Source organism: Oryx dammah, unplaced genomic scaffold (genome assembly GCF_014754425.2).
Source record: "Oryx dammah isolate SB20612 unplaced genomic scaffold, SCBI_Odam_1.1 HiC_scaffold_4, whole genome shotgun sequence".
Taxonomy (NCBI): Eukaryota; Metazoa; Chordata; class Mammalia; order Artiodactyla; family Bovidae; genus Oryx; species Oryx dammah.
Genome location: NW_024070188.1, coordinates 21,632,806 through 21,704,894, shown reverse-complemented (window position 1 = coordinate 21,704,894; position 72,089 = coordinate 21,632,806). Strand labels below are relative to the sequence as shown.

Sequence of the window (72,089 nt, the reverse complement as noted above, 5' to 3'; positions counted from 1 at the left end):
TTTTGTTCATGTCATAAAGCAACCACAGAAAAGGAGAGGAAAAAGCAGTACATTTTTTGGGAGTTGGAAAGCAGATGGTAAGTGGTGATTGTCCTAACAGACCTGAGTGAAATCTGAATCCCGAGCCAGAACAGGAGAAAGATAAGAAGCAATATGATTTGTGCCATGGAATCTGTAAAAATGCATGAGGAATCAACAGCACTGGTCATCTCGAAATGGGGCTGGCAGCAGAGTTAAAAGTATGATTAACTGAAACCTGGTTTAAGAACTGATCCCTCAGATCACTGCCTCCCTTCCAAGCAGCTGGACAGCTATTTCTCCCTAACTTAGCAAACACAGGGGTTTTAATTGTCAGATAGAGGGTTTCTTTTCTTTTTTTTTTAATGTGGTATTTTCATCTTTATTCAGTTCAAAATTTGTCTTCTTGGCTGTGCAGCATGCAGGATCTTAGTTCCTCAACTAGGGACCGAACCCTCTCTCCCTGAAGTAGAAACACAGAGTCCCAACCACTGGACCAAGGGAAGTTTCTAGATACAGTTTTTTTTAAACATTTCTAAACTAGGACAACTGGCTAGTTGAAGGCAGGAGTACTATACTGAACAAAGTGGAATACAAGTTAAAACATACCTACTGAATTGTATTTTCCCTTGCTTGGCTCCCAGAATGCTGGCATTTAAGCCTATATTCTCCAGGCAGTAGGTCAGAAGAATAGCAAATTGAACTACCCAAGAGAAGAGATCTCAATAAAATGACACATCTTGAGATTCACATTTAAATTCCCCAACTTGCCCTATTGCCAGGGTGGCAGGCAGCTGGGACAACTAACACCAGGTGTGCAGTCTGAGTGGCAAGCCCACCAACTCCCTGGGGTGCTTTTAGCACACCAACTTAAAATGAAAAATCCTTTAAGAATTAATTTTTTTCTCTTTCTGTCTTCCCCACCTTCTAAAGAAGGGTTGTATATCTCACTTAGCATTCCTACCCCTCTATGAGCCCTGAGTTTTAGCGCCAGGGCTCTCACACAAATCTAGTTTCACATCCTGAGTGGAATGTAATTTCACAGGAATATCATTCTGGAGTGATCTCACATCCAGCAGAGGCTGTGAACAAACTTCAGGCTTGTCCACTCACACCCAGAGCCAAGGAGAATGCAGACCCCTCTCCCTTAAATAGAGGATGTGGTTGGGTGCTGGCGACAGAATGAAACACCAACACTGCAGAGTGGTTTGAATCTTTTTACTTTAACCATTTGCTTCTGACAGCTGCTTTATTTTATATCCCTTGCAAAACAATCTACAGAGCAAGTTGCCAAGCACTATGATTCAGCGACCATACAGTGTACAGGCGTAGGGTGAGATAATCTTTACCTTGACTTATTCACTGCAGCTAAGACTTTGTTTTGGGGAACTTCCTTATCAACTTAGAATCCGTTTTGTCCCTGGGTCTGTTACTTTTGAGGAATCAGAGAAACATCCTTGTGTGCAAGAAATGTTATTTTCCCACGGGAACAAACGGAGGATTCTTAGCTGAGCATTTCGTTTGCAAGAATGTTCAGCCCTGGTTGAGAGTCTCGTTTGCAAGCACTTCTCAACCTTCCTTATACTTTGTTCCCTACAGTTGGGGCTCACAGCAAAGTCTACCAGCTGCCCATGGATATTATCCTGCCCACAGCCACCTGTCTGTTTGCAGACTGAAGCCTGGGCCCAGAACAGTCGCCACCTCAAACCACTCTGCATGGTATGAGGAGAGACTCAAGAGAGCATCTGAGCAAACAGGCCTTACCTCATAGACACTCCCTGTGTTCCACGGGAGGGATCTGGGTCAGGAAACACCAGCAGAAATGATTAACACTCCCCTATCACAGTCCCATGAGAGAGAAGGATGTCCAGAAGCCAAATGTTAAGGATCCCTGCTGTACCTGCCTGCCATCCTTAACTCTCTCAGTTGCTATCCAACTCTATTGACAGAGTCAGAAAGCAGGCTATGTAACTCTGAAACTCAATATCAAAGCCAGGTCTAGCTCAGTCCATCAGGGCTGAGATAAAGTGGGACCAGAGAAGAAATAATGTGCTTTCAGAGGCTTTCCAAAATCCTAGCTGAAAAATCACCAGGTTGTAATTTTTGGGAAAAAGTCCTTACTCCAATCTATACCCCACTCCCAGTGAATCTTCATAAAATGATCCAGAAGAGGAGAAAACAAATGAGTGGCCTGCAGGGTTATAAATCTAAAGCTACTTTAAAGTAAAATGTTTACTAAAATTAAAAAATGATAAAATAAAATCTTTCAGTTTGTTATTCTGTGTTGAAGCCCATAATCTGCAAGTTCCACCAAAGTTCATATTCTATTCAATATGAGCAGAAAACCAAGGAGCACCAGTGATCTGAGAAAAGCATGAAAGAAATCAAAACAAATGGGAAAAGCTACTGGAGAAAGCAAACTGCACTTTGAGGAAAACTTTAAAAATATCTTCCATTATAGATTTTAGAGATATAAGAGGAGACACCACATATATGAGATGAGAATAGACTTGTATTAAAAACATTTAACGACAAAGGAGTTCTTGTGAATTAACAGCATGATAGCAGAAATTAAAAACTGCAATGGGAAGTTTGGAAGATAAACTTGAGGAAATCTCCCAGGAAGTAAATTATTAAAATAAAGAAATGGAAAAGAGAGAAAATAAAAATAGAGAACCAGTCTGGGATATCTAACATCCTACTCATAAGAGTCTAGGGGGAAACAGGAAAAATGGGTAGAATAGGATAAGAAATCATCAAAGAAATAATTTGATATGTTTTTTACCAAACAGATGGCAGATTTCTATATTGAAGAGTTCATCAGATGATCAGCACATTGGAAGGACACAGACCCACAGTGAGATGCATCATGGTGCAATTTTGGAATAATGAGAATAAGAAGACCCTAAATTTTCCCAGAGAAATAACAGACCAAGAATCCAAAATCAAATGGCATTGAATTTCTGAAAAAACAGTTGGAAGCTTAATGATAATGTTTTCACAGACTTTGTCCCCTATTCCCTCTTTATCATGAAGCCCCCAAGGTATGCAGTTTCAGAAGAGGGAGGATTCTAAGAAAGGAAAGTCATAGGATCAAGGAAACAAGGGGTCTCATAGAAGATGGAGGACAAGGAAATCTCTATGACAGTGAGAGGAAAAGGCAAAAATGATAGTACAATTAACCCCCTATAATAAGCTTAGCTAGCCCTAAGGTTAGTTGAGGGCTAAAAATGTAACAAAATTATACCTTCTTAGTATTTTGATGGAAAACCACTGAGACATCTTTCAAATAGCATGTGGTGTTTTTAAAACACCTTCCTTGAGGAGATAGAGATGAGGACTTCCCTGGTGGTTCATTGGTTAAGACTTTACCCTTCCACTGCAGGGGAACGGATTCGATCCCTGGTCAGGGAACTAAGATCCCATATGCCATGTGAGCAGTCCAAAAAAAAAAAAAAAAAAGAGAGAGAGAGAGAGAGAGATGAATTCCCTTTATTGATTTTGAGCTGAACTTAGTGACTCATTTCTAACAGATGGGAAAACAGTGGAAGCAATGATATTGGTGTCTTCAGAACTTAGGTCATAAAAATGTGCTGCCACCTCCTCTCTCCCTCCTAAATTGCCTTCTCTGGTGGAGTTTAGTTGCCAGGTTGTGAGGGTGATGGAGCAGCCAGTGGAGAGGCCCATGTGGTGAGAAATTGAAATTTCCTGCCAGTAACCATGTGAGTGGCCTGTCTTGGAATTAAGCCGTCCAGTTTTCGTCAGCCTTCGGATGGCTACAGACTCTGCTGACATCCTGATCGCAGCTTTGAGAGAAACCTTGAACCAGAAAGAACCAAGGTTTTAAGTGTTAGTCACTCAGTCGTGTCTGACTCTTTGTGACCCTATGGACTATAGCCCACCAGGCTCCTCTGTCTGTGGGCTTCTCCAGGCAAGAATACTGGAGTGGGTTGCCATTCCCTTCTCCAGGGAATCCTCCCTACCCAGGGACTAAACCTGGGTCTCCTTCATTTGCGGGTGGATTCTTTACCATCTGAACCACTAAGGAAGCCCAGAACGAGCCAGGGTAAGCTGCTACTGAATTCTGGACCCACAGAGACTGTGAGACAGTTAATTGTTATTAGGTAATTATTTTTAATTATATTAACATTTTTGAAAGGAAGAGGAACTAAAAGAGAATGAGAGAGTCTTTGAACCAATGGAACCAAGTTGCTCAGTCGTGTCAGACTCTTTGAGACCCCATGTAGCCTACCAGGCTTCTACGTCCATGGGATTCTCCAGGCAAGAATACTGGAGTGGGTTACCAATTCCTTCTCCAGGGGATCTTCCCAACCCAGGGATCGAACCTGGGTCTCCCACATTGGAGGCAGACACTTTAACCTCTGAGCCACCAGGGAAGCCCTTTTGAACCAATAGCTAGCTAAAATGGAGAAGAAGAATCAAGATGGAGAAATTTAAGATAAGTATTTTAACAGAGAATTGTCCAGTTTCAAACCTGGCACTCTGTCTTTATTTGGTCTGCAATCATAACATTTCATAGGTTTAGTGGCTTAAACAACCAAAAAAACATTTTTTTCCTCACAATTCTGAAGGCTGGGAACTTCAATGTCAAAGTGCAGGCAGATTCAGTGGTTGTGAGAGGCCTCCTCCTGGTTTGCAGATGGTTGCCCTGCGGTACCCTCACTGGGCCGGGAGAGAGAGCCATCCTGTGTCTCTCTTCTTAGAAGAGAATTATTCCCATTATGAGGGCTCACCCTCAAGACCTAATCTAACTCTAATAACCTGCCAAAGATCCCACCTCCAAATATCACGCTGGGGTGAGGGCTTCAACCTAAGACATTCTGTGGGAAAGCAACATAACCAACATTCAGTTCATAGAATGGTCTTTCTGCTGAATTTTTTTTTTTTTTTGAAGTTTGCCAGTGAACAGATCAAGGAGACATTGGTGGCCTATTAAAGAAGCAGTGTCAAAAAGATATAGTTTGTTTTTCTAGGATTGTAGAGACTTGAGCATACTTTTAGGCTAATGAGAAGGAACCACGTGGAAGGCGAAGGCGGATAAGTGACTAGGAAAATGTTCCTGAGCGGGTAGTGGGAAATTCAGTGGGCCTGTGTCTCTACAAGCAGATCTATAGACTGGAAATTATTTTAATTTCTCTTCCTGGGGTCTTCCTCCTGACATCAATATCAAGCCTTCAGGTCTCAGTAACTTTATTAATTTTTTGAAAAGTAGGGTTTTCCAGAAGGCTCAGTGGTGAAGAATTCGCTTGCATTGAAGGAGAAGCAGGAGACTTGGGTCCATTTCCTGGGTCAGAAAGATCCCTTGGAGAAGGAAACGGCAACCCACTCGAGTATTCTTGCCTGAGAAATCCCATGGACAGAGGAACCTGGCGGGCTACAGTCCATAGGGTCACAAAAGAGTCGGACCTGACTTAACGATTAAACAATAAAAACAAAGGATACTTTAGATAATCTCCAAGACCATGTTTGGTACTAAACTTTTATTTTTATAGCTTTTTCTATAAAATCTACCATCCCAAAGCTGAAATGAACTTTCTGGGGTATCACATGGTCTGCCTCCCTACCACCAAGCCAGATTTGCTGCAGACATTTTTACCTCTAAAAGGTAGCTACCAGGCTTATCATTGTGTTCAGGTACATTTAACTTTTGACTATCAAAAGTCAAATCTTCTCCAAGAGATGGCTGGCCCAGTCTGTGCATAGAAACACCATCTTATTCAACTAGAAACACTATCTTATTCAACTGTTGGACCCAGAGAAGTTGAATTCTTGGCAAAAAATTGCCCCTGGAGCTGTCTAAAGTGAAGCAACTAGTATTGGGCCTCCTTTCCCCCATTCATTCATTTTGGTTTGACATCCTTAGGAGAGATCCCACCCAGCAGCTGTTTAGAAAAGTTTAAAGAGGCAATTTCCACCTCTTGAGGGGGTTGAAAGGCACATGGTTCACACCTGGAGCTCTTCCAGACTGTCTAAAATCTCTTAGGCAGCCATATGACAGTCATAGGTTACAGATTTTAGGGACTGCTGATAGTGGGGATGGGGATTTGCTTCTTTCTGTTCTTTTTTAAAATTTAACTTTTGTTTTATGTATGGAGCATAGTTGATTTACAATGTTATATTAGTTTCAAGTATACAGCAAAGGGATTCAGTTATACATATACTCTTTCTGTTAGTTTTAGAGTATCTCTCCCTGCAGCAGTAAAATTTATGACCTTGGACATTTTTTACTTATTGGATCCAGCTTTCATGCAGCTTTTCATGTTTTTTTCTAATAGTGGCATTTGTCAGCTTTTTACAGGAGTCTGTGTGAACCTTTGGAAAATCTTTTCCAAAGGGAAACTATGCCATTTCTTCTAATCTTTGGTAAAATTGTTTTAGAAGAGTTGGTCATTCAGCTCTGTGACCTTCCATGGCCATCCTCAGCAGTCACTTTTTGGTGTGTACCATCAGCAGTTTCAGAACACAGGGCATTCTGGAGCAACTGTGTAGCCACAGTTCTCCCCATCATGGGGAAGAGCTCCTTAAAAAAGCCCACTGCCAAATCTCCCCATCTTCTTCCGAGAGAGACGGAATTCTGCTTATGATCCATGGGGAGTCTGAGGGAAGAGCACCCGGTGAGGCTGTTATACCCCGGGTGTTGATGCCAGGGTGCAGGATGGTCCGTTAGAGCTCCGGGGAAGAAAAGGTGATCTGTATTCTCTCCTCAGGCTTGTGTACAGTCTTTAAGCTGAAGGTGGGGTGTTTTCTATTTCTGGGTGTGAGTGCTGAGAGGATGGGCAGTGACCTACCCCAGCAGGTATCTTCATACAGCCTCTGCCCACCTTCACCTCCACAAAGACCTTGCATATTGCTTCAAGGGAAAGATTGAGGCCAGGGCTGACAAGCTTCATCAAGGTCTACCCCTCATGCTACCAATCCCACTCCTGTGTGTGCCCACTCTCACCATCATCACTCTTTTCTCAGGGGAGGGGTAGTCTTTTTGTTGTTTAGTGTCAAATGTTTTTCTTAGGATCTGAATCTTGTCCATTTCTACCTTCTAACATTCTTGTTTTATCAATCATTCTCTCTCTCCTGTATTTTTATGCCTGCATTCTTAAAAAATAAAAAGGAAAGAGCAAAAGCCCAACTTTATACCAACTATCCTACATCTCTTTCTATTTACAGTCAAGTTCCAAGAATCACCTATGCTAGCATCTCACCTTGCATTGACTCTTTAACCTACCACAATGAGGCTGCTGCCCTGGTCTTGCCCTGTAGCTACCCTGAGACAAAGACCCTGTCCTCATCAATCCAGTGTCCCTTTTCTGACTAATTTTCTTGGCTGTTCTATGGCACCTAATCCCTTGACCACTCTCCTCTCCTCGAAACTCTCTTGGCCTGAGTATTACCAGTCTCCCCCATCTCCATCTCTGACTGAAGGTCCAGCCTCACTTGTGTTCTTTCTGTGCTGCCTCTTGAATGGTGATATTTCTCAAGCTTCTATCTTTGCTCCTTGTATCTTGTTTCCTTTCTTTCTCTCCTTCTTTCTTTTTTTGGCTGCGTGGTACAGTATGTGGGATCTTAGTTCCCCAACCTGGGATTGAACCCAAGCACCCTGTGTTGGCAGTGTAGAGTCTTAACTACTGGTCCACCAGGGAAGTCTTGCTCCTTGTATTTGCTGGAGTCCATGCTTACCCTGGATGTGGCCATTCTTATCCTCTGCTTTTACTATTGTTCACATACTGATGACTCCAAAGTCCATCTTCAATTCAGACTTCTGAGCCCCTCGTGTTTTTTGGATGTTTCAAAGGCATCTCAAGACTCAAACTATTCAAAGCTTGTTAGCTTCTTTCCTAAGCTGCCTCCGTTTCCTGCGTCCCTCACTCAGCCTCTGAAGTCTGATTGCTAACTCTCTTGACTTACTGCTTCCATGAGTAATTCACTTAAGGCAGGCACATTTAGACCCTTTGTGGTTTCAGCTCCAGCCCCTTCTCTCTATTACCAACTTAATACCTCACAGCTTGTTATGAAAATGAAGTGACATACCACCTAATTAACATGCCTAGCACTTGATAGAAATCTTAACTGAATTTAAAACCAAGAAAGCAGCCTTTCCGGGTGTTTGTTGTTTGGTATACACGGACCACTGGGACTTTCAGCACTTCCTTTTTTAAGTCATTAAAATCGATGTGGTTCACGGGCTACCCGGAAATAGCAAGTCACTAAATACAGTTTGCTGACTTGAAAGATTTAGGCCACTGGGAGGCTCCAGAAATTAGAAGGTTCTGACTTGGAAATCCTCAGGTGACTCCAGGTGTGATTTAAGTTTCCAGTAGAAATAGTTGAAAGAGCAACCTGAAATTTTATGATTTTTTTTAAAGAGCTACCACTGATTGAAAATGTCTTCTTTCTATGAAATCTCACTCTTCTGGGACCTGTGCCACATAGACACACACTATAATTCAGGTTCTATTTTCTGTCCTGTAACCTTTTCCTCTCTGTGAGGAAAAGAGCTATTGTCAATCCAAATTTTATTCCACTGAGCGTTCAATCACATAAAAAAAAATGCATTGATAAAGAGTTTTCTCTTTGGTATTCTCCAGTGTGTTGTAAACTGTCTGACCTATCACATATTTATCATGCCATGAACTTCGTTCAGTTAATAGAAACCCAACTCTGTTTGCTTAAGGAATATAGTACATTTATTGCCTCATGTAACAGACAGGTTTTTTTTTTTCTCTTCAATCCATTGAGTCTCAACCCTTCCCTATGTCAGCAGTGGTGATTCTGGTCTGGCCAATGCCGTGTCCTGATTGGCTTGAATTTAGGTGGCAAGATTTTAACCTGGTAAAAAGCCACTATGCCTAGGTAATAGCAGTGGAGCTGGGGCTGTGGATGACTTACCCTGAAGTAGACACATTGCCTCATAAAATGGTGGGCACCTGAATAGAAGCATGCCATTCTTTTACGAGGGGTAAGATACAGTTAGCCAACAAATGTCCATTACATGAAGCATAGCGATAGAGAGAACTTAGAAAGGAAGTAAAGGAGTTGTAGGGACATTTTTGGGGCAGAAAAGGTGTATGCAGTGGCACTAGAGCTCCTAGAAGAAAAAGAAAGTGGAAGACACAAGAGACTGAAAGAAGAAAAGCAAAGAAAATCTACGTGGGAAGGACAGAGTCTGGGTATAAGGGAGAAGGAATTATCCCAGGACATTTATTTCTTAACTGTTTTTAGTGAAGTATTTCCAACTGTTCAGGTGCTTTGTTTAACCTCTCCTCTCTTAAGGAAACACTTGAAAAATAAAATTTTGCTTTTCTGTGGCTATGGCTTTTTTTTTTTTCCCCCAATTTTAGGGCAACTATTGCTGACTGAATAAGGACTACATGTTTCCTTCTCAGATCACAAATAGGTACCTTATACTGACTGCATCTCTCTTCTATCTGCTGATTATTTGCCATAGCCGCTGTAGCATGACCACTAGTCGTGTCCAGTTAAAGTTCTGGAAGGTTCCCAGAATAAGGAAGTACAGCAACTGGACTGATTCTTTAAGGAATATGCAACGAAGTGTAAAGGAAACTCAGCTCTCTTTTTTAAAGAAAGAATCCTTTGTTGCACCAAGTTTTTAGGGCTGGGAGTCACCTTTATCAGGGACAGCTTCGGTGTTACTGAGAAGAAACGAATTAGACCCTGTAGCTGGTGGATGAGGCTGTGAATTATCACAACCACCCAGAGTCTACGGTCCCAGATGGAGAGACACTAAGCAATGAATAATATGGCTTTCAGCATTTACTGGATTACTTAACCAGAGAAGGCAAGTACTGGCATCCCACTCCAGCACTCTTGCCTGGAAAGTCCCATGGATGGAGGAGCCTGGTGGGCTGCAGTCCATGGGTTGCTAATAGTCAGACACGACTGAGCGACTTCCCTTTCACTTTTCACTTTCATGCGTTGGAGAAGGAAATGGCAACCCACTCCAGTGTTCTTGCCTGGAGAATCCGAGGGACAGGGGAGCCTGGTGGGCTGCCGTCTGTGAGGCTGCACAGAGTCAGACACAACTGAAGCGACTTAGTAGCAGCAGCAGCAGTGTTACTTAACATTGAGCAGATATTGGTTAAAGTGACCTCTTTGGTTATAAAATTTTAATATCATCTTTGCATCTCAAGCATCTGGTTTTCTGAATTTCTACTTTGGTTCTTCATAAACAGGGAGGAGAGGGAACTTTCCACTTATTTGTGATAGTCCATTGCAGCTAAAGAGATCCAGGCTTCCAATAACTAGTGGTTGAAAGTGAGAGATTTGAGAAGACAATAAATAGATGAGCAGGCTGCTGAGAGAAATGTGTCTGATTCCTAGCAGCTTTAAATAGCGACCGTGCGACCGTGGCAGGCCTCCTCGGCAAACAGCTGGGGAACCATCTGATGATGTCTTCTGAATAACACTAAATTACTCCTCTGTCCTAAACCTTTCTTCCCTTTTGGCTTTACCAAGATGATAGAAATCTCTGCATTGATCAAGGGTTTGGGTTCAGAGTGAAAGCTTTTATGAAATAGAGATATTATATAACTCTGTAGTTTATGCTGTGCAGTTCCTACATTCTTTGTGTAAAGACTCAACTTCACACAAAGGCAATGAAGATACACTTGGAGCCCAGCAGGTGGTGTGCAACCTTCCTTTACTAAGAAATGTTTCTTTTTCTTGGATCCCCACTCCGTCTGCAGAGAGATACCATTTCATGAATCTTGGATGTTCTCCCCCCTTACCTTTTATCTTTTCAATTCATCTCTTCTGTCCCTCTCCATGAACCTGGATCCTTCCCGCTTATTCTTTGTGTCCAAGGTCAATTCCCTTTGACAGAGAATTCTGGACCTGTGTTACATATTACAGCAACTGAAGCCACATATAGCTATTGAATATTTATAGTGTGACTAGTGAGACCGAGGAAATGAATTTTTAACGTAGTTTAATTTTAACTAATTTAGATTTAAAAACTGAAGCTATCGAACAACACTAAACACTGTTTGGTTGTTTTGGTAGAACTGCATTTCACTGTAAACTTTGAAAATTTAGCACTGAATTGAGATGTGCTAAAAATGTAAAATACACATTAGAGCTCAAAGATTTAGTATAAAAAAGAATGTAATATATCTATAGTAATTTTTATATTAGCTAAATATTAAAATAATTTTTGATAACTAGTCTAAATGAAATAAATTATTAAAATTAATGTTACCTATTTCTTTTTATTTTTTAATGTAAAGAGTCTAATTAGAAAATTTATATATGAATCTCATAATTCTATTAAATGGCACTTTCTCGATTTTCATTTTTCAGAAAGGAGCAACAATTGAGTAACAATACAAAGAAGCCACTCTCTTGGTTACATGGATCACCTTTCATAGCATAAATTCAATGCCAAGAGAATTGTCTCCCAGGATGAGGAAAACAAAAAAGGGTTAGAAAACAAACCTCATCCTGAAGCCACTACCAGTTTCAGCACTCAGCGCCACTGAGAGTTTTAGATTAGCTGCCTTCAGAGGGTGGGTAATGAAGACATGGGCCAGGTGAGTTTTGATGACTGGGTTGGGAGAGAAAGGAGAAGAAAGTATAGACAAGTAGGAGAATATTCCAGGGCCTGGGACATTTTCAAGATGGCTAGTTGAGTGCTATCTTCAGAGGGAGGCCCTTAGACATAAATATTTTGGGTTTCTGGAGGAGTGAGTCTACTATAAAGAAGAAATAGAAAGCTGAGCAGAAGATGGAAACATTCCAGAATAAGTTTTGGGGTGGACTGTAGGCCAACATTCTTCTTGAAGGCCTCCATGGCATTGTGATATTATCCCTTCTGATATGAGATATCATCCTTCTTCCATGCTTCTACTCCTGGTCTTCTGTGCAACTGGCTTGAAACTCCTCCCATTGATGCTGCAGCTGCTCCAGTGACCTTAACTGGTTCTTGATACCTACCTCAATGTCCTTTCAAAGACACAGCTAGGGAGGTGGGGAACAAACAATTTTCCATAGCCTTCTAAAGTCCAAAAATATGGAATTTCAGTGGTGGCTATTTATATCTTTTAAGCTCATTGGTATAATTTCAAATATTTATTACATTCAATCCTCTCAGTTTACAGATAAGTGAGTGAGAGAGACAGAGGCAGAGAGAGGCTGAGAGATGATGTGCCAGGATCAGACACTGGTCAGGATTAACTGAAGCCACTAGAAACAGAACTGAGAATGTATGTTTAGGTTCCTGAGACGTAGCTGAGGTCTATCAGTACCGTATCATTTACACCAGCTTTAACTGATGGTGCCACACTAACTGTAACTTTTATTTATCATTTGAGTTCTCTGCAGAGCCTAGTAGATCCTGGACTGCTATATGCTTATGGTCTGGTAAAGATGATCACTTATTTAATCCAGTACACTGTGAATTTTAAGTATGGTCTGGTGACAGAATATACTTTGTACAATTTTTAAGGGATAAAAATGATACCAAAATTTCTAACTGAAGATAAGAAAATATTCTCAAAGAACATTATTTATCTCTCATTTTATTTCCTAGCCTGATCAACAGCAATGTTTCATGAATAAAGGAAGGAATTTAGTTACTACCAGCTATCTAAATATTAAGTTAATTAAAATTAAATGTTATTTTAAAATATTTCAGAGTTAGCATCTAAATAAATAGGTTGTCTTGATAATTATAAACCAGTAGTAACTTCAGGAAGCTGTAGCTATAAGCCAAGCCAATATATGAGAAAAGTCTATAGCCATAGATATTTAGTCTATATCCACAGCTTCATAAAACTATGGAAAATTGTGGCAATTGATATTGTTTCTATAGAGAATGCAATGTACAATATCTAGAAACTATCTTTATATAGTGAATTTTATATCATTTCATCCATTTTCCCAACAAGAAGAGATAAATACACCAACTGTGTAGGTGGTATGCTTCTTTTTCATTACCATAAGTAAATGAAATAAACAGACTCTCTTAGACTAGACTATATAATATGTAGAATTCATGCTTGCTATCTTACAAGGAGTTATTTGTATGTGAAATCTTGCGGACTTGAGATTGAAAATGTATGATTTACAAGCAAAGAAAAAACAGCTTTAAATCTTAGTGCCCTGCATTTCAAATTTCTGGCTGATTTATAAGCCTTTTAAATCCCATGCTATTAAGAAATTCAAAATTTATATGGCTATATATATTTAGCTAATATTAACTCCTCAGCCAGCCAGCCTGTGGCATTTTGCATGCTTTTCTTCATTTTTTCCGTCTGTATTTTTTCTCATCTAGCTTTTTCAGAAATGTTATTCCTATTTCTGTCACACTGTCGCCTTTTAGTCTGTCTTGCAAGAATGTAACATCAGCCGCCAAATGAACCTAGGAAAAGAAAAAAAAAAAACGGGCTTATATCATTCAGCTTTTAAAAAAAATCTTAAATTTTTCTATTTTTTCAGTTTGATAAACCCCATAAAGAGCTCACTTTCCTTGTGGAATGATAAAAAAGGGCTTGTTCTGTGGATGAAGGGCCCTTTACTGTGTGTCCTCCACTGATGGTCTGGCTGTGGTCAGCTCTGTGTGTGAGTCTGCAAAGAGAAGGGTGGTCCAGGATAGGCTCAAATCATCCTGGCTGATTCTCAGGCAAGCCCAGAATGAGGGCCTGTTTTTGCTCACAGTATAGGTCTAAACTATGGATCTATCTCAAGAACACAAATTCCCAACTCAGTGATGGCCTTGACCCAACGTGCCTTGCCAAACAGAACTTCCAAGGAGAAATGGCTTCTTAAATGATTCTTCTCCAGCTGACTTGCTATAAATCATTCTGTCATTAGCTCAATAACATAATCATTTTTCCCAACATTTAGCAATCACTTACAGCTTTGAGAACTATGAAACAACACCAACTAAATAAATTATAAGTTTAAAATTAAACATTGAAATTGTGGACTTGAATATTTGATACCCAGGCCTTCTTTTCCATGATAAAGCATTTCTCATTTCTCAGACATTGAAGTAAACCCTTAGGGCTTACTTCTCTATTTGTTAAAATACACTCACAAAAGAGCAGCATATTGTTGACCTACCTTCAACAGAGTGCCTTTTCAGTTATTTTAAGTCACAGGAATAAATAAGATAAATAAGCAAAAATACCTAGTAAAAGCAAATAAGTTAAAGAGCCTGAGTCTACTAATTAATATTTATTGAGATGTGACTCATTCCTCTCTCTTACTAAGAATTCCTTGGTCAACCAGCTTGCCTTTGTTGAACCGTAGACTATGGTGTGCCAAATTATTTGCTGTCTGAGTGCAAAAAAACACATTTGTGGTGCCCATCACCCAGTAAAAGGATGTACACTGCACTTTGAAATATGGAAGTTAAATGCACTCTCATTTTTTTCTCATAAGATCTTTCTTGTATTAGTCATAATTTAACTGAAAATCAATTAAAATAATAAGAAGACAACATTGAAATTATTTGGGTATATGGGACCACATGAGGTCTGATACATATATGTCATTCAGCACGTATAATCAATTATCCATGAAAACTGAAGAGATTTCTTTATCCTATTTTGATTTGATTTTTTTTCTCTATCTATATGCAATTCACACTGAATTAATTCAACTTCTTTGTCCCTTGAATGAAACATTTTTTGTATGCTTTTGGACATAGTTCTCCTTTTACCTGGAATATTATTTTCCCCTTAGCCCAAGATCTTCATCTAACTGCTTTGTCATCTTTCAAATGTCAGCTCACAGTCTGACTAGGAAGGCTTCCTTCTCCCCACGCCTGTTCCACCCCAGGTCCTCCCATGACCCTGAGTCATTTGCCTTCAATACTGGACAAAAGACTCTTGAAGGGCAACAATTGTGTCTTGTTTTTCTCTGTATGCTCAATGCATTAGATTAGATTTGTTTTAATTAAGCCTCCAGAGGCCCCCAGTGACCCTACCTCCTATCATTCAAGTAGTTCCCTCCAAAGTCCAACAGAATTGACAGCACCTGTGGTGATTAGAGCACTACAGAAACCTCTGTGACAAGGAACTTCAGGAAGCCTCTAGCCAGCTGTGAGTAAGGCACTGAGGCCAGTGAGTGAGCTTGGAAGTAAATTCCCAGCCTCAGTCAAGTCTTTAGAGACTGAGGCTCCAACCAACTGCTTGACTGCCTGTGTGCTACGCTGTGAAAGGCTTTGAACCATGGCCACCTAGCGAGGCGGTCCCAGATCTCCAGTCCTCAGAAACTGTATGAGATAATAAATATTTGTTGTTTTAAGCAGCTACCTTTGAGGGTAGTTAGCCAGCACTAGATAACGAATGCTGTGCCATGCTTAGTTGCTCAATCATGCCCGACTCTTTGCGACCCCATGGACTGTAGCCTGCCAGGCTTCTCTGTCCATGGGATTATTCAGGCAAGAATACTGGAGTGGGTTGCCATGCCCTCCTCCAGGGGATCTTCCCAACCCAAGGATTGAACCCAGGTTTCTTGCATTGCAGGCAGATTCTTTACCATCTGAGCTACCTAAGAAGCCCAAGAATAGTAGAGTGGGTAGCCTATTCCTTCTCCAGGGGATCTTCCCAATCTAAGAATTGAACCAGGGTCTCCTGCATTGCAGGCTAATTCCTTACCAGCTAACTACCAGGGAAGCCCAGATAATGACTGTTCAGTTCAGTTCAGTTCAGTCGCTCAGTTGTGTCGGACTCTTTGCGACCCCATGAATCGGAGCACACCAGGCCTCCCTGTCCATCACCAACTCCCGGAGTTCACTCAGACTCATGTCCATCGAGTCAGTGATGCCATCCAGCCATCTCATCCTCTGTCGTCCCCTTTTCCTCCTGCCCCCAATCCCTCCCAGCATCAGTCTTTTCCAATTAGTCAACTCTTCACATGACATGGCCACAGTACTGGAGTTTCAGCTTTAGCATCATTTCTTCCAAACCCTGGCAAAATAAAGTATGTGCCTTACCATTTCCAGGGCCCCTCTGATAATCCCACAGAGTAAGTTGCAGTAGCACAGAGAAGACCGCCCAGTGGGGAGCTCTTCTACAAACTCCACCAGAGGATTCTTGTCTAGAATCAGGGAAAATTCATTTCTGCTTGCGTTGTTACACGTCACAGTTGGTGTAATTCCTAAGTACATCTTGAAAGCAACCTAGCAAACAGGGAAAAAAAAAAATATTACAAAACTTGGCCTGGAATAAATAACTATTAGTGGAGAAGGAAATGGCAATCTACTCCAGTATTCTTGCCTGGGAAATGCCCTGGACAGAGGAGCCTGACGGGCTACAGCCCATGGGGTCGCACAAGAGACTAAACAATGACAGCAAAGTGGCTGAACTGCGTTGTTGTACAGGAGAAACCAACAGAATATTGTAATGCAGTTTTCCTCTGATTAAAGAATAAATAAATAAAAATAAAGAACTGCTAGTAAGACACCCAAATACCACTCCAAGCACAATTGTTAAGCTTCTGGAGTTCATAGTCAGAAAGCCTGTGTTCACACTCAGCTTTGAAATTTACTGACCTTACAACGTGTACAATTCTTAAACTTTTTTCATGGAATCTCCTAAAGTCTTTGTTTTCTATGGAAACAGTATGGTTTATGAAACACAAAGTTAAGGCAGTATTTTTGGAAAAAAAATTTTTCAAAAAAAAAATATTCCTTAGAAGGGTAAGAAATTAAAATATTACTCATTGGCAGCATACTAGCATAATAATTGTCACATGGCCCCAGCAAAGTCTTCTGAATTAGAAGGGACCCAAGACACATGTGCCAAAAAGGAAGGTGACAGAGTTGGGAACACAGGGAGTCGAAGATTAAACCCAAGAGTGTGCTTTGGGAAGTGGAGGCAGTCACATCACCAAGAATAACATCTCTGAGAAGGAGCAAGGACCAGTGGTGGCAGGCACATAAGTGGGTCATAAAGTAGCTTTTCAAGAAAGTCTGCTGTTTTATAGAGCTTAAAGAATTTTACAATGTAGAGATAAAGGAAACCTTGGAGACTATTTCTTTTTACCTCCAGTTTCACAAACGAGTAAACTGGGATTCAGAGAAGTAAAACGACATGGCTAAGATTATACTATAACTTAGTTCCTTGGCTGCTAGTCCAAGTGACTTTCTTGTCACAAAATATACAGACCTGGAAACTGAGGTTTATTAATGGAAATTTGTCAGCTTGATTGTTGTTGTCTTTCAAGTGATTTCATTAATTTTCATATTAAAAGCAGTGTATTTAATACTAAAAGCAGTGTAGAAGCAAAGTGTGGAGAAGGCAATGGCAACCCACTCCAGTACTCTTGCCTGGAAAATCCCATGGACGGAGGAGCCTGGTGGGCTGCAGTCCATGAGGTCGCTAAAAGTTGGACACAACCGAGCGACTTCATTTTCACTTTTCACTTTGATGCATTGGAGAAGGAAATGGCAACCCACTCCAGTGTTCTTGCCTGGAGAATCCCAGGGACGGGGGAGCCTGGTAGGAGGCCGTCTATGGGGTCACACAGAGTCGGACACGACTGAAGCGACTTAGCAGCAGCAGCAGCAGCAGCAGCAGAAGCAAAGTGAAGGCAATTTCCTTACATTATACATAATTAGAAGTACTAAAAGGCTCATGATTCAGTCATTCGTTCAATAGTACACGTTGAGCACTGCCTGTCTAGCACAGTGCCTGGCACACAGTGGAATTCAACAATGATTTGAAAAATGAATTATTGAATAGGCATTCATTCTGTGTTTGACATCATCTTTACACCCAGAATACAAAATTTATTAAGATGTAGTTCCTGTTTTATAAGAGCTTACAGTTAAAAAGGAGCTATAGATATTAAATAAATAACTGCAATATTATGATAAGCTCCACAAGTACAATGTTGTATATTAGGAAGTAACCCTTGAAATATTTACAGAGGAAGAAGCTTCTACACTGTTCATGAATACTGAGTGAGTGTTTGCCAAGTAGACAAGGTCAGGTGTGTGTGTGTGTGTTGGCACAGGGTCAGGGGGATGTTTCAGATAAAAGGAACATGTCAAGGGCACAGAATACCATGATGAGGTTCAGGGAAAGTTCGCTTTCATCAACTTGTGGGCAACAGGGAGCCCCAAAGATGTGAGTAGGCTAGGGAGGAACTGGATTTCTATATTAGAGGGATCTCCTTCGTGTCAGCATGGAGGACGAATTTAAGGTTGAGAATGGGGGTAGGCATAAAGTCAAAGGCAGAAATTCCAACCAAGAGGTTACTACGATAGCCTAGGAAAGAAATGATGAGGACCCTTCTCACTTTGTCTTTCACTCAAAACTCAAACTCTCCCTGAACTTTTCCATATAAATTTCAAACAGCCCAAATCCAAACATTCGATAAAGTCACAGATCAGTTAAAGAGGATGTAAAATGAAGCTTCCAGATCTTAAGTCAAAGTAGCAAAAGTTTTAAGTAACAAGAGAAAAATACCATCATGAAAGTCTAGGCTAGGAGACTTGCTTTGGCTTCCAACCAATTGGCTGAAACCCGACTTCTGCTAATGTTTATTCCTTTGGATGGAAAATTCCTAAACTATTATTATCTGTAATAGTCGGAATTTCTTTCTGATTCTCAATCCAAGCCACATGGAAATAACATAAATGAGGGGGCTATTCACTATGAATTTACTCTGATTCTCAGTGTTTTGACTCCAGTTTCATGGCCCTAACATCCACCAGTAGGAGGCATTATCTGAACACTGTTGGGAAATATTCATTCCTAGGGAATGACATTGTTTCCTTATCTGGCTGAATTCAGTCTGAGAAGGAGGACTGTTGTTTCTAATGAAGAAAGAGCTCCACCCTCGGCCACTGCCACAGCGGCTCTGCCAACAAATAAGAGCAAAGCGTTTTCCCTCTGTGTATCTCCAACATGGATGCTTTTCAGGGGTTTTTAAAATTCATCCTCAACCAGAAAACTGTCATTGGCTACAGCTTCATGGCTCTGCTGACCGTGGGGGGTGAGCGTCTCTTTTCACTCGTGGCTTTCAAGTGTCCCTGCGGCACTGAGAATGTGATCTACGGGCTGGCTTTCCTGTTTGCTCCCGCCTGGGTGTTACTGATCCTGGGATTCTTTCTGAACAACAGGTCATGGAGACTCTTCACAGGCTGCTGTGTGAATCCCAGGAAAATCTTCCCCAGGGGCCACAACTGCCGCTTCTTCTCCGTCCTCGGGCAGATCATTCTGAGTTCATTGGTGGCCCCCGTGATGTGGCTGTCTGTGGCTTTGCTCAATGGGACTTTTTATGAGTGTGCAATGAGCGGGACCCAAAGTCCAAGACTCCTCGATCTGATTTGCAAAGGCAAGCCTGAAGAGTGCTGGAAAGAACTTTACAAAGTATCTTGTGGAAAAACCAGCATGACCCCCACGGACAACGAAGAACTGAAATTGTCGCTGCAAGCCCAGTCTCAGGTAAGAAGGGACAAAAGTGCCTTTCCCCCACACCTCCTGCCCCCCAGCGTGAGTCTGAAGTATTCTCTCTGTACTCCGTTCAGCCAGGGTAGAGCCTGAATCCTGAAACTCTGAAATTCTGAATTCTGAAACTCTGGAAATTGGAATGTGGTGCAGCGTTAAGACAGTCTCAGGAAAGGCTTTTCAGAGGTTGGATGGCTAATAAAATTGCTGATTGTATTGTCTTTTCCACCTCCGAAAACAAAATCTCCTCTTGAGTTAGACATCTGTAAATACTTAAGTACTTTAAAACAATTTCTCTGGGTTGACTTTGTAAACGATGCATGACACTAACTCATTATAAAGTGTTAATGGCAGAGCTGTAATTAGAAATTACTGCCTTCTATTAATTATTTTCAAACTGGTTTTTCAGAGAAACACACACATACATACATAGCATTCATCCATTAAAATACAGCTGAACCAAATGAGCTAATACTTTTCAAAGTTGCACATCATATAATTAGTGTAGAGATCCTCTTGCATGATTTCTGGCAACTGCTATCTCTATGTGTAAATATTGTTAAGATGGAAAAGAATTTCCTGTATAAAATGGGGTGTTGGCAGACTTTAAATAGCCTCCAGTGAAACAGGACCATATTCTCCAGGGAGTTTTCCTCCTACGGTCTGTGCTCTATAGCTAAAAAGTTCTTCTTACATTACTTTAGGAGCTCAAGATTTGGGGCATTGTTTTATTTAACAGAAGGAACTTGTAGCTTTACCTAACTGATACAAGGAAGTAGCTTGTCATTCTTTCAGGGATGTGAGCACAAATCCAGATGTGAGCCAGGCCCTGGCCTCAGGAAAAGACTGAATTCCTACTTGTGAGGAGCAGGAATGACATTCCACAAATCAAAACAAGCAATAGGAGTAGATAAACAGGTCCACAGTCTGTCAGGAAGGCTATTTGTTTAAGAATAAATGCGCTGAAAATGCTGAGACTTTACTCTTTTTTTTTCAATATAGACTGACCTTTTCAACAACACATCAAAGCAAAATTTGTTCCCAAACTGGTTGGCAATATATTCAGATTCTCTTCATAAACTAATAAGCCTAAAAATGTTCCCCCACAAAACCTTTTGTTTAATGTGCAAAGCACATTTTAGACAAAAACATGCCAGGCTGCCAAACATCTTCCTTCTTTTGCTGAACGAAGGTCTTAATTACAAATGTGATGATGCAATGAGTGATTTATGATTTGTGTCCTTGGGTACCAGGCTCCATTCAGGTAGCAGCGGATCCAAACACTTACCACTGGGTAGCTTTTCCTTCTCTAAATACAGGGATAAGGAAATCATTCCTGTCCTGCCACAGCTGAGCCTGGGCACACGGACCTGTTTACTTTTCAGAGGAATGAGAAGGACCTGGGGCTGATTCCTTAGGGGACGATGCATAAGAGACGCGGACAAAGGGAGCTGTATCACAGCAGGTGCTGACCGCAGCGCTTCCTATAGGCAGGAGCAGCAAACAGTCAGGACCCACAGCTGGGTATGTGGGTGGGGGTGGAAAAAGTGCCGCGTCCATGGGTGGGGCATAGGCACGAAATCCAGCTGGGTGGCTTTCCGTCCTTTAGGTAGGTAGAGTAGTGGCAAGAACTCCATCTTGGAGTTGCCTAGCCTGGGGTTTGAATCCTGATTCTACCGCTCACCAGCTATGTGACCCAGGGCTACTGTTTGACCCCTGAGAGCCCCAGTGTCCTCATAGTTGGGGGTAGTAACACCTACCCTTGGAAGTACAGAGATGATGGACATAAATGGGCATAAAACTGCTGGCACACAGTAAGTATTTTAAACTGATGAGAAAAATGCCAAGGTTTGAAGGAGAAGACACATACAGAATGGTGTATTATTGAGGGCTGGGGTGGGACCATCCATCATGTCTAGTTAGATCCTGGGTATCATGAATTAGTGAAGAACAAGATGGCTCAGTGCTCAGGACTCAAGTGAAAGCAAGTTGATGCTAAGGCCACGCAATGAGAGGAGGAGGGCCTGAAGCTGATCAAACAGTGAATAACTCAGCAGAATTGGTTTAGATACTGAAGTGAGAAAGCCTACAGGCCTACAGGAGGATGGGCTGTGTGGAAAAAAGAGATTAGAGAAAAGAGGAAGATCTGATGTAGCCAACCACAAGTGACTAAAGTGAATATAAGCACTGTCGCACAATGAGAGTGGTATCTTGTTTCTTAATCACATCAGAAAGATACCCTATGTTCAGTAATGCCTTTACATAGACAAGGATACGATTGAAAAATAGCAGCCCATGCTGATAGCTGATACTTAGTGAGACATGTGGATTTCTACATCACCTCATTTGAATCCTTGAATTTACATTCTGAGGAGGGTAACCCCTACTTTACAATTGAGGAATCGGAGCCACAGAGAATACCTGTAAAAATGTGAAAGTTGAGATTTAAACCCAACTGGTGCCAACCCAGATCTGGCACTCATGTGGGTCTGAGATCCTGCACAATGACCTCCGTAGTCTGAGTCAGAGTTTGGAAACCATTGGTTTCCAAATAAACATGGGAGCTTATTTGTTCTGTTATGGTCAGCATGGGTTCATTTGCAGATTGTTATTTTTATGTTCAAATAGGCCCATCTGCTGAGAAATACTAAGGGCCATTTAACTAAAATATTAAGAGAAACTTGGAAAGAGCTTTGTTAGTTGTTCACATATGAAATTAACTCAAATTGTGAAAAATATTGGGTTGGCCAAAAAATTCATTCCGGTTTTTTTTTTTTTTTTGACATCATATCCTTTCAATGTGTTATTTTTGAGAACTGATGTCCAAAAGTTCATTTTTTTCCCCTTGCCTTTTACACAAGCTTCCAGTTCTTATAGCTTCAGATTCCTTATTGTGTTACATTTGTCTTGCTTTATAGTGAGATAGGATATGGTAATGAGTGTGATACTTCTCTCAGGGAGGGTCTGCGGTTCTCTGCAAACAATGTAACGTGGGAAAAATCAGTCACTGGTCACGAATATCCATGTATCAATGCCTGAAGATACTCCACTAAGGAGCTAGTAATATACAGAATTCTTTCCTTTAAACCTAGTACTATATGAGGGCTTGGTTCTTCCAGTTCTTGGATAATCTATATTTTTGCTCCTTTCCATTTGCCTGCCTTCTGGGTATTTCTTTGCATACCAGCAATGGTGGGTAGGATGGAGAACAGAGGTTAGGTAAACCCTAACTTTATCTGACTTAAAAAAAAAAAGAACAAAACTTGTTAATAATTAAGATGAAGGAAGTCAACTGAGGTCTGCTATTAAATTAGCCATACACTTCCCAATAACACTACCCCGTCTCCTTGAGAAGTGGCTTTGCTTTTGCTGTGCTCAATATTTCTTTCTTTCTAAGATTCTAGGATGGTTCCTGATTTGTTCCGCATCTTTCTTCTCTCTGCTCACCACGTGTTATACTCGCTGCCGATCTAAAGTTAGTTACCTTCAGCTGAGTTTTTGGAAGACGTATGCACAGAAGGAGAAGGAGCAGTTGGAAAACACATTCGTGGACTACGCCAAAAAGCTGAGTGAGAGAAACCTGAAATGCTTCTTGGAAAACAAGAGGCCAGATGTCTTCCCCATGCCCACCTTTGCTGCCTGGGAGGCTGCTTCGGAGCTCCATTCCTTCCACCAAAATCGGCAACACTACAGCACCCTCCACAGGGTGGTAGAGGATGGTCTGGACCTTCGCCCGGAGGATGAGGAGACCACAATGATGCTTATGGGTACCGCCCAAAACGTGCAGCTCACCCACCATCACTGACTCACGGGGTCCAGACGCCTTCCTCCTGCATCAACAGCCACCTGAGTATCTCCGTGTTTTCTTCCGTTTAGTATTTCTTGATCAGACAATAACACAAAGGGAAGCAGCTTTTGAGACAGGACAAAGGTTTCGCATGCTCAAACTGCTGCTGAGTGACTGCCCAAAGATGGTAACAATGGTGCTCTTGTATTGGTTGGGGGTTGGAAGTCGGGCTCAGGGGCTTCGGGTTCTAAGATCTGATGACTGACAGGCTCGTGCAAGAAGTTCTGCCACTCTCTGTAAATACAGTCACGGAATCCAGGGGGAGCAGTGGTGACTTGTGAGTGAGCGTGGTCCCCCTAACAGACTTCTGTTATTAACAGGCTTCCCACTTCCACACAGCGGGATCTGCGGTGTAGTTGGTAGAAATCCTCGTAGTAAATCTATCTTACTACCTTCCAAGGATGTAATGAAATGCTACCATTTAAAATTCATTTCCTTGGAATCTGAAGACATCAGTTCTCAAAAATAACCCGTGGAAAGGATATGATGCCAAACATTCAGAGCTTTCCCCACATTTCCACTGTGCACTGAAAGTAGACCCCTGGAGTCAGAGCTGTATTATGACTCTTGTGGGCTCTAGGCACTTTTGCCTTCATGGGCTTGTTTCTACATTAAAAAATACACATGGACACATACACACAAGCACACACACACCTATACTTATGACTATTGATATAAAGGCATATATTAATATTGTATAGGGCTTCCCAGATGGCTCAGAGGCAAAGAATCTGTCTGCAATGCGGGAGGCCCAGGTTCAATCCCTAGGTCAGGAAGATCCCCTGGAGAAGGAAATGGCAACCCACTCCAGTATTCTTGCTTGGGAAATCCCATGGACAGAGGAGCCTGGCCGGCTGAAGTCCATAGGATCACAAAAGAGTTGGGCATGACTAAACAGCAACAACAATATTAATGTTATATGTTAGCACTTTTTTCCAACCTTGAAGTTCATTTATTACCTTGTGACTGTATAAGAAACTAAAAACACTTTAGTGGGCTCCTACAGAATGCAAATTTTGTATTCTATTATATAATATATTCACATTAGTTTAAATATATATATACACTAGTTCCCTCTAAACCTCTGAATGGAATCAATATTTAAGGAAGAGGTACCATGTTTTATGCTGTGGCTCACATCTTATACCATGGAGGGTCCTTGCCTCCTCATTGGAGAATCCTGGGGCTGAATTCCTTATCATCATGCAACATTATCCCAAACTGGGGAAAGGATCCTACAGGTACAAGACCTGACACATATCCTTGGGAACTTGGAGGTGCAGAGTTAGGTTGTGTGTGTGTGTGTGTGTGTGTGTGTGTGTGTATAGGTGCGAGAGTGGGAGGTGCGGGCTGTGAGGTTGCAATATTGCTTGGGTTTTAAACATGGTGTGTGACAAATGTATAACAATTGGTTCCTGGGGGAAAAAAAGTGGTTATTTGAAGTGTTTGCCCATTTCTATGTTGTAATTTCAAGTTACCAAGGTGATGTCACTGAAATCAGAGTTAGGAAGAGACAATATGAGCCAGAACTTCTAAGAAGATTTTGTGGTGCATTTACTTTCATTCTAGCCAAACTGTCTCTGGTTCAGCTTTGGTACATCTGAGTTTCACTGCAATAAGACCTAACCAGGGTAGATTAAACATGGCTTAATGGTGCCAATTGAGAGAGAGAGTCTTTTCCTCTTTTCCTTGAGTCTGGCCTGAACGAACCAACAATATGTAGCAGAGGTGAAGCCAGGTTGCAGAACTATTCCAGCTTATGCCTTGGTCTCTGGCAATGCTTAGTCTGGTAAAAACCAGCCACTATGTAAGAAATGCAATTACCTGAATGAAGAGTCCCAAGCCCTGAAGAAGGCTAAAGTAGCCAAGTGGAGAGACTGAGACAGAGATCATAGCTGGCCAGCCCCAACTGCTTGATTCATTCTAGGTTAGTCACCAGGCATCTGAGTGAAGAAGTCGTTTGGACATTCCAGCTTCAGCAGACAAGACATGGAGAAGAACCAGAGAACCCAACAAACAGCCAGGAAAAAGATACCAGATCTACGGTCTGAGTGAAGTCATACCAGCCATGCAGACTTCTCAGCCACACCATCTCAGACTGCAGATATTATAAAAGGGTCCCCACTGTGTCCTGTCCAAATCCCCTGAGCTTAAAGAAATGTTTCTTGCTTGAAGCCAATCAAAATATAGGCATTATGAAGTAAGATATCCTGAACACTAACATGTGAAAATCAGAATTTGTTAAATGAGAGATTAGAGGCACATTGAATTTATATATAGATTATGCAAATATCTCCCTATGCATAGATTTTTCCTCTTGACTTCAGTAAGCAGTGAATGAGCTGTGGAATGATCTGATAGATGCTGAATAGTTACTTCTCCAAACTAGCTCCACCAAAGCCTGAGATTAATTTTTAATGATTTTTGGTTAAATTTGGTTTGAGAGGAACACACTGCTGTGAGTTAATCTGGCTTAAAATAAACAAATTACTAAGAAAGTGACATATTTTTCACATTAATACCCAGAAAATGATGACAGTGGAAGGCACAGGACAGGGTGGCCTTGAGGAAGTTAGAAACAGATTGGTCTTCTAGCTTGGCTCCTCAGAGTGTTGCATTCAAACCACAGCATCAGCATCATGAGGGAGCCTGTTAGAAATCCAGAATCAGACTCCATCCCAGACCTGTTGAATCAAGCCTGCCATTCAGCGAGATCTTAGGTGATTCTATGCAACTTAAACTTTAGAAGTGCTGGTTCTCAAACTTTAATGTGTGCCAAAAATCATCTGGATGGCTTGTTAAAATGTAGATTGCTGAGCCCAAGTGTCTGATTTGACAGGTTGGGGGTGAGAATTTGCATTTCTGACAACTTCTCAGGTGATGCTTCTGTTGCTGGTCTAGGGACCACATCTTGAGAACAGCAGCTCTAAAGCACAAAACAGGCTACACTGGGGAAGGCAAGACAGAAGTAGCTCAGAATCTTGGGCCTCACCCCAGATCTACAGAATTAGACTGTGCTATTATCAACCTGTCTGAGAACATGGGGTGACTTCCCATGTATTTTCTATTTATCCAAGGCTACCTTTCATCACTTAGGGATAGTTTTAAAGTCTTCCTCACCTAAGTTTTGCAAATATTGTACATCTGCATTCTTCTTTGCCACTAGTCTAATTTTTTCTTTTTTCCATGGTATTTTCTAAGTGCTAGTTATTAGAGTACATGAAAAAGCTATTACTTAATGCATATATAAAGAAAGTTGAGCACAGAAGAACTGGTGCTTTTGAACTGTGGTACTGGAGAAGACTCTTGAGAGTCCCTTGGACAGCAAGGAGCTCCAGCCAGTCCATCCTAGAGGAAATCAGTCCTGAATATTCATTGGAAGGACTGATGCTGAAGCTGAAACTCCAATACTTTGGCCACATGATGCGAACAACTGACTCATTTGAAAAGACCCCGATGCTGGAAAAGATTGAAGGCAGGAGGAGAAGGGGACAACACAGGATGAGTTGGTTGGATGGCAACCAACATGCTATTATCATGCACATAAAAATGAACAATTCATATTTTCCTAAATATCTCAAAGATATGCTGTGTCTGTTCGTTGCTTAAAACAGGATACAAATAAGGCCCACATGTTGTTTCTGGCTGCTATGTCTCTTTTATTCTCCTTTTAAAAATGCCATTTGTTTATGGAAAGCTGGGTCATATGTCAAATAGCATGTCCTATATTCCAGATTTACTTGGCTACTTTCTCATGGTGCTAATTAACTTGTTTTCTTTTGTGTATTTTTCCTTTACACTAACAGTAAGATCTTGATTAAATTCAGAATTTATTTTTTTAGGAAACAGTATTGTACAGGTTGTACAGTACTAACTCTTGTACTGCATAAGAGTACATATTAGGAGGCACGTAATACGTGGTAAATCAAGGAATTGTTCACTTTTATGTGCATGATAATAGCATGTTGGTTTGTTCTCCTTTGTTCACTCATGCAACCAGAATAAAGTCAATAGTTGACTTTTTGACATTTGCAGCCCCTTACCTATGACATAAAGAGCAAGGAGCGTTGGATCTGTACATGCTCCTTTTATGTGGCAGCTGCAAGGATGACTATTCTCATTTGTGTGGTTGCGGCCTTGATTGTTATCATGTATTCAACCAATCTCTTCATTCCCCAAAGTTCCCAAGGGAGCCTCGATTACCCTGAGGAGCTGACTCAAGGAAGGATCTGGCTCCAGTTTTAATTGTTCCATGCAGTGGCTTCCGACTAAAACTTAATGAAGCCCTAAATGAGTACCGGGACATATGAGGTTTTAGGAGAGGTAAGGAGGCAAGCTGAACTACTGAGGCTGAACTTGAACATGGAGGGTAGCCCCAGAAGGAGGCCTGTGTTACTTGCAGGCAAGGCAAGTACAAGTACCTTTGTACTTGTACCTACTGGAGAAGGGTTTTGGTCAAGAGCATTAGGTTAGTTTAATTCTTTCGGAGGTTGGAAGATTCTTCTTACAAATATAAAATGTCATATTTGATTCTGGAAGAAAACTGCTTTCAGGCTGCTTCAAATAATATTTTCAAAGTTCAGTTGTTTGTTAAAATTGAATTATGCAGAAAGAATATTGGCCTAGCCAAATAAAAGAATATTTGTAAGAGAGATTATATTCTAAATTTTGCTCCTCCGCTAAAGAGGAAAGACAGAATTAAAATTTGTTAACAATCTATTATGTGTTGGATGTTTTACATATAATTTGTATTTGAAATTTCAAAAGCATGCTGGGAAAGATGATTGTTTCCACCTTTATGAATAATATTAAATTTCAAAAATGTTATGTTTAAGGCACGGGTAAGAGATGGAGCTTAAGTTTGGACCTGAAATGGACCTGAATTAGAGTAACTCAACTTCTGTCACATAAATACTGCTTCATGGTGGTGTATTCTCAAGTGTTCATTTAATCTTTTAAAGTGAATTTCCTCACTTGTAATATTTGAGTGTTGGATTAGTGCATCAGAGTTGTTTTCGATTCTGTTGTCCTGAGTCTGAAGGCCGTAGTCCATAAATTCCTAGTCTGTTGTCTTCTTGGGGTACTCCTGGGCACTGATGTCTGTCTCCAAGTTGCTTGGTCTCTATTTGGGCCCTTGGCCTCTTTCCCATTCTTTACAGTGTTTTCACTTGGGTTTCTAGACAATTGAGATAGTTATGCTTGAACTATGCTTCTCGTTCACCGTATTGATGCGGTGAACCAGAAGCACAGTTAGAACATAGCGTCACTATCATATTCTTTTTCCTCAGGTAAAAATTACAATTGATATGAAATTTTCAGCAATGGAAAGTTCATAAAAGATTTAGAAAAGTACCCTAACTTTAATATTTATCTTTGAGAGCACATCTTTCTGTCTGTATGACCAGCTGTCTTTTCATAGTTTCAAATTTCCTGACCCTACAGCCACAACAGTGCCAGAAAAAAAAAAAAAATCTTTAAAACATTTTAAATTGTAGTGGCTGAGATTAAATTGGGGAAAATGAATTAATTTACTTAATCACATTCTCTAGATCATTTCAAGGAAGAGGATAAAGTAAGAAAAGTTATTAATTCAGGTGATGTTGAATAATTTTGCTTTAGAAAATACCTCAAAATACACGCATCCTTTGGCAGAGTACACAACCTATAAAACGGTTACTAGTTGCATGGTGGTAGTGGTTTAGTCACTAAGTCATGTCTGACTCTTTGCAACCCCATGGACTGTATTCTTCCAGGCAAGAATACTGGAGTGGGTTGCCATGTTCTTCTCCACTAGTTGCATGGTAACAACATTTTATTCCTAGATTTTTAACATAAAAGGATGTGCTTCTGCAATAATAATAATTGCTGATGGTATCAACAGATCAAGAAGATTTCTCCCAGGTGTTTGGTGTTTGTGCCAAGAGACGAAATATAAGAGGTAGTAATCAGGGTTTTTAAAAGGCTTGCTTCCTTAAACTATTGGCTAACTATGAGCGTGTTTCACCTGATGCTAAAAAGGAAGTAAAGCAGTTAAAGAAATACGTAGTTGCAAACATACAGTTACAAACTAGTGTTTGATAAATTTCACCTTCTTTGGAGTGAAGATCCTGAAAGAAGCAGTTTTTTTCCCTACAATCCTCCCTGATGGGATAAACTAGTTATCCCAACACTGGTGGGCATTGTTTCCATCAAGACTCTCCTTGGTTCAGTTCAGTTCAGTCCAGTCACTCAGTGGTGTCTGACTCTTTGCAACCCCTTGAATCGCAGCACGCTAGGCCTCCCTGGCCATCACCAACTCCCGGAGTTCACTCAGACTCGCGCCCATCGAGTCAGTGATGCCATCTAGCCATCTCATCCTCTGTCATCCCCTTCTCCTCCTGCCCCCAGTCCCTCCCAGCATCAGAGTCTTTTCCAATGAGTCAACTCTTTGCATCAGGTGGCCAAAGTACTGGAGTTTCAGCTTTAGCATCGTTCCTTCCAAAGAAATCCCAGGGCTGATCTCCTTCAGAATGGACTGGTTGGATCTCCTTGCAGTCCAAGGGACTCTCAAGAGTCTTCTCCAAAACCACAATTCAAAAGCATCAATTCTTCGGCACTCAGCCTTCTTCACAGTCCAACTCTCACATCCATACATGACCACAGGAAAAACCATAGCCTTGACTAGATGGACCTTAGTCGGCAAAGTAATGTCTCTGCTTTTGAATATGCTATCTAGGTTGGTCATACCCCTCCTTCCAAGGAGTAAGCGTCTTTTAATTTCATCCCTCTAATGTTTTTCACTTTTTCCCCAATGACATTTTATTTTATTTGAAGCACTTAAAGGAGGTAAAAAGGAGTGGCAACTCTGGAAGCATCTGACCTGAGGGAAGGAGGAGTAGCAGTCCCCACATGCCGCCTCACCTCTGCAGAGATCACCCTGGTGCATCAGGGAAGCCCGTGCTCTAAAGCAGCGGGTGCCATTAAAGAGCACATGCGTGTGAGTGCATGCTAAGTCACTTCAGTCACATCCGACTCTTTGAGACCCTGTGGACCATAGTCCGCCAGGCTCCTCTGTCCATGAGATTCTCCAGGCAAGACTACCGGAGGGGTTGCCATGCCCTTTTCCAGGGGCCCTTGACCCAGGGATCAAAACCCCTTCTCTTACGTCTCCTGCATTGGGAGACCGGTTCCATAGGCACCACTAGCGCCACCTGGGAAGCCCAAAGATCACATAGGGAGCATTTTACAATTTCTGATGCCTGGGCCTTATTCCCAGAGACTATCATTTAATTGGTCAAAATTACGGCCTGGGCATCAGGATTTGGGGTTGGGAGAAGCTGATGATTCTATGAAGTAGTCACGGTCGATAACCATTAATCTGGCACAGCACTGAGCGGTCAGGGCAAATCCGGACAGAATCTTACTTCTGACACAAACTACGAGACACACCAAGCAGGGCTCACTGACCCAGAGCGTGGCTGGCCTGCCCACGTGTCTCCAAATCTCCAGGCTCGGGTAGAGCTTGCTTGAGGTTTTGAGGTTTTGTTTCCCAGAGTGTTTCCTCAACTGTTTTCACCCCCTAGTCAGGAATTTCATGATAAATAGTTACATTAATGAAATGCTCCCAATGCTATTGCTGTTTTCAACCTGAACACTTAAGTTTGTTTCATAAGCCAGTCTCTTTCATGAGTTTCTTCCAAAGAAGTTAAGCCATAGGAATAAAACCAAGAATCTCCAGTGGAAAGTTAAGGACAGCCTGGATTTCATGTGCTGAGATACCTGAAAGATTGAACACTTCATTCTGGAAGATCTTTGGTAATAGTGCTAAAGAGACAAGATGCCTTGAAAGAGCCAGTTTGCCTGTAAGACTTGATCATGAACAGAAGTGGAAGATAGACATTCACAAGTAAGGGGAGGTAACTTGCAGAATTTACTGAGTTGAGCCTTAAGAGACACTTCTCTGTGTCTAAAAGAAAAACAATGTTATACAAATGTAGTCTAAAAAAAAAGTTAAAGGGCAATTTTCCTGCAGGTGCCTTGGCTTTATACTGAGAATCTGCCAAAGCAATTGATGTAGTCCTCTGGGTTAGACCCCCTCAGCCTGCAGAATCCACCCACCTTGTGGTTATGCACACAAGCTTGTTCACAAAGGAAAACTTCCTACGCTTTTTTTCTTTCACCTCTCCCAGAGCTACAAAGGGAACAGAGCATGTGTGGGGATCTTTATATAAGGCAGTTCTTGCCTATTCAGAGGGGAAAATTCAGTCTAAATGGTTATGCTTGTTTAAAAAAGTTTTCTTATTTTTAAGAAACACCATTTCTGGACCAAATGGTAAGAATTTTCAAAATATTTTGTGTGTGCCCTTTGCTGTTAATATTCATCCTTTTTAAATATTGAGAATTTTCTGACTATAAAGGATTTTTCTTTCCTTTTAGTTTTTCCGTCTTCTCGGCTTGACAATGTTGCTAACCAGGAAAACGGTCTGACATTCAGCTAACTGTGAGACCAGCCTTCTCTGGAATGCTGTGTGGTGCTGTGCTGTGACTTCCATGGAATTTAATCCCTGTTTACTAAGGGCTCCCACTTATGTTAATACCATATGTTGGAAAAAAGTGAAGTAAGTCAGTAGGCCTCTACCACTAGATTATGAGCCAGCCTTTGAAAAATAGCAATTAATAGCAAAGAAAGATGTTCTGTTGAGGCTTAGTCTGATTCACTTCCATTGCTTGACTGTGGGATGAGAGGAAGCAGGAACCCTACGAAGGGGTTGGGGACGGGGCTCGTGTGGTGCGTCAGCCCTGAAACCCACATCCACCCTGCTGCGCTAGGAACTGCTCTCTGACTTGCTCTCCAGTTGCCACCCCGTTGGTTGTGAACCTGACCCTGCTGGTCTGCCCAGACGCTTCTGATGAGTGACCCAGGCTGTCACTTGGCTTCTTTCCCACTGCTGCTTCAGTTCCCTGTACGCATCACAGGTAAGGAGTGCCTGGCTCCTGGATGCCAGGTAGACTCTGAGGACTCCATTGTTCTAGGACCTGTTTCCCACTTCAATCTTTTGGGTGTGGATGGGAGCCCATATCATAATGTCTAAATCCTCAAACATCTACTTAAAAATTATTCTAGTATAAAAAACTGGCAAGACACCTAAAAATTCAGGATCGGGGGATCTTTGTCCCAGAGTCACAATTGCTGGCTGTTAAATGGTTTCATGGAGGTGAAATTAGTGGTGGCCCCCGGTACCCTCTCCCTCTTCCCACCCCACAGTGTTAGGATTCCTGGCAGGTTATCCGGGTTACAGCTTTGAGTTGCCTGATGTGGAGAGATTTGAGCTGAGTGTGGAGAGCACGCGTTGCAGAAGAAGGAAGGTGTGTTATCACTGGTGATGCTGACCACTAACTAGGCACCATCAGAGGCGTGCTCCTGGCCCGGAGGCAGTAAAAGCAGCATGAACACGTTACCTTTCAAAAGGATCAGCGAAAACCAGTCCTCCACATCAGTGAGAGCTTTTAACAAAGGGCAAGTGTTGCCCAGCCATAAAAATGTTCCAAGGCTCCCTTTATTTTATGCCATTCAGGCTGCATTTCTTTGTCTATCCCTTTGAGTAAGTGGTGTGTAAAAGGCAAGTATGTGTATCTGTTTATGTGTATCTGTGTGTTGTGGGGGTGGGGGATGCATCATGGGAATGGAGGCAACTTTAAAACTGAGATTTAAATTTTTATCCTGGTAAGAGAAAAAAAAAAAAAAAACATTTAAAGCACAGAAAAAAGCCTCCCCGTTTTGTGCACAGAATTAAGATGTCGACATAATCATGTATGTTGTGCATGGTCCTGGGTGCATTCCATTTAGGCTTACACTCCGAATTGGAAACGGCAACCCACCCCAGTATTCTTGGGTCTTGCTGGTGGCTCAGTTGGTAAAGAATCCACCTGCAATGTGGGAGATCTTGGTTCGATCCGTGGGTTGGGAAGATTTCCTTGGGGGAGGGCATGGCAAACCATTCAAATATTCTTACCGGGAGAATCCCCATGGACAGAGGAGCCTGACGGGCTACAGTCCATGGGGTTGCAAAGAGTTGGACACAACTGAGTGATTGATTATTACTACAGAATTTTGAAATGTGGTGATTTTCGTGGAAGGTACTTTTTTAAAAAATAAAGTATATTGTTAAGAAAATGAAGGAAGCCAAATATAATCAGAAAAAAAAGCAAAAGTAAAATACAGAAGCATAAGGAACAAAACTGTTTGCTTTGTTTTGTTTTTAAGAGGGAAAAAAACACCCTAAGATATACTGATGTGGTCTCTGACTTGAATGGCCTGGTTTAAGTTCACTTCACCCAGGCAGTTTCCCTGTTCACATAAAAATATCAGGTCATCTCTGGTAACATTCTCTGAAAAAACACAGAATGCCAAGAGAAAGGACTGCAAGGGATTTAGAAAAAAAGAAGCAAAAGCAAAACCCCCATAGGATTAGAGGACCAGAACTTTTAGGATTGGTTCTTTTATAAGAAATTGAAAAGGAAAACCAAATACTACCTACTGTAGCACAACATCATTTTTGTCATAGGAGAACTTGGTTATCTCCCTTCCACCAAAGTATCTTTGAGTTTAGTGTTCTAAGAAATGTCTGCCCCACTCCTGCTAATGGTCTAAAATATTTACTTTCAACTAACAATGTGGTTTCACTTGGACTGCTTCCTAGGGGAAACATTTTCTTTTTTTGGAAAGGTTTGCTTACTTGATTATTGTCTGCAAAATGAAAATGCGTAACAATGACAATTCCCTTCTTCAGTACCTTGTAGCTAGCATGCTAAATGGAGCCTGCTACACTATTGTATACAGGAATTCTAGTCTCTGGAGCAAAGGAAAACAAACAGTAGCATCCATAAGATGAATAAAACAAGTAGAGTGTTCACAAGTAAAGTAATACCCATAAATTACTGCTACCAATTTCCTAGATGGAAAGAATAAGGTTCTTTTTTCCTTTTCCCCATTTGGGAAAGTCTCAGGATGTGTTTTGGAGAAGGCAATGGCACCCACTCCAGTACTCTTGCCTGGAGAATCCCATGGATGGAGGAGCCTGGTGGGCTGCAGTCCATGGGGTCTCGAAGAGTCGGACACCACTGAGCGACTTCACTTTCACTTTTCCCTTTCATGCATTGGAGAAGGACATGGCAACCCACTCCAGTGTTCTTGCCTGGAGAATCCCAGGGGCGGGGGAGCCTGGTGGGCCGCCGTCTATGGGGTCACACAGAGTCGGACACGACTGAAGCGACTTAGCAGCAGCAGCAGGCTGTTTTTTGCGCCCGAATTCCCTTTCTGAGGGGTTCCCTTTGACGGCCGTGCTTTGTGTTTCATTACCCTGTTGTTTCCCCTGGTGGCTCAGATGGTGAAGAATGTGCCTGCAATGCAGGAGACTTGGGTTTGACCCCGCGGTCGGGAAGATCCCTTGCAGGAGGGCGTGGCAACCCACTCCAGTATTCTTGCCTAGAGAGTTCCAGAGAGAGGAACCTGGCGGGCTACAGTCCACGGTGTTGCAAAGAGTCGGACACAACTGAGCACAGTGGACAAGGACACGCACTTGAAAACCGAGACAGTCAGTCCATAGTTTGGCTATGGGTCCGTGGACGTGGCTTCGTATAAAAACTCTACCCAACGGAGGGCTAGTGACCGGCTGCACCGGCTAGAGGCTCTCTTTTTGGGATTTTGAATGTGAGACACACAGAGAAAATCACAGATTAGATGGTTGGGCAGAAAGCAAAAAATGCCTGGAGTAAATGAGTAAGTAGAAATCAAGAGGCGGCCAAAGCTGTGTGGCAGCAAAATCACTGAGATGGAGAGAGATAAAGAAGAATAAAACAATATTGGTAGGTAGCTGCAACAGCTTAATAACCAGAGTAATTGAGTCACTAAAATGGCAGAAGTCTGAAGTGTGTGTGTGTGTGTGTGTGAAGTCGCTCAGTTGTGTCCTACTCTTTGCGACCCTGTGGACTGAAGCCCGCCAGACTCCTCTGTCCATGGGATTCTCCTGGCAAGAATACTGGAGTGGGTTGCCATTTCCTTCTCCAGGGGATCTTCCCGACCCAGGGATCAAACCCGGGTCTCCCTCATTGCAGGCAGACACTTTATCCTCTGAGCCACCAGGGAAGCCATATAATAAACATTCCATATAATTAACTAAATACCCTAAAATTCTCAGGGTACTGACTGGCTACTGAGATGGCAAGATAGACTCCATTTCTATTTTTCCATGAGGCCCAGCTGTGGTGTCCCAAACATCCTCACAACAGGCCCCTCTAACCTAACAACCGAAATGCTAACAACATACAAGAGTCTCCCTAACACAATTTTGTTCCATGAGGAGTTTTAGGATACATTTCAAACATTTTCCATAATAAATGGGAATGATTTATTTAAATGATCAATTTTGTCTCTAGCTTCTCAAGATTGTAAAACTTAACCATAAGTGTGTTTGGAAAGCATGAGAAATATTTTTCTGTAACTTAGGAGATGTTTCTTAGATCTTAGACCAGAGAAAGGTACAACTGTGTTTTCTATTTGCCCTTATAATAAACTGGAAGACATATGAGCCCATTAAAAGTGAAATGGGATTGGATTACCTCTTCAATGCTTGCATTTTGTAATCACAATTGACATCAATGTAACAAGAATGAATCTTCTCCTGAAAATTTCTATACTTCTATAAATCATGGAAAAAATAAACACTTCAGTAAAATTATCAAGATGAGTTCATTGTCTATTATTCAGTGAGAGTCCAGAGAAGGCAATGGCACCCCACTCCAGTACTTTTGCCTGGAGAATCCCAGGGACAGCGGAGCCTGGTGGGCTGCCGTCTATGGGGTCGCACAGAGTCAGAAACGGCTGAAGCGACTTAGCAGCAGCAGCAGCAGTGAAAGCATTATTTTCCTGTTCAGGATCCTTTTATAATTCAAATCTTGTTATTGCTGACTTGCTGTGGTGAGCAACCAGAGACTTTTAGAGCACTGTATTTTCACCGTAGTAAATATTACTTGAAATAAGGGGGCTTTTGCAGGTAATAAGAGTTACAGTAAGAGAGGAAGAGAGAGGAAAGAGTCTATTTGGCAATGAATACGGCCCACTGCCCTCTTCTGGACAGACTAGGAGGAGCAACAGTGTATATGTGTAAAAAAATCTTCTAATACTTTCTCAATTCATGTCAACAATATTTAATGAATGTCTACAGTGTGCTGGTTTGCCATGGCATGATGGGCCAAACCCAAAGAATGCCTGATATTATCCTTTCCTTTGAAAAGCTTACAGACATGATGGGGAAATGAAATTCAATGTAATTTTTCTGGATAATCTATGTAAGTATCAAGTCAAATTTTATGTGTATTACCGTAACTCAGAAAAACTTCATATTATTTTCATTCATTGTGAAACAGTTTTGTTCTTGTTGGATGGAGAACAGAAATATATATAAAAGAAGCTGGCCAGCAGCAAATTCTTGGAAGATCAACAGGCATAAAACACAGTGAAACTGTGTGTCACAGCCTGATTAAAAGATTGAAGTAAAATACAGCCTTATGTTGCTCTATTTTCATAATAAAGATGTTCTCAGTAAGGTTGATCATGAGTTCCTTTACCTTTCCAAGGTTTCAACTTACACTATTCAAAGTAAAAGATTTCACTTTTGCTTTTCAGAATTTATTGCAAGCACAATATATGGAGTTCCAATTTTTTCAGCCTCAGGATCAGAATTTCAAGTTTTATAAGTCTGTTTCTATCTTTTATATATTTTATATCATATTTTTCTCTATTTAAAAATTTCATCTTACTGTGGTAATGCCAATGATGTGATGTTTATTCTAGAAAATCATAAATTCTGTCTATACCCCTCAGAGCAACCGTCATAATGACATTGACCTAACAGTAAAAAGCTTTCCAGGCTTTGATGAACAGAGTTTACACCAGGCCAACTATTTGAAAACACTATCCGTAACACAAAGGCACGGACGCTCTGGGAGAGGCTTTGGAAACTACACTCAACATACTCAGCTGTTTATGATTACAGTTCTGTGTCCAGAGTTTAGCTAGGGAAAGCAATACCTGAAAATCCGGAAACCACAGCTGGAAGAGGTCTCACCTGATACATGTGGACATTGACCTTGGGACAAGCTGTATGATTTGCTCAGGGTCACAGAGCGGGAATGCAGCTGAGCAGGATGTGGACTCATATTTAATCTCCATTACATTGAACTTGGTTAGACTACTGCTCCGAATCTGATGAGGATCGGAGCGCCTCATGTTTAAGCTACTCTTAAAGGCAACATTCTAATAATTCTTGTCAGGCCCATCCTTTATGATTATCTTGATTCAATGATGAAGTTTTTCTCTGATTCGATTCTTCTAATAATAAAATTTTTATCATAAATGTGTTTGGAAACCATGAAATACATTTTTGTGTAATAAGGAGCTCTCTTTTAGACCTTAGACCAGAGAGAAGTACAATTTTATTTTTTGACTTGCTCTTATAATAAACACAGGGATGTATTAAACTCTCCAATATTTCATTACTACAACTAAAATCATCTAGGGTAACTCTACTGAAAATTCTGCATTTTCATTTTTCTCAGAATGATGGTCATAATAGGAGAAAAATCTTCAAAGGTATATTTTATATTTTTACTGAAGTATAGTTGGTTTACATGTATTAGTTTCTGATGTGCAGCAAAGTGATTCGGTTATACATATATGTGTGTGTGTGTATATATATATATATATATGTATATTCTATTCAAAGGTCTATTTTAAAGAAAAATTAATTTTTGGAAAAAGCACTGGAACAAAGTCAGAAGAATTAAATTATAAGCTGGCTTTTTTTCTCTGAAAGCCATACATTTTAAAAATTGAAGTATAGCTGATTTGCACCTTTATATTTGTTTCAGGTGTATAATAGTGATTTATATTTTAATAGATTATACACCATATTATTAAAAATATTTTCTATATTTCTTGTGCTGTACATTACATCCATGTGACTTATTGATTTTATGACTGATAGTTTGTACCTCTTAATCCCCTTCAACCATTTCATCCCTCCTCTCATATCTCCCTGCTCTGGCAAACACTAGTTTGTTCTCTGTATCTGTAAGTCTGTTTCTTTTTTGTTATGTCTGCTCATTTATTTTGCTTTTTAGGTTCCACATATAAGCAAAGTCATACACCATTTGTCTTTCTCTGTCTGACCTCTCACTTGGCATAATACGCTCTGGGTCCGTCCATGTTGTTGCAAATTGCAAGATTTTATTCCTTTTTATGGCTGAGTAGTAGTCCATTATACACACACGTGTGTGTGTGTGTTTCACATCTTCTTTATCCATTCATCTATTTAGGGGCACTTAGTTGGATACGACTGGGGTGACTTAGCAGCAGCAGCAGCAGGTTGCTTCCATCAGAGAAGGCAATAGCACCCCACTCCAGTACTCTTGCCTGGAAAATCCCATGAATGCAGGAGCCTGGTGGGCTTGCAGTCCATGGAGTCGCTAAGAGTCGGACACGACTGAGCGACTTCACTTTCACTCTTCACTTTCATGCATTGGAGAAGGAAATGGCAGCCCACTCCAGTGTTCTTGCCTGGAGAATCCCAGGGATGGGGGAGCCTGGTGGGATGCTGTCTATGCAGTCGCACAGAGTTGGACACGACTGAAGCGACTTAGCAGCAGCAGCAGCAGGTTGCTTCCATATCTTGGCTGCTGTAAACAATGTTGCAATGAACATAAAAGTGCATATATCTTTTCTAATTAGTGTCTTTATTTTCTTCAGGTAAATACTCGAGTGAAATTGCTAAATCTTATGTTACTTCTATTTTAATTTTTTTAGGAATCTCCATACACTATGAAAATAGTGACTGCATCAATTTAGATTCACATCAACAGTTAAACTGGCTTTTCTTCTTTATGTGTTTGTGGTGACATCATCTAAGTCTTAATTACATCGTCAGTAAAATGAAGCTAATGACAGATGCCTTTTTACTTCACACGGTTCTTGTAATAGAAAAATAGATAATAGGTGGAAATTACTTTGAGCTTTCTGAAGAAAAGCTCTGTATTACTCACGTTTTAAAATATTGTATGCTGTTACATATCACATGTTATAATGCTGCTAATTATATATTGTCTTACTTAAAATTTGTAGTTGTATTTTGAAGCAATAATCACAAAAAGTACACTTGTATATGACAAAATAACATTAGAAATTCATACATGTTTAATGTTTCAGGAAGTTGAGTTCATAATTAGCCTATGTCCTTTTTTCTATAAAATGTAAGGCTGACTAAAGATTCTTTGGATTAATGATTTGGTGTCTGGCACGAAATTTCTTCTAACACCACTAGATGGCGCAATTTAAGGGTTCAGTTCAGTTCAGTCGCTTAGCCGTGTCCGATTCTGCGACCCCGTGGACTGCAGCACGCCAGGCCTCCTTGTTCATCACCAACTCCCGGAGTATACTCAGACTCATGCCCATTGAGTCAATGATGTCATCCAACCATCTCATCCTCTGTCGTCCCCTTCTCCCACCTTCAGTCTTTCCCAGCATCAGGGTCTTTTCAAATGAGTCAGTTCTTTACATCAGGTGGCCAAAGTATTGGAGTTTCAGCTTCAGCATCCTTCCAGTGAATATTCAGGACTGATCTCCTTTAGGATGGACTGGTTGGGTCTCTTCACAGTCCAAGGGACTCTCAAGAGTCTTCTCCAACACCACAGTTCAAAACCATCAATTCTTTGGCGCTCAGCTTTCTTTATAGTCCAACTCTCACATTTATACATGACTACTGGAAAAACCATAACTTTGACTAGACAGACCTTTGTTGGCAAGGTAATATCTCTGCTTTTTAATAAGCTAAGTTGGTAAAGACTTTCAAAAGAATTTGTCAGAAGCCTAGTGACAGAGTGACAATCTGTTGTGTGGAAAAGATGAAGAAAGCTAGAGAGGGGAAAATGTTATTAATATCCAAAGTTAAATAGTTGTCCCCTCTCAGAGGCAGAGGCATAAGATCAGGAGACCTGTTCCTACGTGCAGTCTTTCACTAACCAGCTCTTTGGAGAATCACTTCACTTGTAGGGGCATAGATTTCTTCATCTAGTCAATTTCCTTCAAATGCATCCTCTTTCTCTCTTTCCCTGTTTGGAGCCAGGACAACAATCATGAGTTCTGCAGAAGCCATGACGTCTCAGTATACAGTAGGTACTTGGAAATAATGATGGCATTGTTCTGTACAAGTGCATGGTCTGAGAGGGCAGCCAAACGGAAGTCACACCATTAGGTTCTGTTCCCGATTGTGCTGTGCCCCACGGCAGCGTGTGACTAGGTGAACTCCCTCTGACCTTGCCCCACTTCTCTATAACACCACCTCTGGAACATTTTACACTTGCCTCCTCCAGGAGAGTTTACAAGGGCTAATGAGATAATGCTACCAAAAGCCAAACCTTTTAACAAAAGCTACTAATTATAAGCAAAGCATCAGTGGCTGAGTACAAAGTCTGACCCATCATCTGTGTTAAAATGCTCTTGAACTGGGTGACATCATCCCCACATGTAAAAGAACACTTTGCCAGGGAGGTGGAAATGGTCAAGAGGGAGGAAATCAGGTCTTTGAAGGAAGGTGCAAAGGCACTTGCACAGACAGCCCCTCTGCACAAGAGAAGGGTAAGGGTGACAGAACATTTTCTTCATCAGTAAGGAATCTTGTATGGGAGTGAATGTGGATTTTTTTCCCAATCACTGAGGACAGGAGAGGCTGACAAGAATTTATATGACATTGGAAAGACCAAAAAGACATAAAATGTTTAGAGAAGAGATATTAGAGGGTGGATGTTGCACATGTTCTTAGTTTTATATCAAACAGACCTGTTTCCTTTACGTCTTTTTTTACAACAAACCTCTAGAACTTACTTTTTTGGGGGGAGGTGGGGGCTGCTGCATGGCACAGCACATGAGATCTTAGTTGCCCAACCAGGGATCAAACTTGCACACCCTACTTTAGAAGCATGGAGTCTTAACCACTGGACCATCAGAGAAGTCTCATAGAGCTCATTCATCTTGCTTGACTGAAACTTTAGGCCTGTTGATTAGTAATTCCTTATTTCTCCCTTCCCTCAGCTGCTGGCAACCATCATTCTACTCTTTGATTCTGTGAATTTGACTATTTTAGAGACTTCATATAAGTGGAATCATACCAGATTTGTCATTCTGTAACTGACTTCAACCATGTTGTTGCACATTGCAGAATGTCCTTCTTTTTAAAGACTGCATAGTATGCTATTGTAGTATTGACCACATTATCTATTCATCAGTCAATCAACTTTCAGGTTGTTTCCTAGAGTACAGGAGTGCCAGTATCTTTTCAAGACCCTGATTTCAATTCTTTCTGGTAAATATCCAGAAGAGGCATGGTAGGTCATATGGTAATTGTATTTTTTAATGTTTTGAGGAACTTCCTTACTATTTTCCATAGTGGCTGCATTTTGTATTCCCACTGACAGTATGCAAGGGTTCCAATTTCTGAGCATCTTCAGCAACATTAAAAAACAAAACAAAACCAGCCATTCTGGCAGTTGTGAGGTTACATCTTATTGTGGTTTTGATTTGCATTTCCCTGACAATTAGTGACTGTTTTCCTATACCTCTTGGCCATTTGTATATTTCCTTTGGAGAAATGTCTACTTAGGTCCTTAGACTATTTCTTAATTAGGTTATTAGTTTGGTTTATTTTTTTAAATTAGAGTTATAGAAATTTCTAATGTATTTTGGAGATTAATTCCTTATTGGATAGGTGGTTTCAAATATTTGCTCTAATTCCATAGGTTATCTTTTCACTCTGTTGCTTGCGTAGTGTGCAGAACCTTTTTAGTTTGGTGCAATCTCACCTGCTTATTTTGCTTTCATTGCCTGTGCTGTTGATGTCGTATCCATGAAATCACTGTCAAGACCAATGTCATGAGACTTTCCCCTATAGTCTGTTTCAGGAGTTTTAGAGTTTTGGATTTTATGTTTTTTTAATCCATTTTGAGTTGGTTTTGTGTATGGTATAAGATGAGGGTCCAGGTTCATTGTTCTGTGCTTTCTCAGCATTATTTGTTGAAGAGGCTGTGCTTTTTCCATTGCCTTACTCAATAGTGAAAACCAAGGGCTTGTCTTCTAAGATCAGGAACCAGGTAGGGCTGCCTGCTCTTATTACTTCTACTCAACATAGTACTACTGGAAATCACAGTAAGAACAATTAGGCAAGAAAAAGAAAGAAAACACACCCCAAATGGATAAGAAGTAAAACTCTCTTTTTGCAGATGATATGATCTTATACATAAAAATCCTAACGACTATACAAAAAACTGTTAGAACTAATACATAATTTCAGTAAGCTGCAGAGTACAAAACCAACATACAAAAATCAGTACTGTTTCTATATACTGACAATGAACTATCACCCGTCAAAAATAAAAAAGAAAAACTCTATCTATAGTAGCATCAAAAAAGGATGAAATTCCTAGGAATAAACCTAACTAAGGAGATGAGAGACTTGTATACTGAAGACTGCAAAACATTAATAAAAAAAATTAAATAAGACACAAAAAATAGAATTACATTTTATATTCATGGATTAGAAGACTTGCTATTGTTAAAATGTCCATACTACCAAGCAATCTAATGATGCAATGCAATCCTTATCAAAATCCAAATGGCATTTTTTTTTACAGAAATAGAATACAACCATGCACATTTATACATTTCAAGTATTTACTTTCCATTAAAACAGCTAGTATTCTTGTAGTATTGCCCATAGCAGTGATTTAGTGAAAAAGTATTTCATTTTTCAAATTAGTGCTTCAGTATCTTAGTTACCATCTGCAAATATGGAAAGAGAATGTTTTTAACCTGTTTAGTTGTTTAACCTGTTTATAATAAACTGACTACACTAGGACTGGAAGACCTGGATTTTAATTTCAACTACATGATTCACTAGCCACAAAATAATGAAAGTAATAATAATAATATGTGAAAACATCTTTCATTTGGTTGTGGTTTTTTGGTATAATGTTTTTCACATATACTATATTCAGTTTTTATCATATTCTTTCTGGAGCTCAGATTTCTTAACTGGAAAATGGGGACAATAACTCCTACCCTGTCTACCTCACAGAGATACTTTAAGAATGAAGACAAAAAGTATGCAAAATTGCTCTTAGAATCACAAAGCACTATGTCAAGCCATTATCACCACTTAGATGAAGAGTCAGTATGACAATGTATAATTATATTAAGAATGAGAGAAAAGGAAAACGATACTGACTTAACTGGTCAGTTGTGTGAACCGGAAGCAGCTTACTGACTCCATCAATATCTCATATCCATGCCTATTCTCTAGGGCTCCCACAAACAGACAGCACCAGGTTAATAACCATAAGACCTGCAGATTAAATTAATTCTGGCTAAGGATTCATTTCCTAACCTTATACCCAAGAAATCTGAACTTGTGCTGGATGATTCAAAGTTATTTCTTATATATAAGGGCTATGAAAGTTCTTAGAGCACATGCATTTACAGGAAGCTTATTTTTTCCTTTGGGGAAAACATTGTTCTGGGAACAAAATGACTACACCAATATTCTCTGAGCTAATGAAAGGTTACCTCCTTCCATGTGCTGAAAATGATTATGCAAAGAAATTAGTTTGGGGCATATGTGTTATGTGCACTTTAAGTTGCTTCAGTTGTGTCCGACTCTTTGTGATCCTATGTACCATAGCCCACCAGGCTCCTCTGTCCATGGGATTCTCCAGGCAAGAATACTGGAGTGGGTTGCTATCCCCTTCTCCATACCCTTAAACGTGTTATAAGGCTGCCTTTTATACTGCCTTTCTGTTTACCTTCTCAAAACATTTTTCCCAGTGTGGGATGTACACGCCCCACATGTGGTCAGAAAAATCAATAGATGTTTAAAAGCCTGGAAGCATTTATCTCTGATCACAGTAGCTTTATCTCTGTGCAGAAATAAAATGCGTTTTGATCAGAATTCCTTCTCTTAGCACCTAGTAACAAATACAGTTGAAACCCATCAACTGGAGAAGAAAACCACCAAACAGGACCAACCAAAAATTTTCAAAACATACTGCCAAAGCTAAAATGCACTTACCTGAGCAATTATGTCTGCAATTTCTGAATAACTGTGGCATCTTCCCACACACGATCGAGCCAAAAAGTCCTCTACCAGCCGTGTTCCAATACCATATCCCCTGTGGAGGAAGGGAAAGAGTGTGCTCTGAAAATAATATTTGAGACATTAGTGAAGTCCCTCCATCTTTCAGCATGGATTCATCTGTTGGGACGTTTGTAAATAAATTATAAAGTAAACCAAACTTGACAGGTCAAATGGCAATTTGGCAGGGGGTTCCTTATGACATGGCCCATAGAGTACAACTCATCCAGGAAATTTTAACTAGTCTCCTTTAAGCAAAAAAGTCTGAGGAGTGAAGGCTGACCCAAACTTGACAGTGTAAATTAAAATTAAAAGAGGTTGGTGTTTGCAGCCGAATGTGTCTCATTGGCAGCTAGCTTTCTCATCACTGGCCATTATCAGAAACAGAATGAGGCTCTAGCTGACTTGTCTGCTACAGCTGTGGTACCTAGATGCTCATCTTTTCTTAGCACAGTTTCCATGGTAGGAGAGCAGGTATGTCTGGGATCGGTTCTGGAAGGAGTGGAAGAAGGGAATGGAGAAATAATTTTTTTGTGTACCATTTAGTTTTCAGCTACACTGAAGTTGGAACACTGAAGTTTAGTGAAAAGAACAAAAAAAGCGAAGTTCCGAAAGTTCATTTTTTTTTTAATTTTAGGGAAATTAAATGTATGGGACTTGGGAGAAGGTATTTGTGTTATATGTTCACTCTATCTCACAGCAGATGGCTTGAGTGGTACCTAAAGCACAATTCTGCAGGCATTTTATTGAGATGTGATAATATATCCAAGCAGACAGATTCAATAAGATAGACCTAAAACCTTCAATCTACTTGAGAAATTATGAACTTAACAGTGGAAATAAAAGAAAGACGACTGTTTTTGCTTACCAACTGGCACAAAATTGGTCTTTTAATGTCACAGCCGCATGTCCATGGACTAGTGAAACAATTTGAACAGGGCAACAGAAGGCTCAACAAGTCAAAAGACATCACAGTCTGTACGGGGCTATATTTGTTCCATAGGGTTTGAAAAGGGTGGGAGTGGATATTCAGTGACCAGTCAACTGGGAGAGGGAGGTGGATTTGAGGTCAAAGTGATTTACTAAATCTATGAGGTTATCTGTTTATATTTCTGAGTAGATAGAAACATTCAATTTAGCTTACTTGTCTTCCAAGAAAAATGCTTTGTGATTCTAGCCAGGAAGTTCATATTGAAAAGACGTTTAAAAAACAGAAACAATAGAAATACTTGTACCAGGATTTTAGGAAAAAATGTTTCCAGTGTTTTCCATATTATGCATACCTGCAGGCTCAGCTACTAGGACAGGTAATAGAAAGGCAGAATGTTGTAATCAGTGTAGTATATTTCTTGCTTTGGTTAAAGGATATATTTCTCCAAAGCAGATATTTTATATATCAAGTTAAAAACGTAATATGCTTTCAGCAGAAGCTATTGAAGAAATCCAAATGAGAATTATTATTGTTTTTCTTACAGCAAGGCCTTCTTACAGCCTCTCAAAATGCATTCTTTAACTAATATTTCATTCGTGTTTATTAAAATATGCACCCAAGTAGCTACCTATAGGTATTTTGGGGAGGGGGGTCAAATAAATGAGTATCTTCATTTTATGCTGCTGTTCTACAAAACAATGGAAATTTAACAAGTTAAATAATTTGATTTCTGAAAATATTTTATCATGTGTTTAAGAGTGACCTAAATATAAAATAGCTTAAAAAGCTACCACTGTTACAGACAATTTAGCTGAGGAAGTGTTCCTGACTAATTAAGAAGAAATTTTTTAAAAGAATATGTGGACCAAAATGAACAGAACTTAGAACAATGAAAAAGAACTTTCTGATAGAAAAAGGATAAGCATATAGAAAGGGAGGAAAGCAAGAACTCACAAAAAAATCTTTCAAGCTTTTCTTAATGTTGTCTTTTTTCTGTATTTCAATCAAAAATATAATGAGCATTTTAAAAGAGGTCCAAAATGCTCATCTACACTAAATTTCCTCTTCAAACTTTCTAATGAAACCTTCTAACTAGTACAAATTTTCCAGTCATTGCTCTGTTAGAAACCTTTTAAGAATCCATAATTAAGAGATTCAAGTATGTTTACAGATGTTTTATTATTAAGCAGTAATATAATACTCATATAATTGTTCTGAAAATTAAAGGCTGAATTAGTGTAGGAGAAATGTCTATTAATAAAGGAGAATGGACTTTCATTTTAAAAGGAAGCAATGAGTTCATTATTTAATATGTTTTAAAGTAAAACAGAGTAATGTTAAAAGTGTTCAGATAATAGAAACACTACATAAGAAACAGTAAATCTCCCTTCTATCCATAATCTCCTGCCCTCCCCTCCGGTTCTCTCAGGCAACTACTGTTAGCTGTTTTTTCACAAATCCTTCCATAGATAGTCTATGCTTACATTAACACATATTTACACTGGAAGAAATTATGGTAGAACAGAAGACTTGCAAAGAAATGTGATGACCCACCATATTCTTTAAAGAGCAATTTCAGTTTTACCACGTCTTTTGCTTACAGATCACTAGCAAAGAAATGATTTCTAATGAAAAAGAAAATGTTACATGATTGATATTCATGGAATAAAAGCCCCTTCTTATTGCTTTAGGCTTTAAAGTGAAGTCGCTCAGTCGTGTCTGACTCTGAGACCCCATGGACTGTAGCCTACCAGGCTCCTCCCTCCATGGGATTCTCCTGGCAAGAATACTGGAGTGGGCTGCCATTTCTTCTTCTCCAGGGGATCTTCCCGACCCAGGGATCAAACCCGGGTCTCCCGCATTCCAGGCAGATGCTTTAACCTCTGAGCCACCAGGCTTTAGGCTTTATGGCAACACAAGTGGCAGTTATTAGAAATTATGTTCCTCTCTAGGTGGGATTCGTTGACATGGAAGAGCAGCTAAAATGGAGCAAGGCAAGTCAAAAGAGGAAGACCAACTACATTCCACAAGAAAAAAGACTTCTACTCACATTGTATCTAAATATTTATTCACATCTTCATCTTTTTCATAATCCTTACAGAGCTGGGCAACCAGAGCTCCATAGGTGAGGACAAAGAGATCTTTATTCTGGGGAAAAAGAGAGAGTTTCATATTATTGGCAAAGTTATGGGAAATACACTACTGGACCTTTATAAAAAGTTTTCTAGCCAGAAGCAGCCTTGGAGATCATCTGTTCCTTTCTTCCATCCCCTTCCCCGTTAAGTGTGTGTGCTCAGTTGTGTCTGACAACTGCAATAATTTTCACTTTTGAGAACAAATTGTACCTATATTTGAATACATTGCTGGGGGAAAAAGAGCTCTGAAATAAATTTCTTACCATGAGAACATCTTTCTATACATTTGCTTATATAATTTATAATATGTTTTCATGGAGGAAGTTTTTTAAAATACTAATGGCTAATATAAATTCTTATTGTTCCATAATGGCCTTTGGTATATTTTGACCATGTTTTCACTTGGAAGGAAAAATTGGGTGAGATGTCTCATGAGTCTGCACAATCCCTAATAGGTTTCAGATCTGCTAAGGAGACCATCAGGCTGAACCCAACTATAGCAACAAATTTGGAGTTTTTCTTTATACTTAGAGAAAAAAGGAGAATTTTCACTTTTCTTATAGATCTCTAAAATATGCAATATTTTTCAGAGTAAATTAAAAATGAAAAAGTAAAACTGAGAATAAATTGGGTTTAGTTTACCAAAGATATGTTGAAAATATGGAAAAAAGAAAACACAAAGTTCAATCAATCCTTTTTAAAAAGTCTCTTTGGTTCACTGCAGAACTATTTACAACAGGTAGGACATAGAAGCAACCTAGATATCCATCAACAGATGAATGGATAAAGAAGATGTGGTACGGATATACAATGGAATATTATTCAGCTATAAAAAGGAATGAATCTGAGTCAGTTGTAGTGAGGTGGATGAACCTAGAGCTTGTTATACAGGGTGAAGTAAGTCAAAAAGAGAAAAAAATATTGTATATTAACACATATATATGGAATCTAAAAAATTTGTACTGATGAAGCTACTTGCATGGAAGGATTGGAGACACAGACGTAGAGAACAGACTTTTGAAGACAGTGGAGGAAGGAGAGGGTGGGACAAATTAAGAAAGTCAAGAATACTGAAGTGGGTTGCCATGCCTCCTCCAGGGGAACTTCCCAACCCATGAATTGAACCTGAGTCTCCTGCATTGCAGGCGGATTCTTTACCAGCTGATCTACCAGGGAAGCCCCATATATACACCATCATATGTTAAAAAGATACCTAGTGGGAAGCTGCTGTATAACACAGGGGCCCCAGCCTGGCTCTCTGTGATGACCTACAGGGGTGAATAGGGGGCTAGGAGGTAGGCTCAAGAGAGGGGGGGATGTATGTATAATTATGACTGACTCACATTGTTGTATGGCAGAAACCAACACAACATAGTAAAGCAATTATCCTCCAATTTAAAAAAAAAGTTTCTTTGTTTTGCATCTGCTATTGAAAACAAAGAAATAGAAGAGGATAACTGAGATAATTTACTACAATTCCCTCAATCTTTCAGAGCAGGGAATGAGGCCTCAGGAGGAACGAATTACTCGCCCAGCTGGCCATGATTGGCAGAGCCCGGTGGAGTCTAGGACTGCAGGCTCTTCTCCGTCATAGCAATTTTCTTTGAGGTGCACAAAAGAAGGCACTGCCTGGAGTAGAGGTGAGTGGGAGAGCGAGGTAGGAAGCCATACCATTGTCAAAAATAATCTCATTTTGTGCATAATCTTATATTTCCATGAGAGATCAAATATGGATTCCAGGTTAGAAGAGGTGTTTTTACCTGCAGGCTCAGGTATCTTGTGTAGCACAACATAGAGGGAAAGAGAAGGCCTGATAATATGTATTCAATTATTTTTTATTAAATAAGAAGTAGAAATGACTCAGAAAACCAATAAAATAGTTTATTCTACCAAGTGACTTCTTTGAAATGCTATATGATATTGATCCAAATACTTCCAAAATTGACCCAATACCACCAATGTCCATTCTCTTATGAGAATGGTTTATATCATGATAAATATGTTTTTTTAATTGGGTAGAATATTATAACTCAATAAATTTTAAGTCAAAAGAATCCAAATAGTATATGGTGCATAGGGACATAACTTCTGTTGAAAAGCTAAATCAAAATGTCATAAACATGTATAGAATATACATTAAATACATTAACTGACATTAGACACTAATGTACACAATTCAGGCATAGGAAAAAAAATGAGTACATTAATATTTCTAGTAGGAAACCAATGATGTAAAGCATGCGATTTAAACAAAAATATTTGTTAAACAAACCACTGAAGGGTCATCATGTATTCAGTTTTAATTCCGTTCTTATTTAAACCTTCCAAGAACCTAATTATGATTTTAAATATATCTTAAAGGCAATCTTTTTAGTATTGAGTTTTTGATGACCTATTCCTACTTAATGTAATATATAATCATCTATTTGTATATATTTCATTTCCTATTTCATGAAGTATGAAATACAGCCAGTTACAAGTATGAAATACAAAGAACTGCTTAATCTCTTTACTTTTACTGTTAGAGACAGAAGAAAAACTTGACACTTCTGTAGAACTGCCTGTAAATTGTACAGAAAATATCTACCTTCCATATAAGGAACTACAGCAGAAGATAAATCACTGTTAAAAGCCAATATGGCAGTGTAAGAATAAGCAAAGTTGAAGGGGAGAGAGAAATGAACGAATGCGGTTGTTGCTGCCAGCGGTGAAACAAGAGAATTTGAAAAATAGAGAAAAGGAGATAAAATTATGCCTATCTACGTGCCATAGCTTCAACATTGTGCCCATTTATAATTAAGGCTAAACTGAAGAAAAATGGCATTTTATTTTCTTTCCTCTTTCTCTCTTTCTGGTGGGTGGATACTAATTATGTTTTACTTCTAGCTGAGTTTCAAGCTTGGTTCCCATAAAAGCCAGTGTTCTTCATTTTGTTTCATGGTCAAAGACTGTATCTTGAAAAACATGTCCAGAAGGGTCTCAGATTGATCACAAGAGAGATCAACATAAATCTATCATCACAGTTTTAAAAACATAAAAATCAATCTTTTTTTACATAAAAAAATAGAACACCATTAATTATTTCAGGAGGTTTTAGATATATCAAGATAAAAATGTGTTTTAACTGATATATAAATTAAGTGACTTAGGTACAATATGAAGCATATACAATATTTTTCAGTATTTGAGGAGTCCCATAAAGAAGATTCCAGACTGGTATCTGCAGCCATTTCCAACTGGGGTGTGCATGGGTTAGTCATACAATCCTAAGTATTCATGCCCAGAGTTACTTTTATGCAGTGCCCTTGAGTCTGCTGAAATAATTAACAGAGTTTTAAACTTAATGATGAATTTTCACATCTGTAACTTCTGAATGCCTCTAAACCATAATAAAAGAGAGTTAAAGAACACTTATCCAAATCTAATCCTCAAATAGTTTTAAAAATAACTCTGAACTTGGAATATACAGGAAAGATAAGAGCCCACACCAAGTCACAATAATAATCATATTTAAGACTAGAAAATATATTTTAAAGGCAATCTTTTTAGTATTGAGTTTTTGATGACCTAGTCCTACTTAATGTAATATATAATCATCTATTTTGTATATATTTCATTTCCTATTTCATGAAGTATGAAATACAAAGAACTGCTTAATCTTTTTACTTTTACTGTTAGAGACAGAAGAAAAATTTGACACTTCTGTAGATATAATTCGTCAGAAAAGAAGACTTTAAAATATGTATAAAGAATTGATTATTCTCTCACAGTATGTAAAAGATCATTGTAACTATTCCCAGAAGTGTCATTCATGTTTCTCTCCACAAAACACCCGCTTTGCTGCACTGAAAAAATCTACTTAATAGCATCACTTTTCAAAATAATTCAGAAATCACTTGGGAAAACACTTTCTCTAAAGCAGGAAAAATAAAATCTCTTTGAGAATATATTTATAAAGAGATCTTACTATTTTACGGTATTCGGGTCTTCTGTGTGCAGGACGAGACATGCCTGGCAGGTGAAGAAAGTTCACCGATCTTTGTCCTTTCGTGTTGCTTCTGTAAGTTCCTCCTTGCTCTGAGACTCGGGTGCTGCTACTGCACTCTACTGCTTTTGCCCTCTGCTGAACTGGAGAGGAGAAGAATCGTAAATAGGACTGTCTTATAGCCCAGTACAGTGCCTGCAATCAAATACTGCTTCACTTGTGGGGACGAGTTGTAAACTGAAGACTTAAAAGCTGAGAGTGAAAACTCAGACCAGAAGCACCAGCTACTGAGAATTCTTTGGCCCAAGGGAGTCTAAGAGTGGTGTTTTGTTCTCATGCCAAAGCATTGTTTTAAAATCACAAACATAAACCTTCACAATCCAAGATAGATCTAAATGTTAGCATTATTTAGTTTTTGTATTGATTGTTGTGTGAATTCGAGAAAGGATCAGCAATTTATAGACACTAAATCCTGGATTCAAACCTAATTGACAACTCTAATGGGTTTCACTTTATCCCCCAAATAATAAGTATGAAAGATCCCCCTTAGTGTGATTACAAATCCAAATTTGGTAACCTTTTCTTTTTCATAAGCAGCCATTTAACGTGTGATAGAATTTGGATGATAATATTTTCTTACAAAACTGTTGCTCAAAATGCATGTTCTACAGTTTAATAATGTATAATGATTCTGGCAGAGAAAGCAAGCCCTTAGCTTTCTTTTGAAAGTACCTAATATATTAGCTATTGAAGGCTGTTTTATTTATGCAGAAGTAGAGATACCTCAAGTTAAAAACAAGAAACTTTCTCATCTTGACAACTGCAGGGTTCAGAGGATCGAAACTATTCCAGAAATAGAAGCATAAAATTCAGTTTGAGAAAGTAGTTTCCTATTTCTTACAGCCTGAGTTGATTAGCTTTATGTGTTCTGGAAAATTCTTGCTATATAGTGACAGACTGCTGACTACTTTGGAGAACAGTGTAATGTAGTTCAAAGAGCCTAGGTGGCTTTGGAAGGCTCAGGCTTAGCTGCGTTTCTACCATTTACTGGTTGTGTCACCATGGGCAAGGCATTTTATTGCTATTTGGATCTGTTTTCACATCTGGAAAATGGCAATAACAGGCCCACCTCACAGAAGAATTGTGTCAAAGAGATGATGTGTGCTGTAAACCGACTCTTGGCGACCCCATGGACTGTAGCCCACCACGCTCCTCTGTCGATGGAATTCTCCAGGCAAGAATACTGGAGTGGATTGCCATTCCTTCTCCATTATAATGTACTATACAAACATGAATTACTGTAGATGATTTTTGTAGGTGATATATCAAATGGAATGCTGCAATATTTAAGGTATTTCTATTAGTGCTTTTGTTACAGGATACCATTATCAGGAAGAGCAGTTTTGCTGGGTTGTGAAGTGTGGGACTTTTCAGTAGCAGATTGTAATAGCATCTTATATTTACATTAACTGTACAGTTTACAGCATGTTTTCCATTTTCTTTGGTGGTGGTGGTTGTCATTAAATCGTGTCTGACTCTGGTGACCCCATGGACTATAGCCCGCCAGACTCCTCTGTGCTTGTGATTTCCCAGGCAAGAATACTGGAGTGGGTTGCCGCTTCCTTCTCCAGGGCGTCTTCCGACTTAGGAATTGAACTCACATCTCCTGTGTCTCCTGCGCTGACACACTAAGCCATCTGGTCTCATTTTAATGTAATTACACCCTTGAAGTATTCAGTACTGTAATCAGGACCATTTTAAAGGATAGAAATGTAAAAGTCAGAGCTTAAGAAATTTGTCGAAGATTAGCTGGAGAGTTAAGAAATTTGTTCAAGATTAGTTGATCCTGAAGCTGAAGCTCCAATATTTTGGCCACCTGATGCTACGAGCTGACTCATTAGAAAAGACTCTGATTCTGGAAAAGATTGAAAGCAGGAGAAGGGGACGACAGAGGATGAGATGGTTGGATGGCATCACCGACTCAATGGACATGAGTTTGAGTGAGCTCCGGGAGCTGGTGATGGACAAGGAAGCCTGGCATCCTGCAGTCCATACGATCACAAAGAGTTGGACACGACTGAGTGACAGAACAACAACAAGCTGGAAAGTGGATAACAAAGAATTTGCACTAAATCCGCTGACTCCAAATCAGCAATGTCTTTTTTTTATTTTCACTGCTCATATGCTACTTACGTTAGAGCAAAATATTTTAGAGGTCGACTCACAAAATCTCAGAAGGTATGCTGACAGTATGTTGCAGGGCCCAATTTGAGGGTAATTCTGGGTTCTAGATGAAAGATCCAGAGAAAAACAGAAAAAGTCTGTATACTTAGTGGGAGGTGAATGATGATACAGGAACTGATTTCACTAAACTAATGCTGTGGTGACATCAGGGCCACTGTGAGAATTCAGGACATCCTGGATTCATTAGAAAAAGCCAGGACTTCCCTCGTGATCCGGTGGATAAGAATCCACCTACTGATGAAGGGCACTCAGCTTCAATCCCTGGTCTGGAAAAATTCCATATGCCAAGGAGCAACTAAAGTGTATGTGCTCAACTCCCCAACCCCCGCCCCCCACCCCGCCACCCCCAGAGGATGCTCCACACAAGAGAAGCCGCCCTAAGGGAACCCACTGAAAAGAGTAGCCCCTGCTTGCAGAAACTGGAGAAAGCCCGTGAGCAGCAATGAAGACCCAGAGCAACAAAAATAAATAAATGAATAATTTAACAAAGAAAACCCCAGCTCTTTCCCAGGTGGTTGGGTCTCCCCCTTCTCACCCACCCCTGCAGCCAGGACCACAGGGCTTAAGGTAGGAGCCCCTCCCTGGCGGGCCTGTGCAAAAATGCAACTGACACAACCACAGCTCTGGTGTTCCGACCATGAAATCTACTTGCCTTCAGCAGCTCTTCTGATCCAAGCGAGCCTTGCATTCCCCAGGCTCGCTCTTTTTATGCAAAACCATCCTTCACTTAAATAGAGAGGAAGGCACAGAGACTGTGTTTCAAACAGGTTGCTGTTGTTTAGTCGCTAAGTCGGCCCCGACTCTTTGACGACTCTTTGACGACTCTTTGATGACCCTTCGGGCTGTATGATTCTACTTTTCTGCCTTGGCAGCAAATTAGGAAGAGGAATCATTTCAAAAGAATGCCGAAGAGGAAAGTTTCCCTCTTTCGTTAAGTATTCTTTCTGTAACTGAGGACTGAATTTGGAGCCTTGGATTGGAAGAATGACACATACGTCAACCTCATCTTATCTGCACAGCAGCCAATCAACACAAGTAAGTGGTGAACTGGGCCACCCCCTATACCGGCCTTTGAAGAAGTACCGGGCAGCTGAGTAGAGAACTGGGGAGATGCAAAGAGGAGGACCCCTACTGATTTGTCAGCAGTGTATTTACTATCTGAGCTCATCCACAAACTCTCAGACACGGCAAAGCCACTTCCAAATACTATAACATCTGGTCCAGGGGTTTGTTACCATTTTGCAGCTTCTTTTTCTATTTAAGCCTGCTTCTGGTGTTTAAGTGAATTTCTTTACGTAAAATTAGTGTTAATTTGCTCAGCATCCCTACCCCTCTGAGGACAGCGGTGTCTCTCAGACCTGATTCTCCATACCGGTGTTACCAGTGTGTGCTCAGTGAATGAGCTAGGGTATTCCTGCCAAGGAGTAGATGCTTTATGTTGGCTAGACAGGCAATGGGCTTCCCTGTGGCTTAGATGGTAAAGAATCTGCCTGCAACGCAGGAGACCTAGGTTCGATCCCTGAGTTGAGAAGATCCCCTGGAGAAGGAAATGGCAATCCACTCCAGTATTCTTGCCTGGAGATTCCCAAGGACAGAAGAGCTGGGCAGGCTACAGTCTATGGGGTCGCAAAGAGTCAGACACGACTGAGCCTTCAACACATTCACTTTCATTCAGACAGGCAATAGCAGAGTATCTTTAACAAGGACACCATTTGGCTGTAAAGCCCCAAAGACAATTATTATCCATGCATATGACCATTCACGATCAAGGCATGTGCTGGTACTGCAGACAGTCAATTCTTTCAATAGTAAATGAAAATAAATACTTAAGAATCTGTAATCAACAAATTTCTTTACAGCAAGACTTTGACACTTCAATAATGACTTCTAATCAATGTTCCCTGAAAGACTGGCCTACAATTTCCTTCTCCACTTCCTTATTTACCATATACTCTATTAAATGGAGTTTTAAAACATTACATTATAACCATAAGGAAGATGTAGTACTTACTACCAAGCTCTACTGAACAAGTTGCTGTATATAATTCAGTTTTTGTTTTAAGCATTAAAGCAATACTGATACAGTTGAAATATTCTGTACCCTTCTTAATCTTATTCTTTTCTCCTCAGTGGCCACCACTACCCGAAACTTGATATTTGTTGTTTCTGTACATGTTTCGAAATTCTACAGATGTCAGTAACTACAAAGAATATATAATATTATTTTATTTTAAAACTTGACAGAATGTAACATGCTGCAGGTATCATACAGCTTGTATTCTTAAAAGTTATTTAAGATTTATCTATATTCATACCTGTCATTCTGGTTTATTTATTTTTCACAGAGGCTCAGCAAACTTTTTCTATAAAGGGCTGGATAGTAAATATTTTCAGTTTTAAGGCCACACAGACTCTTGTCACTAACTACTCAACTCTGCTCAGGTGGTGGGAAAGCAGTTAGACAATTAGGAACCAGCATGGATATGTGCTAATAAAACTTTATAAACACCCAGATTTGGATTTCATGTAATTTTCACGTGTCATAAAATATTGAAAAAAAATTCAAACGGTTTTAAAAGGTAAAAATTATTCTTGTTTTAAAAGGCTTACAAAGCAGGCAGTGGGTCAGCTTGGTCCCTGAATTATATATAGGCTGCCAACTCCTACTCTATAGCATTCTATTACCATGGTTTCTCAACCTGTTTCCTTGTTATTAGACATTAATGCTGAAATTTCCTTTGTGATCTTGTATATGATCAGTATGTTTTAGCAAGGGATTTACAGAGAACTTATAAAAATAGTGCATTCTCTATTTTTAGGGTATGGAATACTAGGTGTTAGACAAAGCTTGCTAATTTTGTTCTTCCATATCTTTTATATCCTTTCAATGTTTATCTCCGTCCCTGGGATTCTCCAGGCAAGAACACTGGAGTGGGTTGCCATTTCCTTCTCCAATGCATGAAAGTGAAATGTGAAAGTGAAGTCGCTCAGTCATCTCCGACCCTCAGCGACCCCATAGACTACCAGGACTCCCAGGCTCCTCCGTCCATGGATTTTCCAGGCAAGAGTACTGGAGTGGGGTGCCACTGCCTTCTCCCAATGTTTATCTACCAATGTTTCCTTGATCATTTCTAATATGTTAAAAATCTCTTTGATTATAAGAATTTTTCTTATAATTTGACGTTTTTGGTTTATATATTTCAGTAATACAGTCATGGACAAGTTGATGACTGTCATATCTCATAATGGATCATTCCTTTCTTATGATTGAGTCTTCAAAATTAGCCCTTTTGACACTTTTTTGCCTTTAGCTCACTTTTGCCTTATATTAATGTTATTTCCAAGGGTATACATTTTGGTACCTTTAGTTTTCAAGCTTTGTGTGTTTTAGGTTGTCACTTGTAAGTGGCATGACTCTATTTTTTAATCTCTGTAGGTGCATTTACCCCAGCTCTGGTGTGGTAGTTAAAGGCATGTGCCAAACCACCTGAGTCCTGGTCCCGGCCCTTTCCCTCATCTCTGCGTGGCCCTGTGCAATTTCCTTTCTCTCTCCACACTACCCTTTTCTCATCTGTAAAGAAGCTGAGGATAATATTAGTACCTCATCATAGGATTATTATGGAGATTAAATAATGTTCTTACCTGGCATGTAGTGAGCACTCAATAATTGTTAGCTATTTTAAAATGTTATATGTGTGATTATTGATGTGTTTGGTCTCATTTCTACCATTATTTTGTGTTTTCTGTTTATCATCCTTTTTCCTCTGTTTACTATTTCTTTTCCTATTATTATTCTCTTTTTATTTCCCTTTTTTTTCTGAGTGATCTATGCACTGTGTTTCTATTGTTTAATAATTATACTTAAGATTTTTACTGCTTTATTAAGACATAAGTGATTTTACAGTTTGATGAGTTTTGACATATGTATACACCCCTGAAGCCATCGAATTAATCACCATAATTAATATATCCATCACTCCTGTTTTATAACTGTGTTTTCTTTGATTCCTTGTCTAATTTGCATCCATTAACTGCACAGCCAATTTAACAGCTAAATAGTTTGTATCTTCTGTGTGACCCAGAGTCCATACTCTGACCCATCTTCTTATCTAACTCTGATACACCAAGCCAATATTTCCTCTGCTCTTAATCAACCCAGGACCAGGTATCAGACAAATAGCAACATCCCCCCATGCCCTGAAGCCCACCAGAATCATTTAAATTAGCCAGTTCTAAGCTCTTCCCCTTCACCTGCCTTGACTTTCCCACAGAAACCCCAGGGAACGCTCTGGCTTCGGCTTCCCCTCCTCCTTTTCTGCCTCCAGCCCAACCTGCTGCTTCCCCAAGTGGCCCTGCATGGACTGGCATGCCCCTTTCTCTTGATAAATGTAAGTAATAAATTTTCCTTTTGATGGCATTGGCCTCTGTCTTCACTCAGTCACCTCCATAAATTAAAATCGTGGTTCAAATTCATGCATTCCCCCACAAGTCTTCCCATGGCCCGGGCAAACTCTCTCTTCTTATTTCTTCTCCACCACTCTCTAGGTGAGCACTAGTTTGTTTTCTATCAGTAAGTAGAGGCTAATTAACATTTTCAAGGATTTTAGATAAATGTCATACATTATGTATTCTTTTGCCTGAATTCTTCCCTTTCAGTTCAGTTCAGTTCAGTCGCTCAGTCGTGTCCAACTCTTTGTGACCCCATGAATCTCAGCACGCCAGGCCTCCCTGTCCATCACCAACTCCCGGAGTTCACTCAGACTCGCGTCCATCGAGTCAGTGATGCCATCCAGCCATCTCATCCTCTGTCGTCCCTTTCTCCTCCTGCCCCCAGTCCCTCCCAGCATCAAAGTCTTTTCCAATGAGTCAACTCTTCGCATGAGGTGGCCAAAGTATTGGAGTTTCAGTTTCAGCATCCTTCCTTCCAAAGAAATCCCAGGATTGATCTCCTTCAGAATGGACTGGCTGGATCTCCTTGCAGTCCAAGGGACTCTCAAGAGTCTTCTCCAACACCACAGTTCAAAAGCATCAATTCTTCGGCGCTCAGCCTTCTTCACAGTCCAACTCTCACATCCATACATGACTACTGGAAAAACCATAGCCTTGACTAGACGGACCTTAGTCGGCGAAGTAATGTCTCTGCTTTTGAATATGCTATCTAGGTTGGTCATAACTTTCCTTCAAAGGAGTAAGTGTCTTTTAATTTCATGGCTGCAATCACCATCTGCAATGATTTTGGAGCCCAAAAAAATAAAGTCTGACACTGTTTCCACTGTTTCCCCGTCTATTTCCCATGGAGTGATGGGACCGGATGCCATGATCTTCGTTTTCTGAATGTTGAGCTTTAAGCCAACTTTTTCACTCTCCTCTTTCACTTTCATCAAGAGGCTTTTTAGTTCTTCTTCACTTTCTGCCATAAGAGTGGTATCATCTGCATATCTGAGGTTATTGATATTTCTCCTGGCAATCTTGATTCCAGCTTGTGTTTCTTCCAGTCCAGCGTTTCTCATGATGTACTCTGCATATAAGTTAAATAAGCAGGGTGACAATATACAGCCTTGACGTACTCCTTTTCCTGTTTGGAACCAGTCTATTGTTCCATGTCCAGTTATTCATTCTTGTTACTGTATATATTAATAGCCTATTCCTCATATTTTTTCTGAGTAGCTTTCCCTTACATAGATATAGAACAGTCTGTGGATGGCTTCTGTGTTGTTTCCAGTTTGCAGCTATTATAAAGAAGCAAACTTGTGTCATTCATGTACAGGTTTTCATGTGGAGGTATGCTTTCATTTCTCTTGAGTAAATACCTAGGAAGTAAGTTACATTGTATGGCTGGTATATACAGGCAACTTTTAAGGAAACTGACAGTTTTCAAAAGTGATTGTTTCATTTTACATTCCTAACATGAGTGTATATGAGTTAGTTGCTCTACAATCCTTACCAACATTTGGTATGGAGTACCTTTCTAATTTTTGCCATTATATCAGATATGTAGTGATATCTTACTATAACCATGGATTATCTTACTTGTATCTTTTGAAATAAAATGTAGTTATTTATAGAAATAACTAATAAATAAAAGAACTTTAAAAATATACTTGTACTTATCATTATTTTTTGCTCCTATGTCTTTCCTTAGAGTTTATTTTTCTCCTTGCTGAAACATATCCTTTAATAATCCTCTTAATGAGGTTCTATGAGTGGTAAATTCCCTTAGTCTCTGTGTGCTGTCTTTATTTTGCTCTATTTCAAATGATGGTTTAGCTGGTACTAAGAACTCTGAAGACATTGTCTTCTGGTCCCTATTGTTACTGATGAGAAGTGTGCTGTCAATATATGGCCACTTTTGGGTAGATTATCTGTCTTTTATTTTTGACAGCTTTTAAGACTTTCTGTCTTTCACACTGTGCAGTTTTAATATGATGTGTCCAGTGTGAATGTATCTTTAGTGAAACTATTTAAAATAGATAGCACTTTTCTTACGTGAGAACTTTCTTTGATTCTGCAAAATTCTCAGTTATTTCTCTTCAAATATTGTCTATTCCTTCATTTTCCCCTCCAGAACTCCTATTAGACAGGTCATGGAGTTTTTTAATCTGTTTTCTATTCCCTTTAACTGCTTTTAAAAATATACTCTTTCATTTCTTTGTCTTTTTATACTGCACTCTGGGTCAATTCCTCAGCATTATGTTTCAATTCACTGATGATATATTTAACCAAGGCCAGCTGAGATTTATTTAAGAAGAGAAACTTGTATCTTATTCATTTTTATAAGCCAAAGCAATATAGTTTTAAAAAACTACTCTTTAAACAAAACCATTTGATGATTAAATATAGCCATTTTATGTGTGATTATATAATTTCTTATCTATATGTATATAACTTTATTAATTACCCAAATATATTTTCACACAACAAATGATACCATACTAAGTAATTTGCAACTTAACTTTTAAGACAACACATTGTTATATTATGTTCTGACAACACAAACATATTTTTATGCAAAGGTAGAATGTTTTTGTTGTGATTTGACTTTAGGGGTACCCAGGTCTTGCTCATCTCTTTTGGGAAAACTTTTGGAATCTATATGGAAGAATGATGAAATTACAGATGCTCCAGACAGCCCTAAATTTGGATTGCTCTAGTATTAGATAACTTCCATGATTTTTTATGCTATAATTTTATGGTAACAAAATCTTGGACCAGTACAAGGGTTAGAATGTTCTGATTTTCTTCTATACTGTATTTGCTGGTGCTAAGCATTTTGTGTCACACAAGGGAGCACAAAGGAAGATGGCAGCAGTTTGCTTTGCAATCTGCTCTTTTTAGTAGAAAGATATACTGAAGAAGTTTCCCTTGTCACTCAAGCCAGATGAATCTCTCCCTCAAGTCCCTCCAGCTGTACTCTGAAGTTCATTTATTAGCTCAGGATTCACAAAGTACACAAGGAAAGATGCTAGAATCCTTTAAACATGTAAGGATGTTGGGTCGCCTGACACAACCAGTTAAACCAGTAAGATCCCATAAAATGGTTATAGCTGGTGGAGTCTAACGATCAGAAAGGGCTAGGAGCTGATTTGTGAAGGAGCTTCCCAAGATGAGCACAGCTCTCGGTAACATTGTATCTTCTCTGCAGAGAAGTGGAACATTTATCAACACTTTAATTGCTGCTTTGACTATCGGTGGGCAACAACTCTTCTCCTCTTTCACGTTCAGTTGTCCCTGTCAAGTTGGGAAAAATTTCTACTATGGTTCTGCTTTTCTGATCATTCCTGCCTTAATCCTTCTGGTTGCCGGCTTTGCTCTGAGAAGCCAGACGTGGACAATCAGCAGTGAATACTGCTGCAGCTGCGTACCTCAGCTCCGGAGAATCAGCCTCCTGGAGCGCAGGCTGGCTTGCCTTCACTTCTTCAGCATCACCGGGAGGGCACTTGTTGCTCCATTAACGTGGCTGGCGGTGACCCTGCTGACAGGCACGTACTACGAATGTGCGGCAAGTGAATTTGCATCTGTGGACCGTTACCGAGCCTTTGACAATATTAGTGCCGGCGAACGGCAAGAGATCCTAGCCGGGTTTCCGTGCTGCAGATCAGTTCCATCCAATATGATCCTGGTCAGAGATGAAGTAGCTCTTCTACACAGATACCAGTCACAGGTAAGTTCTTGCTTTTTATTTTCAGCTCTGCTATCCCGTATTAACTGGCGCTTCCCTGGTGGCTCCCTGGTAAAGAATCTGCCTGCAGTGCAGGAGATGCGTGTTTGATCCCTGGGTAAGGAAGATCCCCTGGAGGAGAAAATGGCAGCCCACTCCAGTTCTCGCCTGGGAAGTCCCCAGGACAGAGGAGCCCTGCAGGCTGTAATCCATGGGGTGCAAAAGAACTGAATGGGACTTAGCTACTGAACAACAGCAATCTCATATTAACTACACTCACTGGAAACATTTTCCATTCCTGCTGCTTCTCATATTGTCTGATTATAGAACACAAACTCATCAGTTAGATTTCTACTGAGTGGCTGAACAAATATGGTTAGGATGTTGGGCTTTGGAGTCAGCAGACCTGCATTTGAGGCTTGCTTTACCATGTATTAACCTGCAAAACCTTAAGCAAGTTATCTAATTTATCCATGCTTCACTGTTCTCAGCTGTAAAATGGAGATATTGTTAATATGATCTGTCATTTAGGGTTGGAGTGAGTAATAAACAAGTTAATGCATCTAAAGCACTCAGTACTGTGTTCAGAATCTATTATATATTAAAAACAGGGAATTTTCAGTTCAGTTAAGTCACTCAAATGTGTCTCTTTGCAACCCCATGGACTGCAGCACGCCAGGCTTTCCTGTCCATCACCAGCGCCCAGAGATTGTTCAAACTCATGTCCATTGAGTCAGTGATGCCATTCAACCATCTCATCCTCTGTTATCCCCTTCTCCTCCTGCACTCAATCCTTCCCAGTATCAGGGTATTTTCCAGTGAGTCAGTTCTTCGCATCAGGTGGCCAAAATATTGGAGTTTCAGCTTCAGCATCAGTCCTTCCAATGAATATTCAGGACTGCTTTCCTTTAGGATGGGCTGGTTTGATCTCCTTGCAGTCCAAGGGACTCTCAACAGTCTTCATCAATACCACAGTTCAAAAGCATCAGTTCTTTGGCATTTGGCTTTCTTTATGGTCCAACTCTCACATCCATACATGACTACTGGAAAATCCATAGCTTTGACTAGAAGGACCTTTGTTGGCAAAGTAATGTCTCTGCTTTTTAATAGGCTATCTAGGTTGGTCATAACTTTTCTTCAACAAGGAATTTTAGATATTGTTATTAAAAATATTATTACTAAATTCCATCTTTCTGCATGTATATTCTTAAATATGCATTCTTATATATTTAAATCACATTTAAAATTATGGAAGGGTTAATTATAATTTAAAATAAACACTGATGATAGTTCTAAATTTAGTGTCATTAGATAGGTTTGTGGGAGGGAGTGGAGTCAAGTGAGGGGAAGGCCTAAACCTACTAGGTTTATAGGTTAAATCCAAAGACGTAAAAGTACATTTTTGTCAGTACAGAAAGAATCATTGGTGTTCATCAGTTTCTCCCAGGGATTTGGGAGAAAAACACATTTCAAATCACTGCAATGCCATAAGAACACAGTAATGTTTTTTAATTTACTTTTTATTTTATATTTCAGCATAGTTGATTTACAATGTTGTGTTAGTTTCAAGTATACAACAAAGTGATTCATTTATACATATCCATATATCTATTCTTTTATTATTTTTCAGACTCTTTTCCCATATAAGTTATTATAGAATATTGAGAAAAACACATTAACTTTTAAACTACTTATTGCAAAGGCCTCTCTTGACCCATCACTTTTCAGTTATTGAAATTTAAAAGTGCTGATGATATTTAGTTGAAAAAATTACTATCAACACAACAATATTGAAGTGTTATATATGAACCAGTTGAAACAAAATTAGAAACCTTATTAAGAAAGGATTTGTCTCAACCTATTTATACTGGCCTTAAATGTCAAGCAGAGGAGCTGTTAAAAGTGAAAAAATCAATGGGACAATTTTGACTTAAAAATGTTCTTGCTTTAAAAAAATAAGTTGTAATACACAATGGTAAGATGTTCTTCAGGTCAAAATAAAACATCTTATCTAATGATACACAGGCTTCTGTGAAAAGACAGTTTTATAGCTCTGAGTACCATGAGCAAGTGGATTTTTTGATTTAGTGACACCACCACTAATATTTGGGCTTCCCTGGTGGCTCAGACAGTAAAGAATCTGCCAGCAATGCAGGAGACCAGGATTCGATCCCTGGGTTGGGAATATCCCCTGGAAAAGGGAATGGCAACCCACTCCAGTATACTTGCCTGGGGTATTCCAAGTACAGAGGAGCCTGGTGGGCTACAGTCCACAGAGTCGCAGAGTTGGACACAACTAAGTGATATTTATTGACCACTAATATTTATTGAGATGCTTATCCTATTGTGTACAAATACGTTATATCTTAATTCTAATCTTCATAATCCTAAGAGGTAGGTATAATCAACTCCATTTTACAGATGAGGAAACTGAAACTCAAAGAGTTTATAACTTTCATAAGTTTATAGAGCTAATAAATGGTTTATCAAGCTAGCCAAAGACCAGGGGCTGTTTGTATTTGCCCTCCCACCTTCTATAGTTACCTCATACTCCAATCTCATTTGAGGAATATGTACTGTCTTTCTGTTGGATGATTCTGGGTTGACCACCAGATCAAATTAAGTTTAAATCCTGTCTCTGCCTGTACCTTCTGGACATTTATTTCATCCCATTTCAATACCTTCTATACCCATGCCCAAATCATCTAACTGCAAATTGAATGATGAATCCTCCCTCTATCCCTGCTCCCTGTACTGTCACCCATATAAAGCCCTTCAATGATTTTCTACCAGCCTAAGCACAGATCCAGATTCCTGCCCTGACATACAATGTCCTTCAATATGTGGCCCCTGACCATTTCCCCAAATGATTCCTATGACCTTGTGAACTCAACTTCTTGGGGTTTTCCCAGCTCTTCACGTGCTTCTTCTTCTGACTTCCCTAATTGGAATTCTCCTCAACCTCTTGCATCTGGTGAACTTGTCTTTAATAATTTAAGTTGGAGCATCATCTCTTCTGGGAAGTGTTCCCTGACACTCTTCTCCTTTAAACAAGTTCACATATCTTCCTTGGGCTTTGTGTTTACACCTATCAAAACTATCCTATTTTACTGTGTTTCTTGGCTTTATATTTTGTCTCCCTCTTTAGGCTTATAGATTTGGAAAGAGAGAATGTATCTAAAATTATCTGGATCTGTGTCCCAGGAACCAAGCAGTATGTATAGCACATGGTGGGAGGTCAACCTCGGGCTCAGTAAATGATAGCTGATGAATTAATGGGCATCTGAGATGACCTTTCCTCAACCATGCTGGCCTCTAATAAGTTCAGTCATGACACGATGAGTATCACTTTGTCGGCTTCAGCCTCTCTAGAGTGAAGCTATCTTGCTGTGCACACACTGGTGATTCCAGGCCTGTTGGTGAATCACCAGCTGTGGAAGAGACTTTCACCATTTAGATTGTGGCTGCATACTGGTGGTTTCCCTAAATGTGTGCAGCCCATCTGTCTCACTCTACATAACAACCACTAAATATTGAAAAAAGAATACCAAAAAGGAAAAAAGAGGAGTCTAAGCATAGAAAACAGTTATTTGTTATTTGTCAGTCTTTAAAAGTGGAAACTAAATAGTTGCAAATAAAATCTAGTTGACTTTCCTTTCAAAGTATATTTCAAAAACCAACCATAAAACTGACCAGCAAAAGATTATTTGAAGGGAGAAGAAGATGAAAAGGAAAACAGTAGGTGCTGTACCTTTAAGGACATGAGAGTCTGCTCATCGACTTTCTTCGGTCACAAAAAAATAAAAGGAAATAGCAATTTGCGAAGAAATGTCAGTGAGTACTTGCTGGCATATCACTGAGCTTGGTAGCTTACAAAACTACCATTATTATCTATTATATCATAATTTTCATCACTATAATTATTAAATATATATTAAGTGTCCAAAGAAATGTATGAGCCTACACCTGATGCTTAAACTAAAATAAAAAATGTAGTTTATGTCCATTATGCAAAGATAATAGGCACGTTATAATGTTTGCCGCTTCCAGGACAGTATCTAGAATCCACTTCAAAATCTTTGGAAATTTCCCAAATCCAAAAATCCTTTGTAATCCCAAAGCCAAGTTGAAGATGGTTGGGCCTGTATCCCGTGTCACACCTGCACCCAGGATCAGATGAATAGCACCTGTCAATAGGCTAAAGACTAGAAAAGCAAATTTCTTACCCATATTTTAGTTCTCAGATTTGTGGGGATCCCTCCCATCATGGTTATTTCTTGAATATTTAATATATTGATGCTTTCTGTTTCTCTTTTGAATAATTATGTGAAGATGCTGGGCTGGATTCTGATCACCTTGGCAACCATCACTGCCCTAGTCTCCTATTCTTTGGCGAGGTGCTGCTCACCCCTCACCTCCCTGCAGCATCGCTACTGGACCAACCACCTCCACAATGAGAGGGAACTCTTTGAAGAAGCCGCAGCACAGCATTCACGGCTGCTCATCCTGCAGCGCATAAAGAAGCTATTTGGCTTCATTCCTGGAAATGAAGATGTCAGACACATCCATATTCCTTCATGTCAGGACTGGAGAGAGATGTCAGTCCCCAGCTTTCTCTGCATGGGTAATGACGTGCAAGGTAATTACAGCTTCCTTGGAGGCAGGGTGGATGAGGATAATGAGGAAGGCAGATCAGGAGGTATTGAATTAAAACCTTAATCAAAGCACCTTTCACAATTCAAATATTTTATTTTTATAAGGACAGAGTTTCCATGTAATCCCTTCATCTTTTTCTCTCTCTTCTGATATTTATGTCAGTTCATCTGAAATGCTATTTCCAAAATCAATTTATCTGATCATGGTAACAATTTCTCATTTTGAAATTTCACTGATGGTCTTGTAGTGCATATATTGGTCTGATTTTTTTACAAATATGAAAATTGTAGTCATATCAAAATTTAGATCCTAGTTTTGTTACTTAGTAGCTGTGCAAAAATGAATATCTTTGAGTGCTATTTTGTATCTGCATTCAGATAGCAGCTACTTCAGAGATGAGGACGTATATGACAATTAGATATGATAATACAAGCTAAGTACTCAGCACAGTGCCTTTCATAAAATAAGTGCTCATAAATGTTATTTTTGCCCTTCCTCTTTGCATTGCTTGTCTTTTATCATTATTTTCTCCATGTCTAAGTTTTTTAAAAATTTTCTACCTCTGTATAATACCCAGCGACTTTTCACTGCTTCTTCCTCTTTCTTCAAGCTTAAATATCTGACCTTTGGGAATCAAGATTAAAACAAAACAAAACAAAACCTTTCTAAATTGTTACCATGTACGGGGGAAGCCCAGGCAAGAAGGTCTTGAGTCATCTTGCCATACCCAAGGAAAGATGGACACATATTGTATCCTCACTGGTGTCATAAATGTTATTTGTGGCACCTCCATAGTGGAAACATTTTTACAGGTATGATATAGAAAGTTTATTCTAGAAAGTTCCCCCTGTGTTCCACTACCAGGACACCATCTATGTCTTTTTGTTATCACACCTTTGTACTCAAAATCCATTTTAGGAAGGAAGGCTGTAAGCTATATTTGTAGATCCATTATCTAAACTCTAAAAGGGAAGACCTACCTAAATTTTCACTTCTTATATTTGACAGTTTTCTATTTTATCTTCATTATTTCTGATATATGTATAGTTTCATGCCTGATTTTTGCCACATTCACTTGAACAACTGGTTCATTGGTCAAAATAAGCGAAGTGAGGGTTTTCCTTTATCTTTTAAACAAAATAATGGCTACTTACTGGGCAATGGACCAACTGCCAGTAGTCAAGGTGACTTTCAAGATTCATTTTCAAGGAGACCAGAGAATTTGACCATCTAAAATGCAATCACTTACCTGGTAATCTTACAGCCATGGAAGGGTCCATTTTGTGTGAAATTATGGGTCTTTCAAATTTAATAGAAACAATAAAGATGAATATTAAGAAGATTATTAGTTTTTTAACCAATAAGAGATACACAGTATAGTAGTTTGCCAGGACAGAAGACCTGTTCCTCCCTCTCCATCACTTACTGGGCAAATTGGTTAGTCTCTCTGGAATTCAGCTGTTGCATCTGTAAATTGGGATAGTGATACCTTATCTGCTGGAAGGGAAGGAACTGAACCAAACGAATTCTTGAGGTCCTTTCTAAGTCTAATAAGATGTTTACATGTATACAGGTGAATAAGTGTACAATCTTCTGGAGCACTAGTAGCTTAGGTTGTTTCTATTGAAAGGAAAATATCACCAAGTTTGGTTCTGAGCTTTCCTCTCTAGACATTCACTGGCATTCCATTAAAAAAAAAAAAGTTAGTGTATTGATTTTTTCAAGTGGCCGAGAAAAGTTATTCCACTTCTCTAATTCTATATACAATTCTGATATGACATGACAAGAGGGATCTTTAAAAAACAGAAGTCAGTACGGAAGTAGGGTCTTGGTCTGCTCTGATATAAATAAGCTGTGTAATTATGGAATTGATGCTTTCAAACTGTGGTGCTGGAGAAGACTCTTGAGGGTCCCTTGGACTGCAAGGAGATCAAACCAGTCAATCCTAAAGGAAATCAATCCTGAATGTTCATTAGAAGGACTGATGCTGCAGCTCTGATACTTTGGCCACCTGATGCGAAGAGCTGACTCATTGGAAAAGACCCTGATACTGGGAAAGATTGAAGGCAGGAGGAGAAGGGGATGAGATGGTTGGATGGCATCACCCCCTCAATGGACATGAGTTTGAGCAAGCTCCAGGAGATGGTGAAGGACAGGGGAGCCTGGCATGCTGCAGTCCATGGGGTCACAAAGAGTCAGACATGACTGAGCGACTGAACAACACATTATGGAAGGCCACCTCTACTTTATTCTTTAGCGTCTTCTCCAGCTCCAAATCCCATGGCTCTGAGAATCTTTGAAGTTGTTTTGTATTGGGACACACTAGTTAAAGTAGTGGGGGCTTCCCTGGTGGCTCAGAGGTTAAAGCGTCTGCCTCCAGTGCGGGAGACCGGGGTTTGATCCCTGGGTCGGGAAGATCCCCTGGAGAAGGAAATGGTAACCCACTCCAGTATTCTTGCCTGATGAATCCCATGGACAGGGGAGCCTGGCAGGCTACAGTCCACAGGGTCGCAAAGTCAGACACGACTGAGCAACTTCACTTCTCTTCTTCAGTTAAAGTAACATTTTATACCATGATCCGAGTTATTTTATTAGTTTTCAGGAAATATACTCTGATAGAATAATATACAGAGATGAGAATAAATACTCTAGTGAGATTTTCAGTTATCAAAATCAGAGCGTATAAAGTTAAAACTTTATATTATCAGAAAGAATAGTTGTTCATATACTGACACCAGGAAGGTTTTTTTCCACTAAATTCTAGAAGCACTTTCTAAATCAAGCTGTTTCAGAGTATTGCATACAATTTATCTTTTGGACCACTTAATCATGATCTTTCACTTTCTCTCAAAGGATTGTAAGCATTTTGGAGCTCTTCTGTGTAGCTTCAAGGGGTTTTATAGCATCTGTATGAACATTTAAAGAATAGTACACATTCTTGAGTTTTATTGTATCTTATCTATTTCAAATTAAACAAATTAAATTGCCATATTTTTTTGTCCAGAATATTCCTCTGTTCCATAGCCAGTTGGACAAAACTTTTCCATTAAGAACATTGTGCTTCCTCTCCTTTATGCTTAATGGATTTATGTAATTTTAAAACATATAATTAAAATCAATTATGTGCTAATATTACCTTATATTTTGCTACCAAGTGGTTTTGGATACTACATCAAATGCTGTGGCTTGGCATAAATACAGACTTCTCATTTCTTACTTTCATCAGTCCCACATCTGCCTCCCACAATCCAAGCTGCCTCCTTCCCAGGAGACAAATACAATCCCAATGTTTAGACGTGTTTTACTCTGCTTATTTATGCTCTCCAAAGCTGAATTGCAGAATCATATTTATACTCATCATCTTTGTCTTCTTCTGTTCTCAGTCTCCAGTTCCATTAAAAAAAATTCTAGCATGTGATTGTAATGATGCTGCTAGGTCGCTTCAGTCGTGTCCGACTCTGTACGACCCCATATACGGCAGCCCACCAGGCTCACCCATCCCTGGGATTCTCCAATGCATGAAAGTGAAAAGTGAAAGTTAAGTCGCTCAGTTGTGTCCAACTCTTAGCGACCCCATGGACTGCAGCTTACCAGGCTCCTCCGTCCATGGGATTTTCCAGGCAAGAGTACTGGAGTGGGGTGCCATTGCCTTCTCCGATGATTGTAATAAGAAACAGCAATGTGATTTTACAAATTTTTTTTGCATTCTGTTTGTAGCACAAGGGGAAATCACATTAACCTTAAAACTTTGAAATATCATAACCAATCAGAGGCCTTCCAAATGCAAGACTCAGCAGCTATTTGCTACTTCAAAATATATGGTTTAGAGTTTTCATTTTAGCTTCTAAACAAACCTACCAAAATTTGGCACTGGTTACTAAAGGAGTAAATGTTGGGAAGTTGTCCTTAGAGTAGACAGCTACACAATTGGCTCCATGAGCTGTGGGGCACAGTTATAAATGCGACCTCGACCAAGGAGCAATGATGTTACCTTCAGAGAGACAAAGTTCATTGTCCCTGACCCGAATTACTCTTCTGTTCAGTTCAGTCCAGTCGCTCGGTCGTAACGGCCTCTTTGTGGCCTCATAGATTAAGCATGCACAATTAAACTCTAATCTCAGTACACTAGAACTTCAGAAATGTTTTTCAAGTTTTGTTTCCTCTGCTGCCCCCTCGTGGTATAGACAGATGGCTGCACGCAAGTATTGTGGCCACAGCAGCCGCTGTAAAAGGAATTCTTTTGTTGTTGCTTAGTCACTAAATTGTATCTGACTCTTTTGAGAGCCCATAGACTACAGCCCACCAGAACCCCTGTCCATGGGATTTCCTGGGCAAGAATACTGGAGTGGGTTGCCATTTTCTTCTCCAGGATATCTTTGTGACCCAGGGATCAAACCTGCATCTCCTGCATTGCAGGCGGATTCTTTACCGTTGAGCCACCTGGGAAGCCCAAAAGAATTCTTACTATTTACATAATATGAAGCTAATTTAAACAAATGACTCCATTCTTTCTTTACAGCAAAATGGTAGAGTCACATAGTAGGAAATGAATTGCTGAAATGACATTCATGACATAGAGAATGTCAAGGAATTCTGAGTGGTGTACATTCTTATATGAATAAAATGCTTTCTTATGATATAATTATTTTTATTTGATAACTGGTGAATCATTGTTCATAATTTGAATCCAGTCTTATTTGACCCAAATAAAATAAGTTCTCCCATTTTATGGATGAGGTAGACTGAGGTAGAGGAGTCAAGCAGTTTGCTAAAGTTCCCTGCTAGTCTGACTTTTGACACTGCACTCCATAGCACTGAACACAGCAACGTGAGGCATATCACAAACCTTCCAGGGCCTTGCAGATGTCAGGAGGTTCTCCTCCTACCCCTGTCTGTGAAGCACTAAAACATCCTGAGTTCTAAAAATAAGATGCCTATCTTACCTGCCTATCTCTTTCTACTTCCACTGCACCTACATATATAACGGTTCACTTTCAAGGCAGTGTTCTTCTGAGCAAAGTGACTTGTCTACTGTCACTTCGGACCTGAACTACTCAATGACCAGCGACAGTGATTTTATTAGCTACAGACTAAGTGCAAGCTTGCCCAGGAATCTCCGGAGTTCACTTTCTCATTCTGGTAGTGGCAGAACACTGCTATAATCTGTCGATTTGTTTTTGATAGGGTATAGTTATGAAGGGTCAAAGTGGAACAAAGGAAAACACACTCTCATCATTCATACTGTCTTGTACACGTCAGTCTCTCTGGAACTAATTTCCCTTCCAAAAGATAGAGAGGCTGATCAAATTGTGGGAGTTACGTGCTTAAACTGTCCTGAGTCACAGACCCTTTGAAGAACCATTCTGGGAAAAGTTATCTTGAGGAAATATCCAGAGACTGTGCAAACATACCCACACAGGCCCACGTACCTCAGAGGCTGTGTATTGTGGTAGACCAAATGGTG

At 39.8% G+C, this 72,089-nt stretch overlaps 3 protein-coding genes across 3 annotated transcripts; 2 read left to right on the top strand and 1 right to left on the bottom strand.

The window, feature by feature from the left end:
* Positions 1-12,889: 12,889 nt before the first annotated feature.
* On the bottom strand, positions 12,890-51,804 carry TRAPPC3L (trafficking protein particle complex subunit 3L). The gene is made up of 5 exons (XM_040238447.1): positions 51,550-51,804; positions 47,498-47,595; positions 44,454-44,553; positions 15,995-16,180; positions 12,890-13,411 (listed from the first exon to the last, which is right to left on the bottom strand). The coding sequence occupies exons 1-5, from the start codon at positions 51,589-51,591 to the stop codon at positions 13,292-13,294; spliced, it is 546 nt and encodes a 181-aa protein (XP_040094381.1). The 5' UTR covers positions 51,592-51,804; the 3' UTR covers positions 12,890-13,291.
* On the top strand, positions 18,845-25,796 carry CALHM5 (calcium homeostasis modulator family member 5). Its single transcript, XM_040238446.1, has 2 exons — positions 18,845-19,454; positions 22,855-25,796. Exons 1-2 carry the CDS (start codon positions 18,915-18,917, stop codon positions 23,260-23,262), a joined length of 948 nt encoding a protein of 315 aa, XP_040094380.1. The 5' UTR covers positions 18,845-18,914; the 3' UTR covers positions 23,263-25,796.
* A 9,590-nt stretch (positions 51,805-61,394) lies between the features above and the next one.
* Positions 61,395-66,838, top strand: CALHM4 (calcium homeostasis modulator family member 4). The gene is made up of 2 exons (XM_040238444.1): positions 61,395-61,972; positions 66,302-66,838. The coding sequence occupies exons 1-2, from the start codon at positions 61,415-61,417 to the stop codon at positions 66,686-66,688; spliced, it is 945 nt and encodes a 314-aa protein (XP_040094378.1). The 5' UTR covers positions 61,395-61,414; the 3' UTR covers positions 66,689-66,838.
* The last annotated feature ends 5,251 nt before the right edge of the window (positions 66,839-72,089 follow it).

Coding starts and splice junctions, on each gene's coding strand:
- CALHM5 (XM_040238446.1), top strand. CDS start 18,915: ATGGATGCTTTTCAGGGGTTTTTAAAATTCATCCTCAACCAGAAAACT. Junction 19,455..22,854: donor CGCTGCAAGCCCAGTCTCAG/GTAAGAAGGGAC, acceptor TTTCTTTCTAAG/ATTCTAGGATGGTTCCTGAT.
- TRAPPC3L (XM_040238447.1), bottom strand. CDS start 51,591: ATGTCTCGTCCTGCACACAGAAGACCCGAATACCGTAAAATA. Junction 47,596..51,549: donor GACCCGAATACCGTAAAATA/GTAAGATCTCTT, acceptor CTTTTTCCCCAG/AATAAAGATCTCTTTGTCCT. Junction 13,412..15,994: donor TCAGAGGGGCCCTGGAAATG/GTAAGGCACATA, acceptor TTCTTTTCCTAG/GTTCATTTGGCGGCTGATGT.
- CALHM4 (XM_040238444.1), top strand. CDS start 61,415: ATGAGCACAGCTCTCGGTAACATTGTATCTTCTCTGCAGAGAAGTGGA. Junction 61,973..66,301: donor TACACAGATACCAGTCACAG/GTAAGTTCTTGC, acceptor AATTATGTGAAG/ATGCTGGGCTGGATTCTGAT.